Raw genomic sequence first — 72,089 nt, forward strand, 5'->3', positions numbered from 1 at the left:
CAAGACAAGACATCACAAGAGACGACATCGAGAGACAAGACATCGCAAGACATGAGAAGACCTCACAAGACAAGACATCGTAAGACATGACATCGAGAGACAAGACATCGCAAGACATGAGAAGACATCACAAGACAAGACGTTACAAGAAAAGATATCGAGAGACAAAACATTGCAAGGCATGAGAAGACATCGTAAGACAAGACATCGTAAGACATGGCATCGAGAGAAAAGACATCGCAAGACAAGACGTTGCAAGACATGAGAAGACATAATATCGTAGGACAAGACATCGAGAGACAAGACATCGAGAGACAAGACATCGCAAGATATGAGAAGACATCTCAAGACAAGACATCGCAAGACATGAGAAGACATTGCAAGACATAACATCGCAAGAGAAGACATTAAGAGACAAGACATCGAAAGACATGAGAAGACATCGCATTGCAAGAAAACACATCGTTAGGCAAGACATCACAAGAGAAGACTTCGCAAGACATCGCAAGACAAAATATCGCAAGACAAGACATCGAAAGACTAGACAAGAGAAGACATTGCAAGACAAGACATCGCAAGACAAGACATCGCAAGAAGACATCGCAAGACATCGAGAGACAAGACATCGCAAGACAAGACATCAAGAGACAAGACATCGCAAGAAAAGACGTTGCAAGGCATACGAAGATATCGCAAGACAAGACATCGAGAGACAAGACATCGCAAGAAAAAAGACATCGGAAGACGAGACATTGAGAGACAAGATATCACAAGACATCGCAAGGCAAGACTTCGCAAGACATCACAAGAGCAGACATGACAAGACATCTAGAGACTACACATTAAGAGACAAGACATCGTAAGAAAAGGCATCGCAAGACATACAAAGACATCGGGAGACAAGACATCGGAAGACAAGACATCACAAGAGAAGATATTGCAAGACAAAATATCGCAAGACAAGACATCGCAAGAAAAGACGTCGCAAGACATGCGAAGACCTCGCAAGACATCGAGAGACAAGACATCGGAAGACAAGACATTGAGAGACTAGACACCGAGAGACAAGACATTGCAAGACAAGACATCGCAAGAAGACAAGAGAAGACATCGCAAGACAAAATATCGCAAGACAAAACATCGAGAGACCAGACATCGCAAGAAAAGATGTCGCAAGACATACGAAGACATCGCAAGAAAAGACATCGCAAGAAAAGACGTCGCAAGACATGCGAAGACATCGCAAGACAAGACATCGAGAGACAAGACATCGGAAGACTAGACATTGAGAGACAATACATCGAGAGACAAGACATTGCAAGACAAGACATCGCAAGACAAAATATCGCAAGACAAGACATCGAGAGACCAGACATCGCAAGAAAAGATGTCGAAAGACATACGAAGACATCGCAAGACAATACATCGTAAGACAAGACATCGAGAGTAAAGACATCGCGAGACAAGACATCGCAAGGCATGAGAAGACATTGCAAGACAAGACATCGTAAGACGACATTACAAGAGAAGATATAGAGAGACAAAACATCGCAAGACATGAGAAGACATCATAAGACATGACATCAAGAGACAAGACCTCATAAGACAAGACCTCCATAGGACAAGACGTCGAGAGACAAGACATCGAGAGACAAGACATCACAAGACAAGACATTGTAAGACAAGACATCGAGAGTCAAGACAACGAGAGACAAGACATCACAAGAGAAGATATCGAGAGACAAAACATCGCAAGACATGAGAAGACATCGTAAGACAAGACATCGTAAGACAAGACATCGCAAGACAAGAGAAGACATTGCGAGACATAACATCGCAAGAGAAGACGTCGCAAGACAAGACATCACAAGAGACGACATCGAGAGACAAGACATCGCAAGACATGAGAAGACCTCGTAAGACAAGACATCGAGAGTCAAGACATCGTAAGACATGACATCGAGAGACAAGACATCGCAAGACATGAGAAGACATCACAAGACAAGACGTTACAAGAAAAGATATCGAGAGACAAAACGTTGCAAGGCATGAGAAGACATCGTAAGACAAGACATCGTAAGACATGACATTGAGAGAAAAGACATCGCAAGACAAGACGTCGCAAGACATGAGAAGACATACTATCGTAGGACAAGATATCGAGAGACAAGACATCGCAAGACATGAGAAGACATCGCAAGACAAGACATCGAGAGACAAGACATTGCAAGACAAGACATTGCAAGACCTGAGAAGACATTGCAAGACATATCATCGCAAGAGAAGACATCGCAAGAGAAGACATCGAGAGACAAGACATCGAGAGACAAAACATCACAAGACATAAGAAGACATCACAAGACAAGACATCGAGAGTCAAGACATCGAGAGACAAGACATCGCTAGACAATAAATGTGAGATGGAAGAAAAAGTAGGTATGACCCGACTATGCACAAATCACAGAATAATTTCATCAAAAAATACTTTACTAATCATAGAAAATGTATATACTAAAACACACAGTTAAAAATGTGCCCGCCCCGCACCCCCAAAGGAACCCACCCACACAGCCCAACTCCCGCAGACCCTACAATATCCCCACCGATGAATCAGGAGCACCAATACACCAATAAGGATATGAATGGTTGGAATGCATGCATCGATAAAGCCACAGAGACCACTAATCCCTCCACATGAATGAGATCTAAGCGCTTAAATCATAAAGTCTCCAAACAGCTGTATAATGTATATCAAATGACCAGGAACAGAGCATCCATCTCAGTACAATTGATCCATATTGCCAACAGGTCAGTATGAAAGCACATTAGCCATGTAGGATAGGATTAAGATGCAGCCCAGCACATTGTAACAGAGTTAGTAAGCAGGCATTCAATTGCAAATCGGTATAACTCCAGCTTTTATGGAAATAGGCGCCTTGCTTCACTGTAAAGAGGCAGTGGAAAACAGCAGCCACATAGAGCAAGTTCAGAAGCAAGCAGTTCAAATGCAAGCAATTAGCACAAGCACAGTTCCATTGTGTGTGGAATCAAACAGTTCCTTGTCCATAAGGAGAGATCAGCAATAACCAAATGGCAGGCAAGTTGATACCTCAAGGTAAGCTTACGTGTTTCCAAGTGCAATCCGGACAGAGCAGCAGCTGAATGCTTGTGGCGTCCTGGCTAGAGCGCTGGTATGCCTGTGTATCGCTGGAGACCATGTAGGGCAAGGCTGGGTCCTTGTGCAAGAGGGTGATGGAGGCCGAGACGCAGCACATGCGTCCTCGACCGGTTTCGCCGGACTTCCGGCTTCCACTGGAGGTATGCGTCACATCCAAAGTCCTCCGTGTGGGGATCTTAAGCTTCCGCCAGCCCGACGTCACAGATGGGCCGGCCCCGCCCACCACCACCAGCGGCCAATGCCGAGTGGGCGGGCAGACGCGACGGCCGGCCGCCATAGCAACCAGCCGGCGCGTCCCCCACAGCCCCGCCCACCCGCCCGAACGCCGCACATGGGGCGGGCAGGGCGGGTGGACACAGCAGCGGGGAGCGGCCGGGACCCAACAGCACCGGGCCACCCTCCGCCACAGCGTCCACCAAGCCCCAGCCACACCAGGCGGCACCACCAGAGGGGACGGGCGAGGCCGGACCAGGAGGCACGCCAGACCAGAGGAGAAAGGACCACCACCACACGGGTACCAACCCCAAAATTACTACAGTAATCTATTGTCTACTGCCCAAAACGGGTCAGCAAGTTATATAGATACAACAATCCCAACAACATTAGTATTTCAGATGGTTGATGGTAAGTAAAATATATAGCCTAAATTTATAACATACAAGGGAAATCCAGCGGAGATCCCTGCAAAATGCAAATGCTAAACGTATCCTCAATAAAAGTGCTTACTGCTATGCGATCTTAATGTCTGGCAATAGCTGCGATAAGTGACATCCCACCCCAAAACAAAGGCAGAACGGGAGCCCCACAGGGAAGATATTAATAAGGCAAAAAGGATGTAATGCCATATTAAACTGGCAAAAAGGAGGCATAGCTGGTATTTTCATTCAAGCCAGGAGGTGAAGTTGCCCCAAGGTCGAAAATCCATCTAGACTCACGTTGGAGCAACAGTCTATCCATGTCTCCACCTCGCTCAGATGCATGAATGCGATCCAAGCCAATGAATCTCATCTTGGCAGGATTACCTGCATGCATGGTCTTGAAATGCCTGGCCACCGGGGTGAGACCGGACGTATTCTTGCTCCTTATACTAGTTACATGATCCGAGATCCTAGCTCGTAGCTCACGTTTGGTTTTACCTATGTAGAATGCACCACACGGACATATCAACAGGTAAACAACCAATATAGTGTTGCAATTTACAAAATGAGCCAGCGTCCAGTTCCTACCATCCGGTAGCCTAACTTCTCGACCAACATGTATATACCTACACATGGTACAACCGCCACATGTGTATGTGCCTAAAACCTTACAATGCCTAGAGTTCGTTAGAGGATTTTTGAAGTGACTACTGACCAGACTATCTCGAAGAGATGGTGATCGTCGGTACGAAAAAAGGGGATTTTCCGGAACATATCTGCAGAGTTTGGCATCATTGGTGAGAATGTGCCAATGCTTCTTAATTATGTGGCTGATTTGTTGATGTTGAGCTGAGTATCTCGTACAGAAGCGCACAGCATCTCTCCCATCCCGTGCTCCCCGGTATCTGTTCGAAAGAAGGGACGCATGGCTACTTGCGTCCGCCCTCTTAAATGCCCTCCTCAAAGTCCCCTCAGGGTAACCCCTTTCTCTAAATTTACCCTTCAATTTATTGGCTTCTATCCTAAAAGTCGCATCATCTGAGCAGTTGCGCCTCACCCGAAGGTACTGCCCCACCGGTATGCCTCTCACAGTATGGGAGGGGTGAAAGCTATCTGCTCTCAAAAGAGAGTTAGTGGCTGTCTCCTTTCTGTATAGGCTTGTTGATATAGCATCTCCCTCCCCTAGTGATATCCAAATATCAAGAAAGGGAATTGCATGGGGACTACTCTGCATAGTGAACTTCAAATTCCTTGAGTTTACATTCAAGATGTCAGCAAACTGATTTAAAAGATCTTGACCTCCTGTCCAAAAGATGATGATGTCATCGATGTACCTGTGCCACACCAAAATGTGGCACAGGTACATCGAGAGGCCATCACTAGAAAATAATTCACGCTCCCACTCCCCCAGGTACAGGTTTGCATACGACGGGGCACAGGTGGTCCCCATCGCCGCTCCCTGCACCTGGAGGTAATGGGACCCCTCAAAAACAAAAATATTGTGAGTGAGTAGAAACTCAAGCAGGGACGGGAGAAAACCACTGTGCGCCGTGTACTGTATCCCCAGCTCACTGAGAAAGGTTCCTACAGCCTTAAGGCCTGCATCATGAGGGATGCTAGAATAGAGAGCCTCCACGTCCATGGCCACCAGAAGTGTATCAGGGGACAATTGTAGCCCCTCCAAGATCTGCAAAAGGTGCGATGTATCACGGATATAAGACGGAAGTGCCTGCACATGTGATTGGAGATACCGATCCAGATAGATGCTGGCTTTTTCGGTCAGGGAACCACAACCTGACACGATCGGACGACCGGGAGGTTTATCCAGTTTTTTATGAACCTTGGGCAAGGCATAAAAAGTCGGTATGATGGGTTTAACCGCTTTTAAAAACTTCACCGTATTCTCATCAATTACCGATCTCGCCGCGGCATCATCAATTATTGAAAACAATTTCTGTTGGCACATGGCGGCCATGGAGGCAGGGACCCTCCTATAACAATCACGTCTACTTAGAATATCAAGGCACATGTTTCTGTACAATTCGACCGACATGACAACCACGTTGCCCCCCTTATCTGAGGGTTTAATAACCCACCTACTGTTATTCTTAGTTATTTCCTGTAAGGTCTCACGTTCTTGGATGCTTAAATTATCTGTAGTCACTTTTTGATTTTTTAAGGTCATTAGTTCTTTTTCAACCACATTAATAAAGGTTCTAAGATTTGGACTTAGTGTAAAGGGAGGAAATTTTTTGGACTTATTATGCAGGCCTATATCATCCAGTTGAGGCAAAAAATAGCAAGGGCCCGAACCAAAGGCAGCAAGCCCGGTATCACCCCCCTCCATAGATGAGGTTTCTGATGCTAATTCCTGTAATGATTGGAGGGCCAGCAAGTCCTCGTCAGACCACGGTCCGTCATCAAGGGTCGGTATAAATCGTTTGGGTGTATCCCCAAACATTGACTGTAGTAGGAGTCTGCGCCCAAATAGGTGCAGATCTACCACAGTCTCAAAAATGTCAGCATTATAAGTGGGACAAAATCCGAACCCCTTCGACAGCAGATCCAGGTATGATCGAGGAATAGTTTCCCCCGATAGATTAATAATTTGTAAGCTATCTAGGTCCGGGTATTGCTCCATTGGTGGGGTGCCATCAATTACCTCCCTGGATGAGCATTGGCTAAAAAAACCGAAGTAGAAGATATAGCCGATGTAGATCCTGATCCAGCGGCCAAAGCCTGGACCTGATCTGATGAACCTTCTGTTGTTCCGACTGTCGCCATTTTTTCCAAAATTTCCTGACATGATGGCTCGTTTTTCTTTGCTTTTTTATCCTTTTCCTTTTCTTTTTGTTTCACTGATTTATGGGGGTCACGCCCTGATCTTGTGTCGTGTCTGCGTGAACCCTCACCGGCTGATATGGAGCTGTCTGATACTGTACTGACAGGTTCGACAGAGGAATCCGATTCCTCTGTCGCCGATGGTCGTGGTTGGGGTTTGACACCCACTGGACCACGAGGTTTCGGACCCTCCCTTGGGAATTTCTTAGGGGGGCCGTTCCAAAGATATGCAGTGCCCACTTTATAGGCTGTCCTATCCCTCAATACTTTCTGATCTCTCTGTATGACAAGTTTTTTATTGAATTGGGTAATGTGTTTCTCCAATTCCTCACTTCTCGTTTTGTAGAGTGGATCACTCTTAAATGGCGACAGGGAATCGGATAATTTGTTTATCTCTATTTCTATCCCAGTTAGGTCCTTAGAATCTAGCTCGTTCATAAGGGTCAAACAAATCTTTGCGCAGCATTCAAAATTTTTCTCCCATCTCCTTTTAAAGTCCTCACTTAGATTACGTCGGTGTGGGAACACCTGAAATCGCAACCAAAGGGGGGCAAACTGGTCGCTAAGATAGGTCTTATTGTACTTCAGATTCCACCACAATCTAGATTTCCTCTCATATAGCCTGGTCAGTTTTCTAAATCCTCCATTAATGAGTTGCTGCGCATCCCTACTGCCCTGTGTCTGTGAGCATTCACGTTCCACCTCTGCGAGGAGGGTGTCCCACCGCAGCATCGCCAGACACCAACCATCAACAAAACAAACACATATATATAGACCCCCTGACTCTAAGAGTCAATATTAGCCCACGTAAGTTGGGTATTAATCTCCCGGGGGATATGAGTTGTTAAATTAATTTGTAGACACTCGGGCCATCCCACTAATATATTATGTCAAAAAATGTGAGATGGAAGAAAAAGTAGGTATGACCCGACTATGCACAAATCACAGAATAATTTCATCAAAAGATACTTTATTAATCATAGAAAATGTATATACTAAAACACACAGTTAAAAATGTGCCCGCCCCGCACCCCCAAAGGAACCCACCCACACAGCCCAACTCCCGCAGACCCTACAATATCCCCACCGATGAATCAGGAGCACCAATACACCAATAAGGATATGAATGGTTGGAATGCATGCATCGATAAAGCCACAGAGACCACTAATCCCTCCACATGAATGAGATCTAAGCGCTTAAATCATAAAGTCTCCAAACAGCTGTATAATGTATATCAAATGACCAGGAACAGAGCATCCATCTCAGTACAATTGATCCATATTGCCAACAGGTCAGTATGAAAGCACATTAGCCATGTAGGATAGGATTAAGATGCAGCCCAGCACATTGTAACAGAGTTAGTAAGCAGGCATTCAATTGCAAATCGGTATAACTCCAGCTTTTATGGAAATAGGCGCCTTGCTTCACTGTAAAGAGGCAGTGGAAAACAGCAGCCACATAGAGCAAGTTCAGAAGCAAGCAGTTCAAATGCAAGCAATTAGCACAAGCACAGTTCCATTGTGTGTGGAATCAAACAGTTCCTTGTCCATAAGGAGAGATCAGCAATAACCAAATGGCAGGCAAGTTGATACCTCAAGGTAAGCTTACGTGTTTCCAAGTGCAATCCGGACAGAGCAGCAGCTGAATGCTTGTGGCGTCCTGGCTAGAGCGCTGGTATGCCTGTGTATCGCTGGAGACCATGTAGGGCAAGGCTGGGTCCTTGTGCAAGAGGGTGATGGAGGCCGAGACGCAGCACATGCGTCCTCGACCGGTTGCGCCGGACTTTCGGCTTCCACTGGAGGTATGCGTCACATCCAAAGTCCTCCGTGTGGGGATCTTAAGCTTCCGACGTCACAGATGGGCCGGCCCCGCCCACCCCCACCAGCGGCCAATGCCGGGCGGGCAGACGCGACGGCCGGCCGCCATAGCAACCAGCCGGCGCGTCCCCCACAGCCCCGCCCACCCGCCCGAACGCCGCACACGGGGCGGGCAGGGCGGGTGGACACAGCAGCGGGGAGCGGCCGGGACCCAACAGCACCGGGCCACCCTCCACCACAGCGTCCACCAAGCCCCAGCCACACCAGGCGGCACCACCAGAGGGGACGGGCGAGGCCAGACCAGGAGGCACGCCAGACCAGAGGAGAAAGGACCACCACCACACGGGTACCAACCCCAAAATTACTACAGTAATCTATTGTCTACTGCCCAAAACGGGTCAGCAAGTTATATAGATACAACAATCCCAACAACATTAGTATTTCAGATGGTTGATGGTAAGTAAAATATATAGCCTACATTTATAACATACAAGGGAAATCCATCGGAGATCCCTGCAAAATGCAAATGCTAAACGTATCCTCAATATAGGTGCTTACTGCTATGCGATCTTGATGTCTGGCAATAGCTGCGATAAGGGACATCCCACCCCAAAACAAAGGCAGAATGGGTGCCCCACAGGGAAGATATTAATAAGGCAAAAAGGATGTAATGCCATATTAAACTGGCAAAAAGGAGGCATAGCTGGTATTTTCATTCAAGCCAGGAGGTGAAGTTGCCCCAAGGTCGAAAATCCATCTAGACTCACGTTGGAGCAACAGTCTATCCATGTCTCCACCTCGCTCAGATGCATGAATGCGATCCAAGCCAATGAATCTCATCTTGGCAGGATTACCTGCATGCATGGTCTTGAAATGCCTGGCCACCGGGGTGAGACCGGACGTATTCTTGCTCCTTATACTAGTTACATGATCCGAGATCCTAGCTCGTAGCTCACGTTTGGTTTTACCTATGTAGAATGCACCACACGGGCATATCAACAGGTAAACAACCAATATAGTGTTGCAATTTACAAAATGAGCCAGCGTCCAGTTCCTACCATCCGGTAGACAATACTTCGCAAGACATCACAAGACAAGACATCGCAAGACAAGACATCGAGAGACAAGACATCGGAAGACAAGAGATCACAAAAAAAGACATCGCAAGGCAAGATATCACAAGAGAAGACATCGCAAGACAAAATATTGCAAGACATCGAGAGACAAGACAACGCAAGAAAAGACGTCGCAAGACATACAAAGACATCGAGAGACAAGACATCGGGAAACAATACAATACAATACAATACAATAACATTTCTATAGCGCTTTTCTCCCATAGGACTCAAAGCGCTTAGGCTCTCTCAGATTCAGTAATTAGTAGGATGAAGTATTCACACAACAAAAGTTATATTTCTGCAAATGCCAAACTGAACAGGTGGGTTTTCAGTCTGGATTTAAACACGTCCAGGGATGGAGCTGTCCTGATCTGTTGAGGTAAGGAGTTCCAAAACGTAGGGGCAGCATGACAGAAGGCTCTGGGACCAAAAGTTTCCAAGTGGACTCTGGGTATGACTAGATTATTAGAACCTGTTGATCTGAGAATGCGGGGATTGCTACGCAGCTGCAACATATCTTTCATGTATCCAGGGCCTAAATTATTCAGGGATTTAAATGTCAGTAGGCCGATCTTGAATAGGACCCTCCATTCTATAGGTAGCCAGTGAAGGGAGTGCAGGACTGGCGTTATGTGGCAGTGACGGGGTTTGTTGGTTAGCAGTCTGGCAGCAGTATTCTGTATCAGCTGTAGTCGGTACAAGACCTTTTTTGGAAGGCCAGTGTAGAAAGCATTGCAGTAGTCCAGTCGGGATGTGATGAAGGCGTGGACTAAGGTTGGCAGATCTTCTGGGGGTATGAGGTGCTTGATTTTTGCAATGTTCTTCAGGTGAAAATAGGATGATTTCACCACAGCAGAGATTTGAGTTCTGAACTTTAAATCCCAATCAATTAGAACTCCCAGGCTACGCACATGATCAGAGCTGCGCAAATCCGTGCCTCCTATTCCCGGTGGTGAAGACTGCAAGTTAAGTTGTTTTGTTATCATGCTCTGCCCTCCTATCAGAAGGACTTCAGTTTTGTCTGCATTTAGTTTCAGCCAGTTGTCATTCATCCATTGCTGTAGTTCACGTAAGCAGGCGTTTATAGTTAGAGTTGGGTCTGTCACACCAGGCTTGAAGGAAAGATATAGTTGAGTGTCGTCTGCATAGCAGTGGTATGTCAGGCCATGTTTTTGGATTAGTTTTCCCAGCGGTAACATGTAAATCGTGAAAAGCAGGGGAGAGAGGATTGAGCCCTGGGGCACCCCATACCTAAGTGATACAGGGGTGGACAGGAAGGGCTCCATAGACACTTTGTGGGTTCTGCCACTCAAGAAGGATTGGAACCACTGAAGAACTATGCCATCAATGCCGCAGTATTCCTGTAGCCTGTTTATCAAGATGTCATGGTCAACTGTATCAAAGGCTGCAGAAAGGTCTAGCAGTATGAGGATGGAGCACTCTCCTCTGTCTCTTGCCATGAGCAGGTGGTTGCATATTTGGATGAGGGCCGTTTCAGTGCTGTGGTGTTTCCTGAAGCCAGACTGGAATGGGTCATAACTGTTGTTTTGTAGGATTTTGGCTTCTAGCTGGAGGTAAACAGCTTTTTCAATTAGCTTGCCCAGAAAGGGAAGGTTAGAGACAGGACATCGACAACAACAACAACAAGACATCGAGAGACAAGGCATCACAAGATGACATCGCAAGAAAAGACATCGCAAGGCAAGACTTCGCAAGACATCACAAGAGTAGACATCGCAAGACAAGACATCGCAAGACAAGACCTCGAGAGACAAGACATAGCAAGAAAAGATATCGCAAGACATACGAAGACATCGCAAGACAAGACATCGAGAGACAAGACATCGGAATACAAGACATCGAGAGACAAGACATCACAAGACATGAGAAGACATCGCAAGAAAAGACATCGAGAGACAAGACATCCCAAGACATAACATCGCAAGACAAGACATTGAGAGACAAGACTTCGAGAGACAAGACATCGAGAGACAAAACATCGCAAGACATGAGAAGACATCGTAAGACAAGACATCGTAAGACAAGCCATCGAGAGACAAGACATCGTAAGGGAAGACATCGCAAGACAAGACATCGCAAGACAAGACATCGCAAAACAAGACATCGCAAGACCTCACAAGAGAAGACATTGCAAGAAAAGACATCGCAAGAGAAGACATCGCAAGAATAGACATCGAGAGACAAGACATTGCAAGAAAAGAAATCGAGAGACAAGACATCGCAAAGCAAGACATCACAAGAGAAGGCCTCACAAGACATCGCAAGACAAGACATCGCAAGACATGAGAAGACATCGCAAGACATAACATCGCAATTCAAGACATCGAGAGACAAGACATCAGAAGTCAAGACATCGAGAGACAAGACATCGCAAGAAAAGAGATTGAGAGACAAGACATCGCAAAGCAAGACATCACAAGAGAAGACCTCACAAGACATCGCAAGACAAGACATCGCAAGACAAGACATCGAGAGACAAAATATCGCAAGACATGAGAAAACATCACAAGACAAGACATCGTAAGACAAGACATTGAGAGACAAGACATTGAGAGACAAGACTTTGCAAGAAAAGACATCGTAAGGCAAGACCTCACAAGAGAATACATCGCAAGACCTCACAAGCGAAGACATCTCAAGACAAAATATCGCAAGACAAGACATCGAGAGACAAGACATCGCAATAAAAGACATCTCAAGACATAAGAAGATATCACAAGGCAAGACATCACAAGAGAAGAGATTGCAAAACAAAATATCGCAAGACAAGACATCGAGAGACAAGACATCGCAAGAAAAGATGTCGCAAGACATACAAAGACATCGGAAGACAAGACATCGAGAGACAAGACATGACAAGACATGGTAAGACAAGACATTGAGAGACAAGACATCACAAGAATAGACATCGCAAGACATGAGAAGACATCGCAAGACATAACATCACAAGACAAGACCTCACAATACATGAGAAGACATCACAAGACAAGACATCGAGAGACAAGTCTTCGCAATAAAAGACGTCTCAAGACATAAGAAGATATCACAAGGCAAGACATCACAAGAGAATACTTTGCAAGACATCACAAGAGAAGTCATTGCAAGACAAGAGATCCCGACACAAGACATTGTCAGACAAGACATCGAGAGACAAGACATTGCAAGAAAAGACATCGCAAGGCAAGACTTCGCTAGACATCACAAGAGAAGACATCGCAAGACAAAAAAATCACAAGACAAGACATCGAGAGACAAGACATCTCAAGAAAAGGCATCGCAAGACATACAAAGACTTTGCAAGACAAGACATCGAGAGACAAGACATCGGGAGACAAGACATCGAGAGACAAGACATCACAAGACAAGACATCGAGAGATAAGACATCGCAAGAAAAGACATCGCAAGGCAAGACTTCACAAGACATCACAAGAGAAGGCATCGCAAGACAAAATATCACAAGACAAGACATCGAGAGACAAGACATCGCTAGAAAATACGTCGCAAGACATGCGAAGACATCGCAAGACAAGACATCACAAGACATCGAGAGACAAGACATCGAGAGACAAGACATCAAGAGACAAGACATCGCAAGAAGACGAGAAGACATCGCAAGACAAGACATCGCAAGAAGACGAGAAGACATCGCAAGACAAAATATCGCAAGACAAGACATCGAGAGACCAGACATCGCAAGAAAAGATGTCGCAAGACATACGAAGACATCGCAAGACAAGACATCGGAAGACAAGACATTGAGAGACAAGATATCACAAGACAAGACATCACAAGGCAAGACTTCGCAAGACATCACAAGAGCAGACATCGCAAGACAAGACATCTAGAGACTACACATCAAGAGACAAGACATCGCAAGGAAAGACATTGCAAGACCTACGAAGACATCGCAAGACAAGACATCGAGAGACAAGTCATCGAGAGAAAAGACATCGCAAGACATGAGAAGACATCTCAAGACAATACATCGTAAGACATAACATCGCAATACAAGACATCAAGAGACAAGACAAGACTTCGAGAGACAAGACATCGAGAGACAAGACATCGCAAGACATGAGAAGACATCGCATCGCAAGAAAAGACATCATAAGGCAAGACATCACAAGAGAAGACTTCGCAAGACATCACAAGAGAAGACATCGCAAGACAAAGTATCGCAAGACAAGACATCGAAAGACAAGACATCGTTAGACATGAGAAGACATGACAAGACATCGCAAGACAAGACATCGCAAAAAAAGACATCGCAAGACATAAGAAGACATCGCAAGGCAAGACATCACAAGGCAAGACATCACAAGAGAAGACATCGCAAGACATCACAAGAGAAGACATTGCAAGACAAGACATCGCGACACAAGACATCGTCAGACAAGACATCGAGAGACAAGACATCGCAAGAAAAGACATCGCAAGGCAAGACTTCGCAAGACATCACAAGAGAAGACATCGCAAGACAAAATATCGCAAGATAAGACATCGCAAGAAAAGACATCGCAAGACATGCAAAGACATCGCAAGACAAGACATCACAAGATATCGAGAGACAAGACATCGAAAGACAAGACATTGAGAGACTAGACATTGAGAGACTAGACATTGAGAGACATTGAGAGACTAGACATTGAGAGACTAGACATTGAGAGACAAGACATTGCAAGACAAGACATCGCAAGAAGACAAGAGAAGACATCGCAAGACATCGAGAGACAAGACATCGCAAGACAAGACATCGAGAGACAAGACCTCGCATGAAAAGACGTCGCAAGACATACGAAGATATCGCAAGACAAGACATCGAGAGACAAGACATCGCAAGAAAAAAGACATCTGAAGACAAGACATTGAGAGACAAGATATCACAAGACACCGCAAGGCAAGACTTCGCAAGAAATCACAAGAGCAGACATCGCAAGACAAGACATCGCAAGACAAGAAATCTAGAGACTACACATTAAGAGACAAGACATCGTAAGAAAAGGCATCGCAAGACATACAAAGACATCGGGAGACAAGACATCGGAAGACAAGACATCACAAGAGAAGATATCGCAAGACAAAATATCGCAAGAAAAGACGTCGCAAGACATGCGAAGACATCGCAAGACATCGAGAGACAAGACATCGGAAGACAAGACATTGAGAGACTAGACGCCGAGAGACAAGACATCGAGAGACAAGACATTGCAAGACAAGACATCGCAAGAAGACAAGAGAAGACATCGCAAAACAAAATATCGCAAGACAAGACATCGAGAGACCAGACATCGCAAGAAAAGATGTCGCAAGACATACGAAGACATCGCAAGACAAGACATCGCAAGAAAAGACGTCGCAAGACATGCAAAGACATCGCAAGACAAGACATAACAAGACATCGGAAGACTAGACATTGAGAGACAAGACATCCCAAGACAAGACATCGAGAGACAAGTCATCGAGAGAAAAGACAGAGAGACAAGACATCGCAAGACATGAGAAGACATCGCAAGACAATACATCGTAAGACATAACATCGCAAGACATCAAGAGACAAGACTTCGAGAGACAAGACATCGCAAGACATGAGAAGACATTGCATCGCAAGAAAAGACATCGTAAGGCAAGACATCACAAGAGAAGACTTCGCAAGACATCACAAGAGAAGACATCGCAAGACAAAATATCGCAAGACAAGACATCGCAAGACATGAGAAGACATTGCATCGCAAGAAAAGACATCGTAAGGCAAGACATCACAAGAGAAGACTTCGCAAGACATCACAAGAGAAGACATCGCAAGACAAAATATCGCAAGACAAGACATCGAAAGACAAGACATCGCTAGACATGAGAAGACATCACAAGACAAGACATCGAGAGACAAGACATCGCAAGGCAAGACATGGCAAGACATAAGAAGACATCGCAAGGCAAGACATCGCAAGGCAAGACATCGCAAGGCAAGACATCACAAGAGAAGACATTGCAAGACAAGACATCACGACACAAGACATAGTCAGACATGACATCGAGAGACAAGACATCGCAAGAAAAGACATCGCAAGGCAAGACTTCGCAAGACATCACAAGAGAAGACATCGCAAGACAAAATATCGCAAGACAAGACATCGCAAGAAAAGACGTCGCAAGACAAGACATCACAAGACATCGAGAGACGACATCGAAAGACAAGACATTGAGAGACTAGACATCGCAAGAAGACAAGAGAAGACATCGCAAGACAAAATATCGAGGGACAAGACATCGCAAGAAAAGACGTCGCAAGACATACGAAGATATCGCAAGACAAGACATCGAGAGACAAGACATCGCAAGAAAAAAGACATCGGAAGACAAGACATTGAGAGACAAGATATCACAAGACAAGACATCGCAAGGCAAGACTTCGCAAGACATCACAAGAGCAGACATCGCAAGACAAGACATCTAGAGACTACACATTAAGAGACAAGACATCGCAAGGAAAGACATTGCAAGACATACGAAGACATCACAAGACAAGACATCGAGAGACAAGTCATCGAGAGAAAAGACATCGAGAGACAAGACATCGCAAGACATGAGAAGACATCGCGAGACAAGACATCGCGAGACAAGACATCGCAAGACAAGACATCGCAAGACAAAACATCGCAAGACTAGACATCGAGAGACAAGACATCGAGAGACAAGACATCGCAAGACATGAGAAGACATCGCATCACAAAAAAAGACATTGTAAGGCAAGACATCACAAGAGAAGACATCGCAAGACAAAATATCGCAAGACAAGACATCAAGAGACAAGACATCGCTAGACATGAGAAGACATCACAAGACAAGACATCGCAAGACATAAGAAGAGATCGCAAGACAAGACATCGCAAGGCAAGACATTGCAAGGCAAGACATTACAAGAAAAGACATCGCAAGACATCACAACAGAAGACATCGCAAGAAAAGACATCGCAACACAAGACATCGCAAGAATAGACATCGTGAGACATTGCAAGACAAGATATCACAAGAGACGACTTCGCAAGACAAAATATTGAGAGACAAGACATCGCAAGAAAAGACATCGCAGTCATGAGAAGACATCGCAAGAAAAGACATTGCAAGACATGAGAAGACATCGCAAGACATAATATCGCAAGACAAGACATCGAGAGACAAGACATCACAAGACATGAGAAACCTCACAAGACAAGACATCGAGAGACAAGACATCGGAAGACAAGACATCGGAAGACAAGACATCGAGAGACAAGACATCACAAGACAAGACATCGAGAGACAAGACATCACAAGACAAGACATCGAGAGACTAGACATCACAAGAAAAGACATCGCAAGACCTGAGAAGTGAGAAGACATCGCAAGACAAGAAATCGCAAGACAAGACATCGCGAGAGAAGACATCGAGAGACAAGACATCTCAAGAAGACATCGCAGGGCAAGACATCACAAGAGAAGGCTTCACAAGACATCACAAGAGAAGACTTCAATCAAAAATATCGCAAGACAAGATATCGAGAGACAAGACATCTCAAGAAGACATCGCAGGGCAAGACATCACAAGAGAAGACTTCACAAGACATCACAAGAGAAGACTTCAATCAAAAATATCGCAAGACAAGATATCGAGAGACAAGACATCGCAAGAAAAGACGTTGCAAGACATAAGAAGACATCGCAAGATAATGCAAGAAAAGACATCGCAAGAGAAGACATTGCAAAATAGCGCAAGACAAGACACCACAAAATAAGACACCGAGAGACAGGACATCGAGAGACAAGAAATGACAAGACATCGCTAGACAAGACATCGCAAGACAAGACCTCACAAGACAAAACATAGATTTATTTATTTATTTATTGTTTTTATAAAGCGCCAACATATTACGCAGCGCTGATAGACAAGAAATCGCAAGAAAAGACGTTGCAAGACATAAGAAGACATTGAAAGACAAGATATTGCAAGAAAAGACATCGCAAGACAAATCATCACAAGACAAGACAGAGAGACAAGACATCACAAGACAAGACATCGAGAGACAAGACATCGTAAGACATGAGAAGACATAACAAGACAAAACATCGAGAGACAAGACCTCGCAAGAAAAGACATCGCAAGACATGAGAAGACATAGAGGGACAAGACATCGAGAGACAAGTCATCGCAAGAAAAGATGTCGCAGGGAAAGACATCACAATTGAAGACCTTGCAAGACATCACAAGAGAAGAGATCGCAAGACAAAATATCGCAAGACAAGACATCGCGAGACAAGACATCGAGAGACAAGACATCGCAAGAAAAGACATCGCAAGGCAAGACATCACAAGACATCACAAGAGAAGACATCGCAAGAAAAGACGTCGCAAGACATAAGACATCGCAAGACAAGACATCGCAAGACAAGAGATCACAAGAGAAGACATTGCAAGACATCACAAGAGAAGACTTCGCAAGACATCGCAAGACATCAAGAAACAAGACATCGAGAGACAAAACATTGCAAAAAAAGACGTCGCAAGACATAAGAAGAAATCGCAAGACAAGACATAGCAAGAAAAGACATCGCAAGACAAGACATCGCAAGACAAGACATCAAGAGACAAAACATCAAGAGACATGACATCGCAAGAAAAGACATCGCAAGACATGAGAAGACATCGCAAGATATTTCATCACAAGACATCGAGAGACAAAACATCGCAAGACATGAGAAGACATCACAAAACAAGACTTTGCGAGACAAGACATTGCAAGGCAAGAAATCACAAGAGAAGACCTCGCAAGAAAAGACATCGCAAGAAAAGACATCGCGAGACAAGACACCGAGAGACAAGACACCAAGAGATAAGACATCGAGTGACAAGACATCGCAAGACATATGAAGACAAAACATCGCAAGTCGACATCACAAGACAAGTCATTGAAAGACAAGACATCTAGAGACTACACATTAAGAGACAAGTCATCACAAGAAAAGACATCACAAGACATGAGAAGACATCGCAAGACAAGACATCACAAGAAAAGACATATATAAAAAAGAAAAGATCATCTGCATGAGGAATAAGTAAATATCCACAATGCCAAATATTACTTCAAAATATTATCTTTATTCAAACACAAAGACCAAACAATGACAATAAAAACACTTAAAATATGGGTCATAGACCCTGGAGAATCAGTAGCAATATACAAATCAAGATGTACTATAGTTGCTGCAATAAAAGGCAGCTAACACAATCATAAGGCAGCAATACAAATACATCTAATCATAAATGTCCATAACACTGTAACTGAATCTGTACACATCAAAAAAGACTCAACAGCATAAATGGCTGTACAGCTCCCTGATCAGTGAAAATATAATGAATAGCACAATGAAACAGTACTCTGACCTCTCGTACAGCATGGATAATATTGGTGCTCCATATAAGTAACACTGGCCAGTCAGCGCTCCCAGAGAGACAGTGACTAAGAATAAAAAGATCTAGGTATTACCTGCCCGTAAGTGTGATGATGCACGCGGTCCCCAGGGCCCCCTCCACGCGTATCGCTGCTCCTGCCGCTTTTTCAAGAGGTGCTTGTATGGTGCAAAGTGCGCGTCTAAATAGTACCCCGTACGTAACAATCCGTAATTGCCTCCTATCCCTCATGCATGGCCACGCATGTACGCAATGACGCCGCTCATCTCACTCGGAGCGAGCGGCGCGCCTGCGCATAACTATCCAAATAAGAAAGGGCGGAAGTAAACATACGCGTTAAAAAACATATGCAAATATACAATTGCGTAAAGTTAATAAATACAAAACCACTATCCGCAATCAAGGGAAAATATCTGAGAACCTTAATAAAAATACTTCAAATTCCAGAATGTAAAGATTACATACATAAATGCATAAGGACATAAAAACTCCATCTAGTGGTCAGAACAAAAAATGCAATACCAATACATTGTATACAATACAAATCGTGTGAATAGATACAGTGCATACAATACAATTTACACATCATGAATACTAAAAAAATAATACAAAAAATTATAGCTCACATCATATTAACAAGACAAAGAATAACATACCGTTTGGTCAATTCATCAGACTCAAACAAAATTGCTCTACAGAAAGCGAGTTTGAACTTGAGGCTGCACTACTTACAGGCAGACTAAAAAGCAGGGGTTATCCGAGAAAAATTATAGAAAAAGCAGTGAGAAAGGCACAAGCCATCCCAAGGGCTCAACTTCTGAATTCAAAGAAAAAACAAAGACAGGATATTATTCGTCTGATTACACCTTTTAACAATAACTGGCAAGAACTGTACAACATTGTACAGAAGCATTGGGATATATTAAAGAGTGACCGTGATCTCTGTCCCTATTTAACAGATAAAACGAGTAGTACTGCCAAGAGGGTACCTACATTGAGAACAATACTTTCGAAGAGCCATTTTCGGAGACCGGAGCGACCAGTGAACGTCAAAGGCAGTTTCCCATGTGGGAGTTGCTCAATTTGTTGGTTTATGGTTCCAGCAAAAGAAGTGGTAAGCACTGCGAATCAAAGAGAATATGTGATTTATGATTTCATCAATTGTAAAATGGCAGCAGTCATCTATATGTTACAGTGTCCTTGCCAAAGGCAGTACATTGGCCAGACCAAAAATCCTTTAAAAATTAGGTTGCAGAAACATATCTCCACGATTAAACTTGAAAAGAGAGACTTTGAGGATGGTACGCGGTTGACACCAGTGGCAGCACATGCCCTACACAGCCACAATGCCTCCCTAAGAGGCTGGAAATTTATGGGCCTCCAACAGGTCAAATTAGGTATAAGAGGAGGAGATTTGGTCACGAGATTGTTGAAATGTGAGTTAAGATGGATACATAACATGGGGACTTTGAGTCCCCATGGATTAAATGAGGAATGAGCAATAGATGAGGAGAGGTAGATTTAGATTTCGATCATACTGCATGCGGGCTTTGTTGTTATTCATTTTTTTGAATAGTCCCATAAACTGTTTTGATTTTTACATTGGCTTCTCCTTTTCGACTTGTCTTTTGTATCTGCAAGTGTGATTGGATTGATCACCATCTGGGCATATAGAGTTCTATTTGTGTGTTATTTATCAAGATAACATATTTTATACCTATATTTCCTGTCTAGATTGCCAAGACGTGTATAGGGTCAGAATTACTTCATGCATACACTATTAACACATGGTGAGTATTTTATATATTTGTGTGTTTTTTCTAATTTTTATGATCTTGATTTTATAGCACTAATCATTTTTTGCCGCACTTTGCACTTTAGATGTCTATAGGAGTGTGAGGAGTCCATGGTAAGTGGACTCACACATCCTGTACAGATGTGTATTTGCACATTCTCTTATTCATTATTTTGCACTTTGCACTTTTGTGTCGTCACTTTGGTCTGATTAGTCTCAGGTGAGGAGACCAGCTTGTAGAGGTTCTTGAAGAAAGGAGAGAAGCGGGCACTGCTGCATAAAATCCCTTTATTGTGGCTGGGTTACAGAGTGGTCAGCAGTGGGGGGAGAGGGTTGCCTGACAGCTGTTTCGCGGGTATACAACCTGCTTCTTCAGAGGCTAAAATACAACTGCAAGACATTTCATATTTATAACATACGCCATCACACTCACCATTCAGTTCTTTTTATTTTTCAGTTCTTGCGCGCCTGGCTGTCATTAAGGGAGCAGGGCCCACAATTTCTGCTATTTCTGGTGATACCAACGAGGAGGGTTCACGTGACTTGTATTTACGACTAAGAGAACGTGGGTATTCACATAGAACACTTAGAAAATGTCTAAGGAGGGTAAGGAATCGTGATCGTGAAACCCTCCTCGTACTGGGAAAAAGGGATGGACCAAGTGCCCCAAATGGGGAAAGAATAATAACTCAATATGGCTCACATTGGGACTCTTTGAGAGCCTTACTTACAAAAGCCTGGCCCATCCTGTTGGCATCACCAGAAATAGCAGAAATTGTGGGCCCTGCTCCCTTAATGACAGCCAGACGCACAAGAAATCTAAAGGATCAGCTTGTGGCTTCAGAATGTGTAAATAGAGAACAAATCGAAGAAAGAAAAACTTGGTTAGGCTCTGTCCCTCCTCCGAAAGGCATGCACAGGTGCGGGCGATGTAAGGTCTGTCCCTTTGTGCATAAGACAAACATCTTCTGGGACGCTAAATGTGAGAAGGAATTTAGGATTATGTCCTTCGTGAACTGTGAGACCACGGGGGTGGTGTATATGGTGACCTGCCCCTGTGGCCTACACTATGTTGGGATGACGACCAGAATGTTTAAAGTCAGAATATTGGAACATATATCGAATGTGAAAAATAAGAACGACGAAAACAATGGGCCCTTAAGAGAGCACTATCAACAACATCATGGGGGAAGTTTTAAAGGCAGCTTGGTTAAAATTCTGACATCTATAACCAAAGGGGTGAGGGAAGTAAGTGTGTAAAGAGAACTCCTCCGCAGAGAAACTATGTGGATATATAAATTAGGCACACTGTCCCCCAATGGTCTTAATTCAGAAATACATTTTTCAGTATATTTAGATCCTTATTAGTCTGACTTATTGCACGGCATCGCAAGGTTTACGCCACTTCCTATAAGGCATCGCGATGTTTGTGTCGCCTCCTGCAAGATATCACACTGTTTGCTGTCTGTTGCACTTCGCCCTGTTTCTGGACAATATGTGACACTGTATGTGCCATGCAGGGTGTGGGACATTTGGTGTTTATGCCCCACGTGTTGTATTGCCAATCGGAGGTGAGGAGGGAAGATAGCAATATATGTGAAGAATAAATTGAGGGAGATGTAATAACTTTGATGCTGTTTGGGAGATGGTGTGGATGAGGTGCTGTGCATGAGTAGTGAGCTGGATGTGGTTCTTATTTACTGCACCGTTTTTTGCTTCCTCCCACAGTGCAATAAGTGGCTTCAAACATATCTAGTGATATGAAGAGAGACTCTTGCTTTATTTCCCCTATACATCTATAAAGTTTTAATAACGTTTTAAAAATCTTCAAAAGATATATAAAAGCATCTTTCAAGATATGGGCAGTTTTGCCATTAACTAAGATGGCGCCTGTAAACGTGTCTGGTGACTGCTGCCTAGATATAAAGAGGACTGACCACCTTCTTCCTGCATAAGCCACACCCTGATGAAGCCCATTGGGCGAAACATGTAGGTGGGAGGAGCTACGGGAGGCCGGCCTCGCCCACTGCCATGAGCCCACGCTGCTCTGAGAAGCGTCCTCCGCCGCCATCAGCGCTGCTGCTGCGTGGATGCGCTGATCCAGCATGTCATCCCCAGCATTGATGAGATGATCAAGCGCACATGCATGTGACCTGGATATCCATCACAGACCTACTGGGACACGTAAGAAATAGGGGGTTTTTTCCCCCTCGGACAGCATAGAGTGCTTTATGCTTTTGCTTAAACCGGCTGGTGGAACTAACACTACTGCTTTAACAGCCTGCTAACCCGCTTTTCATAACTTGCACTGGTGAGAGATGTCAGCTGTACATTAGACTGCTGCTGTGTTGCACATAACTGGATACTGCTGCTGTTCAAGTGGTGGGACTGTGGAACTTGTGAACCCACATATGCAATGGATGGTTCTTCTTGCTTTATGAAGCCTTCACGGAAATAAGCTCTAAAGCTGGCCAGCTATTCATCTGCTTTGTGTCTGAACAGATTGGGTTTAGCCTTGGACTGTTTTCTCTGATTAGGTTTTTTCCCAGAGCTCTGTGGTTACTGACATATGCATGCAACTGCTTTTTCATCGGATGATTGTCATGGACGAATGGATGTGATGTGATGTGTGCGTGGGGTGCAGGGGCAGCCAGGTCAATCCATAAGTTCTGAGTGTTTTTAATATTTTATTAGAAGTCTTTTGATTCAGTCTGTGTTTGCTGTGAATTTTTTCTACAATAAAGTAAAAACTTTTATGTGACTAAGCGAGGCCTCGTTCAACTTTGTGAGGTGGAGAATTTTGCAGATCTAGTAATCTGAGTTTAAAGGCCCGCAAACATCTGACGCACCTTTACATGTATTATGGCTTATGCATGCTATAGGAAGATAGTCAGATGAAATGTCACTTGAAGACCTTTGTTAAAATATAAGTACCAGATCACTGCCTTGTCTGGGTCCATACAGGTCCTTCAGACGGCTGTGAATTCAGTGCGATCCCCTCCAGTTACAGACTTACGTATGTCTGTACCCGAAAGGTTTTCTGGTCATAGATCTGACTTTCAGAATTTTAAAAATCGAGTAATGTCGTATTTTGAGTTGAGACTCAACTTGTCAGGAACTGAGGCACAGAGAATTACATTTATTAAGACCCTGCTGTCAGGGGATTCTCAAACATGGGCATATAGCGTTCAGGCAGGGCATGAGGCTTTGACATCAGTCGAGGAATTTTTTAAGGCCATGGCCATAATTTATGATGATCCGGACATTGCCTCCACTGCTGAGCGGAAGCTCAAAACTTTGCGTCAAGGCAAGGATCCGGTAGAAGTCTACGCAGCTGAGTTCAGGAAGTGGTCTGTGTCAGCTAGGTGGGGGACATTTGCATTATTAGACTGTTTTTTTATCAGGGTTGTCAGACACCGTCTCAGATTTGATGTTGGGACACCCTGAACCTAAGTCTATCGATGAGGCAATCGCCTTAGCAGTACGGGTTGACAGTAATGCTCATCTGAGCTAGGATATCCGAGTTACTCGGATATCCTAGCTCTTTTTTCACTATTCGAGCTCGAATACCGAGCTCGAATAGTATTAGCTATCCGGGCTATCCTAGCTATCCGAGCTCGGATAGCGTCACGAGCTCGGATAGCGTCACGACAGACGTCACCTCGAGTCCTCACAAGCGAATCAGAGGGCTCCCAGCCCTCTGACTGCAGCCACTCACAGAGGGGGAGCCTGGCCAAGCCCCCCTCTATAAATAGCGGACGCCATCTTGCCTCACTCGTTCTGCTTGCGACTTACTGACTGATAGTACTGAGAGACTGCTCCAGTGCTTTTTGTCTGTGTGCAAGTGCATTGCTATTGTTCTAAACCTAGCGTTTTTACACTCCAACACTTGATATTCAACTGTATTGCTTTGTATTGTAGATAGATTGTATTTTAGGCAGTTTAGTTTGTGTGATTACTAGGGGGACTAGGGAGGGAGCGAGACTGTCACTGGTGCTGCTGCAGGCCTGCAGCCAGCAGCTAGGCCCTGTGCCTAGGCAAGGCAGCCTGCCCTGCTCTGTGCTCTAGTCTCTAGTTACCTTACCTGTGCTCTCACCTGTCCTACTCTACTCCTGTACAACTGCTACTACTTCTGTGTTAGATAGATTTGTACTATTTTGTAGTTAGCAAGGCCCAGCTTTACTGCTATACCTGTCCTGCTGTATCTGCTCTCTGTAATCTAGTCACACCTGTTCTATTATTTAGCTAGATTCTTCTATTGTTTAGTTAGTAGTACTGTAGTGTACTGTACTCTAGTCTGTGTATAGGTACCGTCCGTCACCGCGTTACCTAGGGTCTTTGTGAGCGCAGTGCACGTCTGCGCTGTCCGCACCCTCTCGTTAGTGCTACACCCGTCCTATTGTTTATATATTACTTCTATTGTGTATTCGCTGACTTGTACTGTAGTCTGTGTATAGGAAACAGTCCACATGGATTACAATGGGGCTTTAAATGAACAAACAGTCTTTTATTCTTCAGTGTTCAAAGTTCATATTTCTTCAAGATTGCGGACAAGTAAGCACAAGACCCAAATACAGGACTCCACATCAAAACAAAGGACTGCCTGACACGTGTTTCACGGTCAAAGACCGCTTCCTCAGAGGCATACAGTACATACACATATCTGTTAAAAAATACACATAAAAAATAAATTGTACAGTCGATTACATACCAATCATGGTCATGTGTGTGGATCAGGATACGGGCACACAAATCATAATTGTATCTTATCCAATGTTGAATCAAGGGAAATGTCGCCTAGCAATCTGTGGAAATCACACATATATGCATATATGTCAAATGTAAAGCTGATCAGTACTCACTGAAAATATGCAACACCCAATCACCATTATGTGCCAATATACAGACAGCCTAAATTGCAAAGTGTCACATAGCAACAGATGTGTCAGAATGATACAAAATCAAAGTTACAAAAACCAGTACACATGCAGACCAGAGCAGTGTCTCAAAATCCTACGTGATATATATATATAAAAGTGCCTAGAAAAAAGATACCAACTGGACAGGTGTATATCAGTCCAATATGGACCTGTATCTCACTGGAATACTAGTGAGAGCAGTCCAGATAACATCATTTGATATACGCTGTGCCCGCTAATAGAATGAATAGTAGCCAGACATCCCCATAACCCAAGTGCATATACCCACATGCAGCTCAATATTGTATGCATATAAAGGAAGAACCCGCACATCCCCATACATGGGCACCATAGTGAATGATAAGTACAGTGTCATACCTGTAAGATCAAAAAGAGAGCGCTCCTGGAGTCTGTGTATAGGGACACCGTCAGTCAGCGTCAGCTAGGGTCTTTGTGTGCACAGTGCACATCTGCGCTGTCCGCACCCGCTCGTTAGTGCTACACCCGTCCTATTTTTTTCTATTACTTCTATTGTGTATTTGCTGACTTGTACTGTAGTCTGTGTATAGGGACACCGTCAGTTAGCGTCAGCTAGGGTCTTTGTGTGCGCAGTGCGCACTCTCTCGTTAGCGATACCCCGATCTCTGCTGTAGAGTACACCTGTCTGTCACCTCACACACCCACCACCACCAGTCCCACCCCATTAAAGTACCCCACTTGTCCCACCCACCTTTACATACATACGTATTTTTTTCATTTGTATAATATTAAAAATATACAATGTCTGGCACTGGCAGCCGCGGTTTGGGCAGGGGCAGCAAGGGCAGCGCCAAGAGAGGAGGTTGTGGGCGTGGCAGCCGCGCCACCACCACCATGCGCAGTTCTGCGTCTGCACCAGTGGCTATTCCGCCATTAGCCACTGGCCGTGGACGCCTTGGCCGCCCAACAGCTGGGAGTCACGCTGCAGAGACGCAGCAGCAGCAGCGTGTGGCCCAGATGTTCCTCCCACCGCCAGGTCGTAGCCGTCCTATTGAGGAGAAGGACGCAGACGCTGTGGTGGAACTGATGGCGGATGAGCAGGCCACGATTAGCTCTGGAATCTGAGCCCTCCACCCCCGCCACCACTCCTGTTCGCAAGAGCAGCAGCAGCCGACCAGCACTGCCTGGGGAGCAGGAGGAGGAGTGCAGTTCTCCAGCCCCAGCGGGCCACATCAGCACCCTGTCACTCAGCACCTTGTTATCCCCAAGCGCAGTGGGGTTATGGAATGCTGTTGCGGCATATTTGGCGGAGGAAGGAATGCTCATGGGCACTTTGGGGGATGATGTTTTGGACAGTCAGACAGTGGTGACTGTCCATCCGCCCATGCATGCAGAAGGGGAGTTTGGGGGATCCCAGCAGGACATGTTTGCGGAGGGGGAGGATGATGATGACAGGGTGAAGGACAAAGACTGGGTACCAGGTCCTGGGAGTGGGGATGTCATCAGCTCTGAGGAGGAGGAGGAGGATGCGTCTGCAGGCCTTGCTAGAAGGATCAACATTGCAGGCATGGGCAGGATCACAAGTGGGCGTGGTATGCAGGCCACACTGCGTGCTGATCAGGAGACGAGTTCTGCTAGTACCACCACCAGCCGCACCAACCCCCCCCCCCCCCCCCCCCCCACAACCACCACAGGGAGACCAGCGGCAGCAGCACCTTCCAGCCGAAGGGGCAACTTCACCTCCCCAATATGGAATTTTTTCACCCTTCCATATTTGGAGTGCAAGTATGCCACCTGCAACCAGTGCCGCAAGCAGCTCAGCAGAGGGAAGGAGCCCACTGCGTTTGGCACCACCTCTCTGGTCAACCACCTTGCAGGGAAACACTTTCACGAGCATGAGGGAGTTCGTGAAGTTGAAGAAAGGTGGCAGTGGCAGACCCGCCACCACTACGAAGCAGTCGGCAGCAGCCACCCGCCCTCCTCCATCTCCTCCAGCAGCACCAGCAGGAGTGCGTCAGCAACGCACTGCTCCTCCTCCCTCTGCAACTCCTGCCGCCGCCCACTGAGGCCTGTTCTGGCAGCCAGTCCTCAGTCGCCTCCTCTGCTCCCTCCACTGCTTCCCGTGCCAGCAAAAGGCCTCGCCAGACCCTGCTCAGCGACACCTTCCAGGGGGTGGTCAGGGTTCTGCCTCCCAGCAGCCGTCACGTGCGTCAGCTGAACGGTTTGCTGGCACGGGCCATGTGCTCCCAACTCCTGCCTTTTTCCCTTGTGCAGGAAGGGAGCGACATGCGTGCGCTCCTGATGTGTGCAGCCCCCGATTGGCCAATCCCCAGCCGACATTTTTTTGCATGCACGGCCATGCCTGCACTTCACCGCTCTGTGATGGCCAATGTCGGGAGAGGGCTGGAGCACGCGGTGGGTCAACGGGTCCACGTCACCATGGACTCGTGGAGCAGCCGGTTTGGGACAGGCCGCTATCTGTCCTTCACCGCGCATTGGGTCAGCTTGGTGGAAGGGGGTGAGGAGGGGGGAGCAGCATCGGGCACTGTCAGAGCAGCAGCACCAACAACGCAGTGGGTGGTGCCACCATGCAGGGTCAGCGGAACAGCAGCAGGTTCCTCTGATCCGCTTCCATCCTCCGGCACACCAGCCCAAACTTCCCGCCTCAGCAGCAGCGTGAAGCCCCGCCACTGCCAAGCGCTGGTGGAATTGGTCAGCCTGGGGAAGACCAAACTGACGGCGAACCACGTCCTGGCCAAACTCCGAGAGCAGGAGAGGAATTGGCTGACCCCCAGAGGCCTCAGAGTCGGAGAGGTGGTGTCTGACAATGGGGCAAACCTGGTTGCTGCCATCAGCAGGGGAGACCTGACCCACATCCCCTGCCTGGTGCACGTCCTGAACCTGGTAGTCCAAAAGTTCCTGCTGGCCTACCAGGGGATGGACCGACTCCTTGAGGCAGCAAGGAAGGTCGTGCGTCATTTCCAGCTCTCGCCTACAGCCGTAGTGAGCCTGGAAGAGGTGCAGAAGGAGCTGCACCTGCCACAGCACCGGCTCATGATCGATGTTCCAACTCGCTGGAACTCCACCCTGGCGATGTTGGAGCGTCTGGTTGAACAGAGGCAGGCTGTCAGCCAGTACCTTGCACGTGCAACAGTTGCCTCCATCACTGCAACTGGGAGTGCTGCCACCAACCTCCCGTCCATCATCTCCACAGAGAACTGGGGGCACATGCAGCAGGTGTTCTCAGTCCTGGCACCCTTCCTGCAGGCCACCAACATGGTCAGCAGGGACCATGCAATGGTTTGCGAGTGGGTCCCCTTGGTGTGTGTGCTGGACAGGGCCCTGTATGCACTGGTGGAAGAGGGAGCGGTAGCCTTGGACCAGCAGGAGCTGCAGGTAGCTTCACAGGCCACTTCTGAGGAGGAGGAGGGCTTGGAGTTGGTGGAGGTCCCTGACCTTGCTGCTGATGAGGGGGAGCAGCAGAGTGCAGCTGGACTGGTGCGGGGGTGGAGAGAGGATGAGGTGGAGGAGGCAGAGGAGGACAGCAATGTCGGCTCTGGGGCTGCCGATGATGTGCCAACAGACATGGCCAGACTCTTCCCAATGGCAGCGCACATGCTGAGGTGCCTGCGCAAGGACCCAAGGGTGATCCAGATGAAGCAGAGGGAGGACATCTGGATCTGCATGATGCTGGACCCACGTCTGAAGGGGAAGCTCAGCCAGTTCCTGCCTGCAGGAGGAGACCGTGCGCAACAAATGAGGGATTTGCAGCTGTCCCTTGTTGAGCGCTTGGAGGAAGCCTTCCCTCAGACATCCACCCCCACTGTCCAGCCAGCACAGAGGCAGCAGCAGGTGCCTGCATCCACCAGCAGCAAGCGCACGCGCACCACAGACCTGCTGTCTCTGACCCAAGAGCTCTACATGAGTGTAGAGCTGCCAAGGACTAGAGAGGAGGTGCCTGCAGCAACTTCCTTCTCCAGTCACAGGCAGCGCTTGACCCGCATGGTGGCTGACTACATGGGGTCCTTCAGCGGGCTTGACAGCGTGGCCCCTGTTGATCCCAAGGAGTATTGGGTCAAGCACCTGCCGATCTGGAGCGAGCTTGCGCAGTATGCCCTGGAAGTGCGCTCCTGCCCCCCTTCCAGCGTACTGTCAGAGCGTTGCTTCAGTGCAGCCGGTGGAGTCGTCACTGAGAAGCTATCGCGTCTGTCTCACAAGTCTGTGGACAGACTGACGTTTCTCAAACTGAACCAGGCTTGAGTGGAAGGCGAATTCCTGGCCCCTGTTGTCAGCGAGAGGGGGACATGAAGTGGCGCACACACACATTACACCTGCTGCTGCTGTATTTCTTCCTGCTGTCTGTGTGTCTCCACTGCCAGGGAACACATTACAAGGTGCTGCTGCCCATGCGCCACCAGCTATTACGCTCAACAATAGCTGCATTAATTAGGGGAAAAAAAATTTGTAATTATTTTAGAGGTGTCTGGGTTGAAAACTGTGCTGTCCCAATTGTGTATTGGACACAATGGCCTCGATTCATAAAAGTGCTGTCGGTAAGGTAAAGTCGAGCGGGGAAACACCGCTGTCGGTATTTCCGCCTTCAGGGTGGTAATTCATAAAAATGTTGCTAGTTGTGACAGGCGTGCGGAGATATTCCGCTGTAGGCAGGCGTAAGGCTGTCGGGAGACATGCGGAAACAGGAGAAGCAGGCGGAGTCCCTCCGTGCGGTGTTCTCTCTGCAGCTGCTTGGGAGGTCTGTCCCATTCACTGCACTGTATTCCGCACGCTTCTCGCCACATCAGAGGTAGCGGTAATACCCGTCCGCATACCGCTACCTCTAATCTTTATGAATTGACTACTTGTTACTTTTGCTATGATAATCACCGCGCAAGGCGGTGATTTATCACTCTGCTCGCGAATGTCGGCTTTTCATGCGGAAAAAACCTTTATGAATACAGATTTTGCTGTGTGGTCGGTAAAGTGAGCCGTTTTCAGCATTTCCGAATGCGGGAATGCTTTATGAATCGAGGCCAATGTGGGCTTCACGACCGCTGTCTGGAACCTCATGCTGTGTATTTACGGCCCTGGAACCACCGCTAGGAACCAGGGCCTACTATGTCTCGCTGCCTGCCCTCCTGCCTGCTGCCAGTCTGCCACACACTTATCCTCCTCACGCTGCCTGCTGTTATATTTCCTCCTGCTGTCTGTGTGTTTCCACTGCCAGGGAACACATTACAAGGTGCTGCTGCCCATGCGCCACCAGCTATTACGCTCAAAAATAGCTGCATCCATTTGAAAAAAAAAATTGTAATTAATTTAGAGGTGTCCGGGTTGAAAACTGTGCTGTCCCAATTGTGTATTGGACACAATGTGGGCTTCACGAACGCTGTCTGGAACCTCATGCTGTGTATTTACAGCCCTGGTACCACCGCTAGGAACCAGGGCCTATTATGTCAGTCGCATCACACTGCCTGACACACACTACTCCTCCTCCTGTAGCTGCATTGAGCTTCTGCTGTCTGTGTGCTGCTACCACTGCCAGGGAGAACAGAAGAAGAACTATTTTCTGCTGCCACCTGCCCACCCACTCTCCTACCGAGTACCGACCGACTATTACCACACACTACAAATAGCTGCAAGCCTGCAACTACTTCCTCCTCCTGCTGATGTCTGTGTTTTACCACCGCTAGGGTACACAGAAAAAGGCGCTGTGGCTTGCAATGTGCCACTACCTACCTATTATGCCATCAACACAAATATAACTATGGTGTTATTAAAATTAAAATTAAAATATTTCCACAAATGAAGTAAAAAAAAAATATTACAAAAGAAAGGAAAACCAAGACAAAGAAGGAGAAGGAGAAGAAGAAGAAGGTTACAACAACCATTTTGGACACACCTTCTCATACAAACACTTTTCATGAAGTTAATTTACTATTTTTGATACCTTTTTTATAACTACTACATCACCACATAATCACTTGATGTTTTTCTTCATAAAAAAGGTGGTTTCATGCATCATTGACCTCCAATACAAGTTTTACAAGCTATTTAAGGCCAGCTCGAATATTTTACTCGAATACAGACTCGGATAGTGACGTCGGATATCCGAGGTCGAATCGGATATTCGATTAAATCGGATATTGAACTTCGAGTGAATTCGGATAGTTTACTATCCGAATTCGACCAAACTCGAATAGGATAATGAGGTATCCGAGCAACACTGCGGGTTGATCGGCGTTTACGCTATCAGAAACAGACCCGGGGTAAGAACACTGAGATATGTCTCCTACGCCTCTCCTCCACCCGTGTCACCTTCGCCAGAGCCAATGCAAATTGGGCAGTCAAAATTGACACGGGTGGAAAAGAATCGCAGGGAAACAGAACAGCTCTTTTTATACTGTGCAGAGGAGGGTCATAAGGTGCAGAATTGTCCCAAGAAGTCGGGAAACGCTGCCGCCTAGGTGAAGTCAGAGGTAATACCCTAGGCGCGCAGTCTTTACCTCTAAACGATAATCGCTTGCTCCTTCCCTGTTCTGTCACATGGGAAGGTCAGACTGTTTCCACTGAAGCTTTCTTAGACTCTGGCTCAGCGGCCAACTTTATGGATTACGAGTTTGCAAAAAAGTTGGGGATTCCCATACTTCCATTGGACTAGCAGGTTTTGGTCACTGCAGTAGATGACTCTCATCTGCAAAGTAGACATCCCCTGTCTCGGACCCCGGAGTTGGGTTTCAGCGTTGGGGTACTACATAAAGAGAGTCTACAGTTTCTGGTCTTGCGTATGGCTACCTCCACCGTTATTCTTGGAATGCCATGGTTACAGCTTCACTCACCTCAGATAAACTGGGTTTCAGGTCAGCTGACGAGATGGTCTACCCATTGTTATCATCACTGTTTAGCGAAAGTAACCGTGGGTAACACCAAGATTCAGGTTAAAGGTGTGCCAAGCCAATACGCAGAATTTGCAGACGTGTTTTGTCCCAAATCAGCTGATAAACTTCCCCCCCACCGTACCTTCGACTGTCCCATCGATTTAAGATCTGGTTGTATGCCTCCCAGAGGTCACCTCTATAATCTATCTGGGCCTGAGAAACTGGCAATGCAGGAGTATATCAAAGAAAATTTGGCTAAAGGGTTCATCCGCCCCTCTCGTTCACCAGCAGGGGCAGGATCTTTTTTGTAAAGAAAAAAGATGGAGGCCTTCGTCCTTGCATTGATTACCGAGGTTTAAACAAGATTACAGTGAAAAATCGTTATCCTCTGCCCTTGATTGACGATTTGTTCACTCAGGTTACTAACGCCAAGATTTTCTCAAAATTAGATTTAAGAGGCACATACAACCTAGTTCGTATCAGGGATGGTGACGAATGGAAGACGGCCTTCAACACACCCAACGGGCACTACGAGTACCTGGTGATGCCATTCGGGTTGTGTAACACCCCGGCCGTCTTCCAGAGGTTGATTAATGAGGTGTACGGGGAGGTGTTGGGGAAGTTTGTCCTAGTATATCTGGACGATATTCTGATCTTTTCGTCTAATCTCTCGGAACACCGAAAGCATGTCAAGTTTGTCCTAGGGAAGTTAAGACAGAATCTGCTTTACGCTAAACTTGAGAATTTTCTTTTCGAAGTGACCTCTGTTGCCTTCCTGGAGTACATTATCTCTACGTCTGGCCTCTCTATGGATCCTGGTCAGGTCTCTGCTGTCTTGGAGTGGCCTCAGCCTGTGGGACTGAAGGCGCTCCAAAGGTTTTTGGGCTTTGCCAACTACTACAGGAGGTTTATAAAGGGGTACTCTACAGTGGTCTCGCCCCTCACCAGTCTCACCAAAAAGGGGGCTCATACTTACCACTGGTCAGCAGAGGCACATACTGCTTTTTCCACACTGAAAAAAACTGTTCTGTTCTTGTGAGAAAATGCGGAAAAGCCACCACCAATACTCAAGGTGAGGCGGCTGACTCCGCGTTCAACATGGCAGCTGGCGCATAGTCGGAGCGTGGAGAAACCGCCGCATGCTCAAACAGGGCGGCAGATTCCGCGTCCAATGCGGCAAGTTGCTCACATAGGCCTGTTCCTCTCAATAAGGCGGAATGCGGAGTAAACGCCGCACGCTCAGACAGCGGTGCGGCGGATTCCGCATCTAACACAGCAGAAACATTACAACACATGACTGGTGTGGCTGGGACTAATAGTCCACACTGGTTTAGGAGGACGCGCGCGCGGGCAGAGAGGCAGGGCCTTTATGGCAGTCAGAAGAAGCCGGTCAGCTGACATTTTGCTGCAACTTTCATTGGTCCAGCACTTAGGGGTGGCACTGGAGAGCGCCAGTGTATATATACTGGGTGCTGGTCATTCATCTTGTGTCTGGCGTTGCGATCACTACGTGGTAGCACTCAGACCTTGTCAGTATCTGTGTTTATTAGACAGTTTCGTAGGTGTTGATGATCACGGAGCTCACACCTTAGCCTAGGAATTCTGTTATTATCTGTATTGTTATCTAGACCCGTTTCCAAGGTGTTGACGGCCAAGGAACTCACACCTTTGTCTAGGAATTCTGTACCATCTGTATTATTTGTATTATCCAGTCTAGTTCCTGGAGTGTGAGAATCTTGGAGCTCACACTCAAGTCAAGGCATTGTTGATTATCTGTTATGACCTTATGCCTTCCTGACCATTCTCCTGATCTCTGATTCTATACCTTTGTCTTTCTGAAACCTTGTTGCCAAACTCTGCTAGTCCTAGGATTCTGCATCCTGTCTCTGTACTATATCTGTCCGTGTGTTTACGACCTGGCCTGTCCGACCTCGAGAACTATCTCTCCTGTTAGGAGATAGTTCGCAGTTCTGTTAGTGACACTGTTCATTGGTGTCACTCACGTTCTGTCCTTCCCACGGTCTTAGCCTGGCTCCGTCCCTTGGGGAGCATCAGACCTGTGGAAGGAATCTGATCCATAGCAGTAGCTTTTACTGTCTAGCACTCTTCCTACGGGTGCTTTCCTCTAAGTATTACTGTTGCACCAAACACTCTCATCTCTCAGGTGTCCAGAGGTTAGTAGATATATCTGATTATCGGTGATACTGCAGATCATCAATAATCTGGTATATTCTGCATTCTCGGTGATGCTGCAGATCACCGGTAATCAGACCCTCTTTGTGTTACACCGATCGTTACAGTTCTGCACCCATATTGAGACATGTGGATGTCACCTTCCCCTTCATCGTGGGGGTGGATGCTTCAGAGGTGGAGGTGGGGGCTGTATTGTCTCAGCGTTTGGGTTTACAGGGTAAACTCCACCCATGCATCTACTTCTCTCGTAGATTTTCACCCGCAGAGAAAAACTACGATATAGGCAACCGGGAGCTTTTAGCCATCAAGTTAGCCTTTGAGGAATGGCGACATTGGCTAGAAGGTGCAGAACACACTATTACAGTTTATACAGATCATAAAAATTTGGAGTACATAGAGGGTGCCAAGAGACTTAGCCCCCGTCAGGCCCGATGGTCTTTGTTCTTCTCGAGATTCAGATTTGTAATTACGTATACCCCTGGTAGTAAAAACGTCAAGGCCGACGCCTTGTCCATGTGTTTCGAGTCCGAGACGGAACAGCCCCTGAGACCATTCTACCTCAGAAGGTGGTTTTGGCAGCCACTGAGACCTGGAAAGATTGGACAGTCACTCTGAGCCCTTACCAACAGGATGTTCCAGAGGGGAAGCCTGACGGGGTTATGTTTGTGCCACTACCTTTCCGTCTACAACTGTTACAGCTGTTCCATTCTCACAAAAATGCTGGTCACCCTGGGGCCACCAGAACTCAGAATTTGCTGGCCAGATGTGCTTGGTGGCCTACATTAGCAACAGACTGTAAGGAGTTTGTAAGAGAGTGTGCAGTGTGTGCTAGGGGTAAACCTTCTCGTCAGGCTCCTGTTGGTACTTTACAACCTTTACCAGTGCCGAGTGAACCTTGGACTCACTTGTCCATGGATTTTGTGGGAGAACTCCCCAGGTCTGAGGGCAAGATGGTCATTTGGGTAGTAGTAGACAGATTCAGTAAGATCGCTCACTTTGTCCCCTTGAAAGGACTCCCCTCGGCCCAGGAATTGGCCGATCTCTTCATCCAGCACATTTTCACAGGCTGCATGGCATTCCGGAAAATGTAGTGTCAGATCGGGAGTCCAATTTGTATCTAAGTTTTGGAGAGCTTTTTGCCATCAGCTGGACATGGATCTTGCATTCTCATCAGGCTACCACCCACAGACCAGTGGCCAGACCGAGAGAGTTAACCAGTCCCTGGAACAATTTCTTAGATGTTATGTTGCAGATGCGCAATCCGATTGGGTAACATTTTTGCCGTTTGCAGAATTTGCGCACAACAACCTGAAAAGTTCCTCTTCAGGGTTTTCCCCATTTCAGATATTGTAGGGAAGATCACCCAAGTTTGCCCCATTGCCAGTGGCATCTACACCATTCCCGGCCCTGGAGGACTGGCATAGGGCTTTGAAGGAGATTTGGGGAATGGTTAAGAGAAACTTGGGGAAAGCCTTCCAGACCCAGAAAAAGCAGGCAGACAAAAGGCGGTCCGTAGAGTGGAAATTCTCTCCAGGGGACTTGGTGTGGGTGTCTACTCGGCATTTGGCCTTGAAGCAACTGTCACCCAAACTGGGTCCTAGATTCATAGGACCTTTACCAGTGACCAGAAAAATTAATAACGTCACTTATGCTATTGATCTCCCAGCCAGCATGCGAGGCGTGAGATCATTCCATGTGTCTCTGTTAAAGCCGGCAGTGCATGTGGATTCCTCTCCCTGTAAAGGATTGCGGAGATGCTGCCGCGCGGTCTGGCGGCGGGGCGGCTGTTTTCTCGTTCAGAACGGCGGTTTCTGCACAGCAGCATGCGTCTGGTTTGTCTGAGCCTTCTAATGCACACAGATGGAGAGCTACACGCGCGTGCGCTGGGAGGCAGGACCTTTATGCCAGGAGGAGAGGGATCAGCTGATCAGGTTGGTCAGCTGATCCCAGCGCAGACTGTCATTGGCTGGGTGGCGCTGAGGAGCGCTGCACTATATATAGATTTCGCTGGTCAGTCTCAGGTTGTCTGCTGCTGCGAATACATACGTGTGAGCACTCAGACCATAGTCAGATCCCACAGTGTGTTAGAACCAGGTGGACCTGGGAATTCACACTTAGCCAGATTATGCTTGTGTCATTACTGTGTTATACTTTAGACCAGTTCCAGGGTGTTGTGACCAAGGACCTCACACCCAAGCTTAGGAATAATGTGTCATTGCTGTGTTATACTTTAGACCAGTTCCAGGGTGTTGTGACCAAGGACCTCACACCCAAGCTTAGGAATACTGTGTCAGAGCTGTGTTATACTTTAGACCAGTTCCTGGGTGTTGAGACCACGGACCTCACACTCTAGACTAGGCCTCTGCTTTATCTATTATGACCAATTGCTCTCTAGACCTCTCTCCTGCTTTCTGATTCGGTACCTTTGCATATCTGCCTACCTGTTGCCAAACCCTGCCTGTACCTGGTTACCGAATCAGCCTTCTGTCTCTGTACCTTTTCTGCTCGTGTGTTGCCGACCTGGACTGGCCGACCCTTCTGGCTGTCACTCATACCTTGAGTGTTCAGTCTGTTTGTACAACCTGTGACACTACCCCGCCAAGTGTCAGGTAGCTGCCAGTCAGGGGCTCTATACCTTAGGAGTCCTGTGGCTGCAGTATAGTCTGATTCCCAGCATTGCAGGGAATCACTGGCTCGCAGGTTATCTCTATCCCGTTTCCTAGGAGATAGTTCACACACAGCCAAGGGCCACCTGCTCCTCAGGTGGTCCATGCTCATTGTTATCTGCGTCTCCCGCCCCACGGGAGACAGCCTACAGTTGCACCAAAACACGTACACTTTATCAGGTGTCCAAAGGTAAGTCATACTTGTATTATTGGTGATTCTGCAGATCATCAATAATCGGGTATATATCTGTATTGTTGGTGATACTGCAGATCACCAATAATCAGATTCTCTCTGTGTGCTGACACCAATCGTTACACAACTACTGCACTGCACAAAGTTGGCCTTTATGGAAGAGTGGCAAGAAGAAAGCCATTGTTAACAGAAAAGCATAAGAAGTCCCGTTTGCAGTTGCCACAAGCCATGTGGGGGACACAGCAAACATGTGGAAGAAGGTGCTCTGGTCAGATGAGACCAAAATGGAACTTTTTGGCCAAAATGCAAAACACTATGTGTGGCGGAAAACTAACACTGCACATCACTCTGAACACACCATCCCCACTGTCGAATATGGTGGTGGCAGCATCATGCTCTGGGGGTGCATCTCTTCAGCAGGGACAGGGAAGCTGGTCAGAGTTGATGGGAAGATGGATGGAGCCAAATACAGGGCAATTTTGGAAGAAAACCTCTTGGAGCCTGCAAAAGACTTGAGACTGGGGCGGAGGTTCACCTTCCAGCAGGACAACAACCTTAAACATAAACCCAGGGCAACAATGGAATGGATTAAAACAAAACATATTCATGTGTTAGAATGACCCAGTCAAAGCCCAGATCTAAATCCAATCAAGAATCTGTGGCAAGATCTGAAAACTGCTGTTCACAAACGCTGTCCATCTAATCTGACTGAGCTGGAGCTGTTTTGCAAAGAAGAATAGGCAAGGATTTCAGTCTCTAGATGTGCAAAGCTGGTAGAGACATACCCTAAAAGACTGGCAGCTGTAATTGCAGCAAAAGCTGGTTCTACAAAGTAGTGACTAAGGGGGCTGAATAATTACGCACACCCCACTTTGCAGTTATTTATGTGTAAAAAATGTTTGGAATCATGTATAATTTTCGTTCCAATTCTCATGTGTACACCACTTTGTATTGGTCTTTCACGTGGAATTCCAATAAAATTGATTCATGTTTGTAGCAGTAATGTGACAAAATGTGGAAAACTTCAAGGGGGCTGAATACTTTTGCAAGCCACTGTATAAATGCTTGTGTTTGTTACCCCTCAGACCTCCTTTAAGCATTGGGCCCTGGGGCATAACTATAGGGAAGCAGCCTCTGCAATTGCAGCGGGGCCCTTCCTGACTATCCCTCAGATCAGGTGGTTTTGTGGCTACACTTGTTATGGGTGTGAAGATCACGATGGCCACACTTGTTTTATGACCCTTGTAAGATGGGCTCACAGACCATAAATAGCACCAAGGGGAGGCAAGGGAAGTGAACATTGCGGGGGGCATGAATTGTAGTTATGCCACTGATTGGGCCTTGTTGGTTTACCTTATTAATAGCAGTTAAAGCGGATCCGAGATGAAAACTATAACAAGTAATTTGTCTATATATCTTATCTAAAGTTTAGATTACACAGCAAATCTAACTGCAAACAGCTGCAACAGTATATGATTATTTCTTCCTGTGATACAATGAGAGCGGCCATGTTCTGTTTGTCATCATTACACAGGTAATCTGCAACTGTATATCCACCCCTCAGCCTGTGAAAAAATCACTCCCCCCTCCCCTCTGCCTCTGAAATCTCTGGCTAGTAACCTCCTCCTCCTCCTGCCCACACTGAACTCCCATAAGCCCTTGCTACATGGGTCTAAGTGCCTTGGCGTTTTGGAAAAAACTCTGGGCGAGGCTTGTTTAGTTTATAGGGAATTAGAGTATTAATAAAATAAAGTATTTGGCTTGAGGAATGCCCTATAAACTATATGTAAGGAACACAATAATACAATGAGTAAAAGTTAATCTCGGATCCACTTTAAAGGTGTCTGTCGGCTCCAGGGTCCCCATTTAATCATTCAAGATGCCTTTAAATTTTCAACTCATAGGTAGTCAACTGGAAGCGCCCTGAGGTCCTTTGCAGCCTTGCAGGCTATGCCAACACACCTCATTCAGCACGTTCCTACAGCAACAGTATTGCGCATGTATGAAGTCAATGTATCAGAAAGGCGGCAGTATCATGATGGCCCAAGTGTACAGCGTGGTAGCTGTGCCCGATTCTGTGCAAAAGACACTTTAGAATTTTAGATACTACTGCCTTTCAGTTAGGCCCCTGTCACACTGGAGAGCATTTGGGGATAGTATTTGTAAAAAAAAAAAAAACGCATCCATTGACTTGCATTAAAATCATGGCAAAAGTGCTGCGATGGCGATTTTTCTAAAAATCATGATTGTGGTTATTTTACCACGATTTTACTGCAAGTCAATAAAAGTGTTTGATTCTTTTAAATGAAAACAACCTGCAAAACACTCTTTGGTGTGACAGGACCAGGCCCTCAGGCCCCCCATCCAGCCTAGGCCGTGAAGCTGGGGCGTGAAGAAGCCACACCACCTTGGCCCCACAGTCACATTTGCTTCTGCTGCTGGAGACTCCAGTGCTGCCCAGGTGAGCTTTTTTTCCACTGCTGTGTCCCAAGGAGAGCCAGGTTTTTTTGCAGGCCATTGCCACTACATTGCGGCCGTTTGGGGAAGCGAAAGAAGGCACCTCTTATGTGACTCTAGGGGGGTGTTCTGGGAGGGAGGCCATGTGCAATCTGTGTGTATGAGAGAGATCTGTGTCTGTGTGTGCTCTGAGCGCGCATGTGTGAGATCTGGGCGTATGTATGCCTGTGATCTGCATCTGAGTGATCTTCGTGCACATTATGTGTGTGTGTATATGTGTGTGATGTGCGTGCATGCGTGTGAGAGATCTGCGTGTGTGTTTGGGGGTGTGGCTTGTGCTGAGAGGCAGGGCTTAAGGTGCCAGAACTTCTGTGCCTATAGGCTCCTCAGCTCTAAATCCAGCCCTGGACAGGACCCATACACAGACTTCATGCATGCGCTATACTGGTGCAGGAGGTGCCAGCTGTGCAGGTGCTCGGAGAGGTACCCCCATGTGTGGTTGGGGGGGGGAGGATAACAGCCAGATCTGCAGCTGCTCTCTCCCACAGATGAATGAGCTGCTCTGCAACTCCATCAGTAAGTTGAATTCCTACATCATGCCCACAGCTCTGTTAGTGATGTGAATCTGAAGCAAAAATAAACTTATGAGATAAGATAATGAATAGTATATGTAGCACGGATAATAAATAGAACATTAGTAGCAAAGAAAAGAGTCTCATATTGTTCCCCTGTACAGGAAAGGTGCATACACACCTTCGATGGATGTCACCCTTTGGGGATCGGGTCCTCTTGGGCATTGCGGGGTGCACAGCTGCCAGTCAGCGGTTTAGTTGATGACATGTACTGTTGCAAACATTGGTCCACATGACAGCACAGGGGCCCCAGGTCTCTCTCACTCACTGGGGCCCCTAAACCACCATGCGACACCTAGAGGGAAGTGTGGGCAAGCCCTGGACCTCTCACCTCCAGGGAACTCACCCCACCACCTCTAAACTGAATGCCAACTGCAACAAACACAATTGCTAACTTCCAGCTAGAGCAATATCCTGCCTCTAAATGGCCAGCAGACGCCAGTCAGCCAATCAGGTGTACTGTCATACACCCTTTGCCTGCTGTACCAAATCTAGCAGGAATTACATAAATTAGCATTCAGGTGGGAGGCTTTGGTTGGACACAATCGTGAATTGCATCGTTTACAGGGACGCCCCGTGTAGGCAAATCTCCCACACGGTCCCCTTCCTAACCACTCACCTATCAACCGCATCCTAGAAGCTGCAAAAAATAAATTTGAAATCACAAGCACTGGTCCACATGACAGCCCAGGGGCCCTAGGTCTCTCTCACTCGCTAGGGCCCCCATGCGACACCTAGAGGGAAGTGTGGGCAAGCCCTGGACCTCTCACCTCTAATGTGTGATGTCACGTCACACATGCGCCAACCTGTCATCCCTTTTACCCTCTGCATAGCAACAGTACATGTCATCAACTAAACCGCTGACTAGCAGCTGTGCACCCCGCGATGCCCAAGGGGACCCGATCCCCAAAGGGCGACATCCATCAAAGGTGTGCATGCACCTTTCCTGTACAGGGGAACAATATGAGACTCTGGCAGGCAGGGGAGTGCCGTGCACAATAGGATCGGCCGCCACTGGGGGCAAGTTGCTCTGCTAGGAAGATGCCATGAAGGTTGGGGGTCGCGAACCTCTGTACACAGGCCTGATTATCATCTGAGGCGGATGTTATCAGCCACCTCAGCAAACTTCAGTGTGTGAGGCTGAAGAGTTTAAAAAAATCTGGAGTTGCTACCTGTGGAAAAGACCTTCTCTGAGCTAGTAGACCAACTGGTCTTTTCTGAAGGACAACTGAAGTGAAAGTGATATGGAGGCTGCCATATTTATTTCCTTTTAAACAATACCAGTTGCCTGGCGGCCATGCTGGTCTATTTGGCTGCAGTAATGTCAATCGCACCAGAAACAAGCATGCAGCTAATCTTGTCAGATATTACAATATTTTCAGAAACATCTGATCTGCATATGCTTGTCCAGGGGCTATGGCTAAAAGAATTAGAGGCAGAGGATCAGCTGGATAGCCTGGCAACTTGTATTGCTTCAAAGGAAATAAATATGGCAGCCTCCATATCCCTCTCTCTTCAGTTGTCCTTTAAACAGCCAACAGACAGTGAGAGACAGCTTTAGATAAGGTTTTACTGCAGAAAAGATTAAAGGATCATTACTTCTGCTTTGTTTTACATCTTAAAGATAACCTGAACTGAAAATAAAAAGTCAAAATAACCATAAACAGGTCATACTTACCTCCTGTGTAGTCTACTCCTCAATCTCTTTCTTCTCTCCTGTGTCCCATTTGTCCACTGTGATCAATGGAATTCTCTGGCCTCCACTTTAAAAATGGCCATTACCCCATAACAGCTTCCTGGTCAGCACACTGTTAGACTGTAATATCACCCACTTGAGCCATAGGGAACCATGGACATTACCTTGCACATTCAGTTGTAACTGACAGCTGCTGATATCTAACTGACAGCAAATGGTATATTTCAGTTCTGACAAAATATTGTCAGAACTGAAATGGATCACTGTAAGAAGAAAATGGTGAGCTTCTGACAGGAATTGACAGTGAGGTAAGTATGTAATATACATTTGCAGCTGTGTCATGTGTTTATTTTAATTAATTTTACTCACTTCAGGTTCCCTTTAAACATCTGGAAATATGCCTGAGAAGGGGACTAGATCCCAGAAAGCTTGCATGATTTAACTTTTATCAGTTAGCCATTAAAAGGTATTACTTTTACAAAACTTTATTTTCTACCTACATACTTTTTTTTCTGTGATGCCAAAAGTGCATCACTTCTGACCTTTTTTTTCTTTTTTTTTCCCAACTCAGCTCAGTGTCCATTTTCCCTTCCACAACAAATATCACCTACTGTAGATAACAGGCTTACACCACTGTGAAAACTCTTCAAAGGGGGGATTCAATTACTTTCCTCTGGTCATAGTGTCCTTATCTTATCCATAGGAGGCTTTCTGTTATTAGTATGCTTAGATACGCTTGATACTGTAGCTAAGAGGAAAAATATGTCACAATCCCACTGGCACTGCACAGTTCCTGCAGTTAGGCAAAGTCACTCAGACCAGAAAAAAATAAAAATAAATTGGGGAACATATAGGGGCCTATTTTAGGGGAAAAAATGGTGTCTCTATATATATTTAGAGTATTCGGGGGGATGTTACATCCACCCTTTAAAGGAAACATCAGGGAATCCAAAACATAAAACAAATTTTTATCCAGGTCGGCAACCCCTGCGCATGCGCAGCTGCACCGCTCGCACACCTGTTGCCCGAAGCATTCTGTGCAGTTGTAGTACTTCTGCGCCTGCGCAGAACACTCCCGGCGGCAAGAGTGTGAGCACAAGCAGCGCAGCCGTGCACTTTCACATGCATAGGGGCTACTGACCTGGTCTGTTCAGCTATGGAGGGGACTACGGAAGACCCGTTGAGACCGGAGCTGCAGCAAGGGACGCATAGGCTTCCAGGGGCTGGAGGAAGCCCCGGGTGAGTACATTTTTGGTTTTCCTTATGCTTCCTTTAACCTCCTTGCCGGTCTAAAAAATCCAGCAAGGAGGCAGCGCCGCACTTTTTTTTTATTTTATTTTTTTAAATCATGTAGCGAGCCCAGGACTCGCTACATGATAGCCGCTGAGTGGCGGCATCCCCCCACCCACTCCGATCGCCTTCGGCGATCAGAGTATGCAGGAAATCCCGTTGAGAACGGGATTTCCTGCAGGGCTTCCCCGGTCGCCATGGCGACGGGGCGGGATGACGTCATGGACGTCGGGACATCACAGGGAATCCCGAACCGCCGCTCAGCGCTGTCTGGCACTGATTGGCCAGGCTGCGCAGGGGTCTGGGGGGGGGGCGGCTCGGCGCGGCGAATCGGCGGCGATCGCGTACTACACGCAGCTAGCAAAGTGCTAGCTGCGTGTAGGAAAAAAAAATCGGCCCAGCGGGGCCTGAGAAATCCTCCTGCGCAGGTTACCCCGAGCTGAGCTCGGGTAACCGGCAAGAAGGTTAAGCAGATGTCTGTGCCTGTTTTGTAAATAATGCACATTTTACATACTGCATTAAACTATGTAGGGACAGTCAAAAATGATACCTATTCAGATATTGTCACAACAATATTGACACCACTTTTGTGATCAAAACCTTTTCGGCCTTTTAAAGCAAGTTGAAGGTGCTGTTTGTGAGTCAGTTTACGGTGTAAAAATGCAGATTAAAGTAATGAGATTGAAGGTATTCCAATCCACGCACAGAAGGCATGACAGATAAAGCAGACTTTACAGGGTGTTCAGGCTGTGATAGCCTCTTTGCTGGACAGCTTAATGCTGAATTGGGTTATCAAGATATCAGATACTCCTGCTGCCAATATAAATCACCACTGACATTTGTTATGGAAAGTGTCCAGATCAGCAGATCTCAGTGAACAACTTTGAGCAAATATAGTAGTTTGAGTCTGTGCCAGGCATCATGGAGGCTGCTGAACATGTACCCTGTGATTGCTGCACAGAAGCAGCTACCAGTGTTGCCAACCTTACACGTTATTTTTTACTGACAAATACCTAAAAATTTACTGACAAAAGATTTTTTTTTACTGACAAAATCCCCTGCGCGGCGCGCCGAAAATGGGCGTGGTCACGCAACCGAATGTGGGCGTGGTCATGGGTGGGGCCAAATATACATCATTTTAGTATTGCTGTAAAAGGTCTGCCAGGGAAGTTTGAGCTCTGCCATAGTGTGTCCCTTCCCCCAAAATACATGTAATCTTACAGCATTTCACCAAAAATCCATGTAATCTGGCAGAGGTTCTTCCAAAATACAGATAATATGGCAGTGGTTCCCAAAAAATAGATGTAATCTGGCAGCAGCGATTCCCCCAACATACACATAATCTGGCAGCAGTTCCCCAAAATACATTTAATCTGACAGCAGTGGTTCCCCAAAAACAGGTAGCCCCAGGTCTATAGGTGTCCCCAGAATAGGTGGCCAGGGGGAGAGATGTCCCCAGAACAGGTAGCCAGGGGGAGAGATGTCCCCAGAACAGGTAGCCAGGGGTATATGTAGGCAGGGGTACAGGGCCGGTTCTAGACTGGCACATATGAGGGGGCAGTCAAATGGGTAGAGGGGGCAACATGCTCGAGGAAACTTTGCACGCCGCAGTGACAAAAGTGGGCATGGCAAGTAAATACACATGAGAGATAGCGTTTCCCCACTAAATGCACATAAGAGACAGCGTTTCACCAGTAAATGCACATAAGAGACAGCCTTTCACCAGTAAATGCACATAAGAAACAGCCTTTCACCAGTAAATGCACATAAGAGACAGCCTTTCACCAGTAAATGCACATAAGAGACAGCCTTTCACCAGTAAATGCACGTAATGAGAGACAGTTTTTCACCAGTAAATGCATGTAATAAGAGACAGCTTTTCACCAGTAAATGCACATAATAAGAGACAGCTTTTCACCAGTAAATTCACATAATAAGAGACAGCTTTTAACCAGTAAATGCACATAATGGCAAACAGCCAGTGTCCTCAGTATATGTAGCCAGCAGATATATGTGCCCAGTATATGTAGCCAGAGGTATATGTCCCCAGTATATGTAGGCAGGGGTATATGTGCCCAGTATATGTAGCCAGAGGTATATGTCCCCAGCATATGTAGCCAGGGGTATATGTGCCCAGTATATGTAGCCAGAGGTATATGTCCCCAGCATATGTAGCCAGGGGTATATGTGCCCAGTATATGTAGCCAGAGGTATATGTGCCCAGTATATGTAGCCAGGGGTATATGTGCCCAGTATATGTAGGCAGGTGTATATGTCCCTAGTATATGTAGTCGGGTATATGTCCCCAGTATATGTAGGCAGGGGTATATGTCCCCAGTATATGTAGCCAGGGGTATATGTCCCTAGTATATGTAGTCGATGATACGAGGTCGACTGGCACACCATGTCAATTCTCCAAGCAAATTTATTGTTTGCACAGCATGACAATTGTTTCGGGGCCACGGAGGGTCCCCTTCATCAGATAAAGTGCAGACATACAATCAGTGCAGAGTTCAAACAGCTATATATATCAACTAAGAACCATCCCCAGGCATCCAACAAAGACTTCCCCCTTAATTAGCATACTAATTCCACTCAATGCAATAACATTCCATAATGGTCACAATGGGATAATCACCCATTGTTACATACCTGATCTCCATAAGTGGTCCTAACTGATGTCCCTGTGCCTGCCCATCGATGCATCCCACGAGTTCAGCAGCCGCCTGCGCGATTGCAAACTGCCTAGCCGCGGTCTGCGGCTCGGAACTCGCGCCATCCGCCGCCTGTATGAATATTCAGCCGTTAGGCTGATCGTGCGGTGTCCCGGGCCGTTGTCATGGCAACCTGACAAGCAGGCCGCCATGACCAATCAGAAGCGTGAATGGGCGTGTCCTGTGACGCCGTCACCTTCCCCGATCGGCCAGAGCTCCCTCAATGATGCGGACTCCGAGCGGGGGGGGCGTGTCATCAATGATGACAACGCCCACTGGCTAAAACTAGCTCTCCCATTGGCAGGGGGCACGACTAAGCGCGCTCACACTCCGCCTACCCGACTCGGTGCAAGGTAACCTTGGTTACCAGTACGCATAGACGGCTATGCCTAATCCGTGGATGCATCTATGTGCATGCACACAATATGAAAATCAAAGAGTTCACTAGAGCACATTATGCTGTAAAGAAAGGGAAGATAAAAAGGAGTGAAAACGAAGGTTATAGAAAGAGGGGGAAAGGGGGAGAGATGAAAAAGAGGGAAACATTCAGATATAGAGATGCCTATCACCCATATGAATAAAACCACAGTGCAGCATATGACATTACAGTTACAGTACTCAGCTAAGGAACATTATATGTTATACCCCCACATGCTCCTGTTTTCCACATATAACAATGCTCCAAAACAGACATAGAAAGAAGTCCCTGATAAGAGCCACTTAAAACAAGCGAACAATATAATCTAGACAAGTCATCTTTCATCAAGAAAACATGAAAGCGGATTCATTTGATTCAAACCTTTCGGTTGCAATGTTCCTAGTGTGTAGATCCAGTATGCCTCTCTCTGTAGAAGCAGTTTGTCTCTATCCCCACCTCTCCTTGGCTTTTTCACCTGGTCAATCACCAGACCCCTCAGTTCACTGACACGGTGACCTTTCTCAACAAAATGTATGGCGACAGGTTTTGTAACGTCCAATATTTTGCCCTTCAATTTTGCTTCTATTGCTATTTTAATGTCACTTCTATGATGCTGAAATCTGACCTTGAAGCTCCCTGTTGTCTTGCCAACATATCCCATTCCGCATGGGCACTTAAGCAAGTATGTACAGTACTCAGTATTGCAATTATAATAATCGTGTATGAAATACTTTCTCCCACTACTAGGATGCACAAAATATTCGCCAGTAATCAAAGAGTTGCACACATTACAATTATGGCATCGATAACATCCTCTCTTGTCTGAAAATTTAAAGGGTGACCCACAATATTTATCATAGGGGTCTGCTTGCACAAGCATGTCCTTCAGACTTCTATTTGATCTATAGGAGAATAAAGGTTTCTCTTTCAATAGCGGGTTCAAGTTCACGTCAGCCTGTAATATGGACAAATTCTTTGCAACACAGCTCTTGATACGCCCAGACATGGGGTTGTAATCCTGTACAAAGGGGATACCATTCTTGCTCACCCGTGCTGTACCCCCTGAGTGAATCTCTTTTGCCTTCACAATGGCACTGGTAAGCACTGTTTCTGGGTATCCTCTCTCCATAAATCTCATTTTCATACTGCCAAGTTCAAGTTCAGCATCTTTCCCAAAAGTGCAGATTCTTAGGACCCTTAAAAATTGTGAGACAGGTAAGCCCTTCATAAGGTGGGTTGGGTGTGCACTATTGTACTGGAGTAATGTGTTACGATCTGTTGGCTTTCTATACAGGGTAGTCATAAGACCACCCTCCGTTTTCCTCACCATAACATCCAGAAATGGGACCTCCTGATTAGATATCTCTGGATTAAACACGATGCCTTCCATCAAGGTGTTCAAGTATGCGATAAACTGCCCCAATGATTCCTGTCTGCCATTCCATATCATGAACACGTCGTCTATGAATCTAGTCCAAAAGACGACGTGCTCACGATACAGTGGCGAGGTGTACACCCTATTTTCCTCCAGGTACCCCACGAACAAATTAGCATAGGCCGGAGCTGCCGAGCTGCCCATGGCAGTACCCCGGCACTGTCTATACCATGTCTTTTCAAATCTGAAACAATTTGTGGTTAGTATCAATTCCAAGCCTGCCAAAATGAATTCTGTGGGCAACAAAGCATCATCCAATTCCAACAAAAAATGTCTTACCGCTCCCAGTCCAGCTGTGTTCGGAATTGAGGTATAAAGAGACCCGATGTCCATTGTACACAAGATCATGTCTCGGGTATCCACTGAGATCTGCTCCAGCTTGCTCAAGAAGTGATTGGTATCCTTTAAATATGCAGGCAAAGACTGTACAACAGGTTGCAGCTGAAAATCAATAAACTGTGCAATAGGTTGAGTAACTGAATCTGTACCTGAAATGATTGGACGAAACTTCAAGGGCGCCAATCCCTTATGAATTTTAGGTAATCCATATATAACCGGTCGTTGTGGAAACTCTGGTGATAAAAACTTACTTTCACTTTCTGTAATCCAGTTGTTATTGATGCCAAGTGCGAGAAGTTCATCTAATTGTTTTAGAATCTTCAAAGTTGGATCATGCGGAATCTCTTGATAACTAGTATTATCCGCCAGCATTTCTTTAATGCCCGTGCTGTATTGTTTGTAATCCATAACAACAATGGCTCCCCCTTTATCAGCAGGTTTAATTATTATGTCTCTGTTGTTTTTTAACGATTTGATGGCTTGTCTTTCGTTCCATGTTAGGTTAGATTTGTTCACTTTTCCTTTATTGTTGTGTTGTAGGACATCATGTCTTATTGTATTAGTGAACGTTTCAATACTAGAGAAGGATCCCGGTGGTATGAATGAACTTTTTAGTTTAAATTTAGAAGATTGCGTTGCCATAGTAGTGTTCGGTTTTTCATAAAAGAATTGTTTAAGTTTCAGCATACGTTCATATTTAAACAGATCCACCTCAAATTCCGAGCCGCAGACCGCGGCTAGGCAGTTTGCAATCGCGCAGGCGGCTGCTGAACTCGTGGGATGCATCGATGGGCAGGCACAGGGACATCAGTTAGGACCACTTATGGAGATCAGGTATGTAACAATGGGTGATTATCCCATTGTGACCATTATGGAATGTTATTGCATTGAGTGGAATTAGTATGCTAATTAAGGGGGAAGTCTTTGTTGGATGCCTGGGGATGGTTCTTAGTTGATATATATAGCTGTTTGAACTCTGCACTGATTGTATGTCTGCACTTTATCTGATGAAGGGGACCCTCCGTGGCCCCGAAACAATTGTCATGCTGTGCAAACAATAAATTTGCTTGGAGAATTGACATGGTGTGCCAGTCGACCTCGTATCATTGACATTGGATTGATGTTGCCTTCACATCGAGACTGAGCACCCAGACTACACACGGTAAGGTGTGCCAATCTTAAACCTGCAATCACATTAGTATATGTAGTCGGGTATATGTCCCCAGTATATTTAGGCAGGGTATATGTGCCCAGTATATGTAGCCACAGGTATATGTCCCAGTATATGTAGTCAGGGAAGGTTATATGTGCCCAGTATATGTAGCCAGATGTATATGTGCCCAGTATATGTAGCCAGAGGTATATGTGCCCAGTATATGTAGTCAGGGGGTATATGTGCCCAGTATATGTAGCCAGGGGTATATGTGCCCAGTATATGTAGTCAGGGGTATATGTGCCCAGTATATGTAGTCAGGGGTATATGTGCCCAGTATATGTAGTCAGGGGTATATGTGCCCAGTATTTGTAGGCAGGTGTATATGTCCCTAGTATATGTAGTCGGGTATATGTCCCCAGTATATGTAGGCAGGGTATATGTGCCCAGTATATGTAGTCAGGGGTATATGTGCCCAGTATATGTAGTCAGGGGTATATGTGCCCAGTATATGTAGGCAGGTGTATATGTCCCTAGTATATGTAGTCGGGTATATGTCCCCAGTATATGTAGGCAGGGTATATGTGCCCAGTATATGTAGTCAGGGGTATATGTGCCTAGTATATGTAGTCAGGGGTATATGTGCCCAGTATATGTAGCCAGGGGTATATGTGCCCAGTATATGTAGCCAGGGGGTATATGTGCCCAGTATATGTAGTCAGGGGGTATATGTGCCCAGTATATGTAGCCAGGGGTAATGTGCCCAGTATATGTAGTCGGGTATATGTCCCCAGTATATGTAGTCAGGGTTATATGTGCCCAGTATATGTAGCCAGGTGACACCCCCCCCCCCCCCAGCAGGAGGACAGCAGCGCAGTGAAGGGAGAGCTGTGGCATCAGCGATGAAGAAGGGGGGCACTATCCCCCCCCCTTCTCTCACCTTAGTGCTCTCCCTCCCTCGCTGCCCCCTCCTGAACTAGTGGCTGGCTGGCAGGCGGCAGCGCAGCGGGCGAGACTTACCTTCTTTCTTGTCGCCGGCGTGGGATGATTTGCCGCTACTACTCTGGTCTGGTTCAGACCAGAGCAGCAGAACTTCCGGCGCTTGGAGCGAGACGGAAGGTAAGTCCCGCCCGCTGCCAAACGCCACCACTCAGTCAGCACTTAGATCAGGAGGGGACAGTCAGCGAGGGAGGGAGAGCACTAAGGTGAGAAAAGGGGGGGGGGGATATTGCCCCCCTTCTCCACCGCTGCCCACAGCTCTCCCTTCACTGCGCTGCTGTCCTCCTGCAACAAAGCAGGCGGCCGAGTGGCCGCCCTTTTAAAGACGCTGCTGAATTCCTTACGGAATTCACGGGCAGCTTATTTAGTATCAATATTTACGGGCTGCCCGTAAATTTACGGGCGGTTGGCAACACTGGCAGCTACTCTTTGAAGTAAACTGGTAGTGTTTGTTAACACCTTTATTCTCATCTACCTGCCTATCATGCTATTAATTAGGGCATCAGTTTTTGATCCATTCCATTAGCTCACGGTCAATGTGATGCGTCTGTCGCTCCGGAATTATCGCAGCCTCCCCAAACTAGTGGTCCATTCGCCACAAGTTAGCTCCGTTAAACAGGCCGTTTTTTATGCGAATGTGAACCAGCCCTTTGCACACCTGGAATCAGTATAGAGCTAGGGGATCATAAACACCTGATTTTCCTACCAGTTCATAGTCACTCACTTAACCACTTCTCAAATTTCCGACACTATATCTACACCCTGCGGGAGGATTGTTCCCATTCCAAGGATGTAAATATACATCAACTGCCACGATCACCACTGTGAGTGCTGCCACACATGCTCGCGTGCGCGTTCTCCTCACCACCCATTAGTTCAACACAGTTCCCATTCACCGATCTAAGTGCCTGTGATCAATGATCACTGGCATCATTGAGATGCTGGGGGTCATTGTTGACTAAAGTGAAAGTACCCACGTGACTTCCTGTAACGCATGTATGCAGTACACAACACACATGTGGAATAAAGTGGGGGAACATCTAGTGGCCAAATAGTAAAATTACACGCTACTACATCCCATAAAAAAATACATAAAATATCCCTTTAAATAACCTCTTACCTCCCCTCCTATAGTTACCAAAATAAAATATTTTTATTAGAAAAACATTGAAAAATATTTACCTTAAGGACTCAACTTTTTTTAATATGTATATCATGAGGGTATATTACTTATATTTTTTGCAAATAAGGGCTTGTAATTAGTAACAGACGTAAAACTGAAAAAATATACCTCTATTTCAAAAGAAATTATTATCGCCATACATTGTGTTAGGGACATAATTTAAATGGTGTGATAACTTCAGCCAGTTGCCAGCTACTGTGCATGTGCGGCCCTGGCTGCACGTCTTGTTGATCGCACTCCCTTGGCTAGAAGCATTTGGCTCAAGCTCAGTTGAAATTTTTACAAACTGCACAAGCGCAGAACACACCCGTCCATTGAGCAGCCAGGGGCGAGCATGCAGCTTTTAGAGGAACGCAGCTGCTGCAGGGATCGGAGTGAAATGACGGAGAGGGATCAGAACAACTGTAGCCTGTAGTTGTTCTGGTCTCTCCATCATTTTGCTCGATAGTCTACAAGGGGCTAGACGAATCCCTAGATAAGTTACACATTTTATTTTAAAGAGGAACTGTAAGGAGAACATTCTCCTTACAGCTAGAGGTTTGTTTGTTTTTTCCCTTAGATAAAGACACACCCCTTTTTTCCTTATATAGATACAAAGTGTATCCAGATTGCTTAAGGCCTGTTTCACACTGAAAATCGCTGCAGAATCCCTGCTATTTTCCGTAACTCTCTTTGCAATTCTCATTCAGGCAGCGATGCTCATTCCTTGAACAAGAATTGCAAATGCAAATGCAATTGCAGCAAAATTTTGCCACAATTTTCAGTATGAAACAGAATGCTTTTCACAGTGTTATTTTCTGCTATTTCTGTGATTGCTATTCTCTCCACTAGGCTGCTATACCAATGCTGTGTTTGATCCTCCTACTGTACTGATGCATAAGAGATCAGCAGGACGTGAGGCAACTATTGTTTGAAAGGTAATAATAAAGGTTATTGTTTAAAAGGTAATAAATACGGCAGCCTCCATATTCCTCTCACTTAAGTTGTTCTTTAAATGGCATTTCTAGCTTTGCAAGGAGGGCACCAAAAATTGTAGCTGCACGTTTGCTTCTGACGAGAAAAAAAAATTATCCTAACATGCCAATTAGCCCTACCCAGGAGGCAGAAGTTGGGGTTAGCAAATTATAGATTCTAGTCGCTTATCCAGTTTACCAGCTGCTGTGTTTATTGTTCAGTTAGGTCTCTGTGGTGCTACTGCTGCTGCAGAGCCAATCCTGGAACACTACTCTGGACCCCTCCCTCCCATGTGATCACGTGTCTGACCACTGCAGGAGTTGGACGAAGTTACCTGAAAGCCAAACAGTTGCAGTGTGTGAAGAGGTCATTGCATGAGTACATATTTGTTTTTTTTGCTGAGACACAAAGGGGCATACAGAGGATCCCGGAGTGAGTAAACAGGAGGAGCAATAATAGACTGACGACTGCTAGGTATACACAATACAATTTTCTGACAGATTTACCATCAGATCAACTATTTCCAACAGGTCCGATCTGATTTCCGATGGATTTTCCATTCACTTCTATGGAAAATCGATCGGAAATCAGATCGGAAGGGTTGTAAATAGTCAATCTGACAGTAAATCTGTCAAAAAATTGTATGGTGTGTATCTAGCATAAAGGTGGCCATGCATCAATCATTTTAGACCTAGAGACAGATCTTTCTCTGATTGAATCTGATCAGAGAGAGCTCTGTTGGCCGCCATAAACCACAGGTCAATTCCCTATCGATTTAAACATGAATCGGCCTTGTGACACCACCTCGCCAGCTGTCCCCTTGATGTTTTATGTGCCCCCCCCCCCACCCCCTTTACCCATCTGCCATCCATGTGTGTCCTCATTGTACTTGGGTATTTGCGCCCCCAAGAGGTTGCCAGAATTATAGCATGTGGGGCGGATGCTGCATCACATACTCACCCAAAGTGCTATAACGCTGGCAACCACATGGGGGTGCAAATGCAAAAGTACAACGAGGATACGAATGGTGGACATGTAAAATATAGCTACACGGGCACCGGTGGGGACATAAAACATTAGGGGCGACAGCAGCCAGTGGTTTCTGTCACGTTCGTCATTCACGATTATCGCACGGCGTCACCATTGCGCACCCGATGGTGGCCCGAGATTTTCCAACATGTTTGATCTATACATGCGACCAATTTTGGTCAGAAATTGGTAAAATTGTTGATCGGGCATGCTCTTGGTGGCACCGATTTTCATAAGATATAATAGTAATCATTAAATCTGATAGTCGATTGGCCACCAAATCTACGAATGTATGGCCACTTTTACTGTCTGTTCACTTTTTAACAGCTTCTGGACCGATTTAGTTGGAATCTACGTCTTGCTGGTGGCCGAGCAACCCTGACAGGACGTGGAGTTCCGTCGCACTCGCAGCACTCGCTCGCTCTGCTTTCTCAGTGACAGCAGAGCTTACGCATCTCAATCAGGAGCCGACCCAATAATTACTGTGAGCCAAATCACAGTAATCACAGAACACAACAGGGAACGGATGGAACTGGTCAGGGGCGTAGCAATAGGGGGTGCAGAGTTTGCGACCGCATTGGGGCGCTTGGGCCAGAGGGGCCCCAAGGGGCCCTCCCTCAACTGGAGAATTAGCTTTCTATTGGTCCTGTGCTTATAATAATCACTTCTATAGATACTTTGAATAGTGGCAATTATTAACAAACTGCTACCCATTCCCTTCTTGCACCTCTGACACTAGCTGCCATTGGCAGGTTTTGGTGCGCCATATCAATTGTTATGTTTAGAGTGCTTGGGGGGCCTCAATGTAAAACTTACATCGGGGCCCACAGCTCCTTAGCTACACCACTGGCACTGGGCACCTTAAGGGCCAAAGCCATCCAGCCTCAAAAGGGTTAAAGTAGGGGCAAGACCTATACCAAGGAATTATATAATCTTCCACTGCTAACTTGGATCTCTAGTTGGCTGCACAGATACAGGTATAAAGAGGAAGGGACAACGAGAGCCCAATATAGTGTAGCATGTACTGGTATAGGTTGATAAATGTAGAGTAGAAAAGTAGTACTCACAAAGCAGGGTTACCTCCAAGGCAACCACTGTAAATGCAGGTGGGGAGATTAGACCTGTCCCCACTCATGATTAAGAAGTCTCTCTCTAGGGGCATGGCTTGCCGATGGCCGGGAGTGTGGCTTGCCGATACCTGGGGGTGTGGCTTGCCGATGGCCGAGTGAAGACACGTTTAACATGGGCTTCCGCTTAGCAGCTTCTCCAACCTTATCTAAAACAACCAACACTCATCCCAGACCCGCCACATGGGTGGCACCTGCAAGAAGAAGTACCAGGGGAAAAAAACGAAGTCAGGCTCATCCCAAATATAGAAGTTCCTGCGTCCGCTAAAGAGGAGACTCCAAAAGCAAGAAGAGGACAACATGGCCGACTCCCCGCGCCATAAGCAAGGTCACAGTTCCCCGCTGTCAAAAAAAGGTAACAGCTCTGGCTCCCCTCGGCCAACTACCTCAGGAGACTCCCCCAAACAACCTCAGAGCCCTCATGCTCATGACCCTCCATCCCCTACTACCTCTGATGGTGTGGAGTCATGTGTGGAAGTGGACTTACACGGCTATATCAGGTTTTTACCCACTAAACAAGACCTAGAGAACTGTGTTTCCAAGATTATGGACACTTACAAGAAAGAGATGGCTGAATTTCGCCAAGACTTTGGGCACATCGTTCAGAGAATAGAAGGGGTAGAAAAAAGACAAAATTACCTTGATAACTCTCTAGCAAAACAACAAAGATATATTACTTCTCATTCTGATCATATCTCCAAGATCTACATGAAAATTGATGATCTTGAAAACCGCCATAGAAGAAATAGCATTAGAGTCCGGGGAGTCCCTGAGGCGACACGTGCACCTGACATGGCAACGGTGGAGGCCATCTTCAACTGTTACTTAGAAACCCCATCTGATCACAGAATTGAGCTGGATCGAGCACACAGGACAGCCGGTCCTCCTAGCACAGATTCAACTAGACCGAGAGACATACACTCACCTAAAGGATTATTAGGAACACCATACTTATACGGTGTTTGATACCCTTTTGCCTTCAGAACTGCCTTAATTCCAAGTGGCATTGATTCAACAAGGTGCTGAATGCATTCTTTAGGAAATGTTGGCCCATATTGATAGGATAGCATCTTGCAGTTGATGGAGATTTGTGGGATGCATATCCAGGGCACAAAGCTCCCGTTCCATCACATCCCAAAGATGCTCTATTGGGTTGAGATCTGGTGACTGTGGGGGCCATTCTAGTACAGTGAACTCATTGTTATGTTCAATAAACCAATTTTAAATAATTCAAGCTTTGTGACATGGCTACTTCCAGCAGGATAATGCACCATCAGAGGATGGGTACATTGTGTTCATGAAGGGATGGACATGGTCAGAAACAATGCTCAGGTAGCCTGTGGCATTTAAACCATGCCCAATTGGCACTAAGGGGCAGGGGCCTAAAGTGTGCCACAAAAAAATCCCCCACACCACTACACTACCACCACCACCAGCCTGCACAGTGGTAACAAGGCATGATGTATCCATGTTCTCATCCTGTTTACGCCAAATTCTGACTCTATTAAGACTCATCAGACCAGGCAACCTTTTTCCAGTCTTCAACTGTTCAATTTTGGTGAGCTTGTGCAAATTGTAGCCTCTTTTTTGCCTATTTGTAGTGGAGATGAGTGGTACCCGGTGGGGTTTTCTGCTGTTATAGCCCATCCGCCTCAAGGTTGTGCGTGTTGTGGCTTCACAAATGCTTTGCTGCATACCTCGGTTGTAAAAAGTGGTTATTTCAGTTAACGTTGTTCTTCTATCAGCTTGAGTCAGCCTATTCTCCTCTGACCTCTAGCATCAACAAGGCATTTTTCGCTCCCCTCAGGACTGCCGCATACTGGATGTTTTTTCCCTTTTCACACCATTCTTTGTAAACCCTAGAAATGGTTGAGCTTGAAAATCCCAGTAACTGAGCAGATTGTGAAATACTTAGACCGGCCCATCTGGCACCAACAACCATGCCATGCTCAAAATTGCCTAAATCACCATTCTTTCCCATTCTGACGTTCAATTTGGAGTTCAGGAGATTTTCTTGACCAGGACCACACCCCTAAATGCATTGAAGCAACTGCCATGTGATTGGTTGATTAGATAAATGCATTAATGAGAAATTGAACAGTTTTTCCTAATAATCCTTTAGGTGAGTGTAGTCTGCAGGGTACACTTCTTTAACCTTCTGCCGACCGCGTCACACCAGTGGGCGTGGCCGCGGCGGCAGCCGCAGGACCGCATAACGCCGATTGGCGTAAAGTCCTGGGGCTCTGTTTTGCAGGAGATCGTGCGCAGGATGCGCGCGCATCTCCTGCTTGGGGGGCGGAGCTCCGCCCCGCCTTCAGTCTCCGAGAAGCTATTGCCGCTCGGGAGACTGTTAGACGGCGTGATCGCCGTCTATTTACATGGTGCAGTGCTGCGATCAGCAGCAGCGCTGCACATGGGACAGCCGTGTGACACGGCTGTCCCCCTGGGGAACAAGAGAGCGATCGGCTCTCATAGGCAAAAGCCTATGAAGAGTATTTAAAGAAACAGGTTTATTTGTTTTTAAACACCAAACACTAATATTTGTTATAAAAAAAATAAACATGGGGGAGCAATCAGACTACACCAACAGAGAACTCTGTTGGTGGGGAGAAAAGGGGGAGGGATCACTTGTTTGCTCTGTTGTGCGACCCTGCAGCTTAGCCTTAAAGCTGCAGTGGCCAATTTTACTAAAAATGGCCTAGTCACTAGGGGGGTTTAGCCCTGCAGTCCTCAAGTGGTTAAGGAAATGTAGCGCATCATGGGCACTGCGCACCAAAAAGGAGATCTAGATTTCGATGGTGCCAAGATCCGTCTTCTACCAGATGTCTCAGGCCTTACACTACAACTGAGAAAAGCAGTACGTCCCTTGCTCCTGGCTCTATGTGAGAAGGACATTCCTTATGCTTGGGGATACCCATTTGCGATATAAATAAAGATCGAGGGCAAATCGGCAGTATTTACTTCAGATCTACAAAAGGTGAGCGTGACGTTTGATCTTCCCGCCATCACCCTGGAGACATGGCCGACCCATACCACACCTTAAGCCCTACCACAAAGGGAGAGATGGCGGCAAGTGCAAAATCGCAACAGGAACCAAAGAAACGTGCCTCAGGCTACTGTTTAAATGAATTTTTAAAGGGATTCTTACGCTGCAGAGATTAGATTCTCGAGCCTTTCCCTTCTCCGCCTATCTCTTCGCTGCTCTACAGTAAGTACTGACCTCCCAAACTCTCCGTATCCCCCTACTTCAGATCCCTTAACTATAATCACCTTATCCGAGACTCATTATAATTGTTCCTCTTTATGTTCACAAGTCTCTGATCTTTTAAATAGATGGTGATGGTTTCCCCCTAAAAGACACTTTTACGGAAGCCCTTAGTGTTTCAATTGACTATATGGCTATATATGACATGACTATGTTCCTGGAGCTTATTTTCATCCCGCTACCCAGATCCCATCTCCATTTCACTGATCACAAGCCCATACATTTACATTAATCAACATACCTTTCCCTGGATTAATTTACAGCCCTCCCGTAACCTATGATCTCTTTCCTGGAGCACTTTGGAAGAAACAACATACCAAGGGCTGTCACAGACACTATGTCCTCGACCATCTATGATTCTCTCTATTTGCACGAGATCAATGAAAAAAGATAACAACGACCTATATATTGTGTTATTCCACTTATCTATGCTAAAGCTATATAAGCAGGTTTAGATATAGTTAAATACGCCATAATTGCCTATGTGCATACTTCTTAGCGACTAACTGAGTCATTTATGTCTCGCCAGTCTTATCTTTCATAGATGATTTTAAGCGGTATATGCGCTCCTCTTTTCTCAACAACAATCCAACCAATTCAATAATTAACACACTATACAAATGGTTCGCCACACTATGGGTTGGTATCACCACCCTACAGAATATATTTGTCAAACAGTAGTGTCGCGCTCAACATTCAACAGTGTTTCATGTTTATAAAGTTTAAAGTTCATCAGTCTTTTTTCATCCACTTATCCAAAAAACTGTTCTTCCTTACATAAAAGCAATCAATTGCGCTCACCAGATCTTGTAGCTGATTGATTATAGTCAGCAATAATCGCATGTACTATTCCTATTCCTCCTGGTCTTCCAGTCTCCAATGGTTCAAATACTCGGAAGTAAACAGAGAGAGGCAAACATAGCGTAATCTTGTTATACTTAGATCACCGTGGTTCCACTCCCCACTATGCCAAATACACCTAAAACACACCGTGCTGTGACCTCTCCCGTGTATGATAAAAGCTATGTTATCTGCTCACCAGAAGCTTTGGCTGATCACAAGGAACCAGCAATCACGTTTTGTACAACCGTTCATAGGCACATCCAGCTCCTTGTCCCTTCAAAAACTCAGAGCAAACATTGCCATAGCGTAATAACGTTTAATCAGTTAAAAGTAGAAATACAAAGTGCACTCACATTCCATAAGATAAAATTGCGCATTTAGTGAATCCTCGGACGTCCTGATAGCCGCTGCAGGTACTTTCCGCGTCTCTCGCACCACGACCGAGGCCCAGCTTCTGGTGAGTCTTATCTTTCAGTTGTAGTTTTTATTACGAAGTTCTTTAACCTATTGGAGTAATCCTGAATATGGAGGAAGTTTTCCCAGATTGTGCGGGGGTTCCCATGGGTTCCCGGTCTCTGCCCAAAACTTTCATCCTCTGCCCTCCTTCAGTCATCCGAATAGAGCTCAGTAAACCAACATAACTTTTTCGCGTGGCCGGTGGACCCTGGGATAGCTCCCTATACGGTGGGAAATACTTTTGGGAGAGGGGGGAATGGAAACTTTTCATGTCAAGTTTGTTTTAGTTATTTTAGCAATGCAGATTTTGACGGGGGTGGGGAAGGGGGAGATCCGCGAGAAGTAGGCTCGTACTGTATAGGCTCATTGATTCGTACCCCATTAAACCGACCCTTATTTTATCATTTGCTATATCATCCACGTAATCGGGTGACATTAATGCTTATTCGTACTGTTTTTGATTCCTCGACGCAGTCGATCGATTCCATACTATTAATAAACTGACTCACTTCCTTGCCCTAATACTGTATGCGGAGGGGAGGGCTTCTCGCTGACATATTAGGTTCATCTAGACAAGAAGGTTATTCTTTGCTCGAGTTGATATATATATCAACTCAGGTAAATCAGGCAGTTATAGAGTTCCGCTGTCTGATTTCTTTTCGTTATGATATGTTTACCATAGTTTATTTCAATTGTATTAGACACTAGCTGATGACCCGACGTTGCCCGGGTATATATTTGGCTGGTGTCAGCTCCGCTCACTTTTTCTAACCCTAACACACAAACACTCAGTGACCAAGTTTTTGAGCTTTGGCGTCAATAATTTGGATATGCTCAGAAATTAAATAAATCAGATTGACGGTTTGTGACTCCACCCCTCTCCAGCATTTGAACCCCAGCCACCCAATGACCCTGGCCTGCTGAATTTTTCCTGCAGCCACAATGCAAAACAATGTTCACAAATCGTTAAAAAAATAGAAGTATTACTACTCCAACATAGGGTATTGATCAAACAGTTATTTCATACAACAAAACTATTATTTATTGTATTTATAAAATTATGACAGACAACAAGGAACAAAGTACAAGATACAAAATCAAGCAGAGAGGCTAAAGTGTTAAAGACCAGGCAATTTAGGTCTAAGTCAGTCCGTGGGACGGGTGCCGCTGATGGTGGTGCATGATCAAGGTGGTGCATGATCAAGTTGGATACACTAGGAGGGGAGGGCTCTGCCAGAAGCTTATAATGTAAAGGGAGGAGGTGGGGACAAAATGGGTAGGGGCTGTAGAGTCAATGCTCAGCAGAGCACCATAGGGCAGTGGTGAGTTAGGCAATCTTGAAGAGGTGTTGTCACAGTCACTGACCTCGGTCTGGCAGCAGGTACTCACGGGGTCCAGCGTGTGTGTGCATCGGGAATGTTCCTCTTCCGAAGGGCGTGTTGGTGTGCGTGCGCAGGGCGCATGCGTATGAAAATCTGCGTCAGGATGCGGATTCTTTGTGCGCATGCGCTGGCGTAACGCATAAGCACGTACAAGCATGCGTACACCAATTTGGCTCCTAAAGGCCTATTTAAGCCGAGAGTTAGCATTGCTGTATTATTGCAGCTAGTGTTCCTCCGTGACCTGGTTAATACCTGCCCTGATTCCTGTATCCTGTTGCTGATCCTGACTACCTGATTTGTTGACGACCTCTGCTTTGTCTGACTTCCCGCTCTGGTACCGACTTTGGCTTGTCTGAGGAGCCGATCTGATCCGATTCCTGCTTTGTCCGAGTTCCTGATCTGTTGTTGACCACTGCTAAGTTAATCGACTGAGAGTTGATCGGGTGGCCTCCTGCCCTGACGTTAAGACCTCCTGATCCTGGTTCAGTCAGCCTGCTGTGCCTCCATCAGGAATATACTTCACTAGCTACTGAAGTACATGACTTGCCACCTGCACCTCCAGCTCTCCTGCCATTCGCTGCCCTGCACCTCCTGTCCCAACTTCAGGAGAAATCGGCAGTGATCTACAAGGGAAGCTGCCCTCCACGTCTCGGTATTCGAAGATTCAGGTATGTGAGTGTAACCTGCCTGACAGGTGTATTTTGAGGGCCGGTTTGAAGGTGTTGTAAGACCTCCTCATTAGAGGAGGAAGGGAGTTCGAGTCAGTGTGCCATCTTAGTATTTATCAAGGAGGTATGTGCATATCTAATGATTGATCCTTTCTGAACTGGATCCAGCTTTATCTCTAGTTTCTTTTCCCAGGAGCGTAATTAAGCAAGGAGTCACTGTGCTCACAACTCAACAGAGCATCTGGTATAAGACAGAAATCACATGAGCTATCTTAGATTTTTTGAGAAACAGCGCCACCCATCCTGAAACATCTATTCTATATTCTAACTCAAGTTGACTCGACCTTACCTATGAGTTATTAACCCCTTCCACCCCCTCCCCTATATTTACCAAAATAAAACACTTCCCCCCCCCCCAAAAAAGTGACAGTATTCTAAAAAAAAATACATAGTTACCTTAGGGACATTTTTTTTTGAATATGCATGTCACGAGTGTATATTACTGTTATATTTACAAATAAGGGCCTGGTATTATTGATATAGTACAAAGAAACACAAAACTGAAAAATATCTTTATTTCAAAATATTTTTTTTCACCATACATTATAATAGGGACATCATTTAAATGTTGTAACAAGCGTGACGAATGGGCAAATAAAGTGTGTAGGTTTTATCTACCTTAGCACTTTTATTTTTATATTAAAATGTCCGAGGGCTACTTTTTTTTCTTGAATTACTTTTTTTATTATTATCTTTAAAATGCACAATAAATAACATTATATAGAAGCGTTATATGTGAAAATTGCTGTGGTTTTGAAGGAGAATTAAAGGGAAGGTTCAAGCAAAATAAAAAAATGAGTTTCACTTACCTGGGGCTTCTACCAGACCCATGCAGCCATCCTGTGCCCTCGTTTACACTCACTGCTGCTCCAGTCTCTCGCTGGCAGCTTGCCGACCTTGAAGGTCGGCGGGCCGCATTGCGTACATTTTTACGCATTCCCGCTTGTGCAGGAACATTAACACATACGTTTTATGCATTACTGGTTCAATGCATAAACATTTACGCATTGAACCAGTAATGCGTAAAAATGTATGTGTTAATGTTCCTGCACCAGCGGAATGTATAAAAATGTACGCAATGCGGCCCCGGAGGTCGGCAAGCTGCCAGCGGGGGACCGGAGCAGCAGTGAGTGACTACGAGGGCACAGGATGGCTGCATGGGGCTGGTAGAAGCCCCAGGTAAGTGAAACTCATTTTTTTTATTTTGCTTGAACCTTCCCTTTAACCTGTGGTAGATTTTTTTTCTTCTCATTCTTATATCTTCTGATTTGCCATTATGATTAAGAATGAAATGCTAATTGCTTGGCTGTCATAGTTCAGAGAATATGAAAGGCATGGCAGAGGGAACTAGCATTTTTAGAAGGATGGCATCCTCCATAATATTTTGCTTATGGGTTTAACTTTCTTTAAAGAGGAGTTGTTAGGTATAGGGTCTCAGAGAAAAAAAACACATATATCAGTAGCTAAATATTGCCTGTACTTACATTACATATGCATTTCACTGTCCACGTTTGGATTTCACAGAATTTTTATATAGTATTTGCAGAGAATGATGCTCCTGACAGCTCATGGCAGGTTCCATGTTTGTCTGTCTTGTATGAAGCCAATTGTGATGTAATATCCTCCCTCACCTTGCTTCCTGATGATTCAACTCACAAAAAATGGTTCATGATCCGGAGAACATTACTGTGCAGTGAATATTAATTAGCTATGTAGCTAGGAACAATAGCAGACTCCTGCAGTATACTCTAATGGAACCTGCCCTGTGAAAAGCAAGTTGATTTTTCAGTGCTGGGAGCTTGGCTGCACAAGGTTAAAAGCTGCTGTAACATGAGCCTGTAACTTCTCACTGTAAGCAGCCTTAGGGCGGGATAGGTAAATGAAGGAGAGGGCCAAGGGAGTTCAGTGGGGAGAAGAAGGAGCTCCAGAATGCTTTGCAGTATCTGTTATGCGGCCTGTCGTTCTTCTTAGGGGCTTGTGAATATACAGCCTTGCTGTTCAGCAAATATCAAAGTAAGAGAGATTTTTAACTTCAGTATTGCCTTTTTGGCTTCCTTCTAAACTGTTTAACACAGGAGAATAGAGGTTTAAATTAGCTTTTGCAGCCTGACAGTTACTCTTTAAAGAGACTCTGAAGCGAGAATAAATCTCGCTTCAGAGCTCATAAATAGCAGGGGCACGTGTGCCCCTGCTAAAACGCCGCTATCCCGCGGCTAAACGGGGGTCCCTTCACCCCCAACCCACCCCCCGCAAAAGTGTGTCGTGAAAAAGTCGCTGGCTGTCTCTTCCTGGAGGCAGGGCTAACGGCTGCAGCCCTGCCTCCAGTCGTGTCTGTCAGCGGCGCATCGCCGCCTCTCCCCCGCCCCTCTCAGTGAAGGAAGACTGAGAGGGGCGGGGGAGAGGCGGAGATACGCGCTGACAGACGCGCGTGGTGCAGGGCTGCGGCGGTTAGCCCTGCCCCAACCAGGAAGCGCTCCCCCGGTGTATCGAGGGGGATTTGGGGGTGAAGGGACCCCCGTTAAGCCGCGCTATAGCGGCGTTTTAGCAGGGGCACACATGCCCCTGCTATTTATGAGGTCTGAAGCGAGATTTATTCTCGCTTCAGACTCTCTTTAAAACAGGCTTCTTTGCTCTATAGTGCAGTTAAAAAGTAAGCCACAAGAGGTCACTAAAGCTTTACATTTTATATTTCTGCAAGAGATTTGCCAGGCACATTTTTGCATTCTGAAAACAGAAGATATATTAAAGTACTCCTAAGCAAGAAGTAACACACAATGAATCACGTCAGGACAGTGAGTGAATATGCAAATCATTCCATTGTATCCCTCAAAAGCTAGGCTTGCATACAAAACTGTTCATTTATAGCACACTTCTAGTCTATAAAATGTATAAAGCTTCATAATCCAACTTGGATATAGCCATTTTAGACTGTTTTGGCCTTTAGCAGTGCAAGGTATGGATCAATATGGCTCTATAGGTATGACGTATGAGTGGTGTTGCATTGTACCCAGCAGTGGCATATTTACAGGGAGAAGCTGGGCCTCTTCCCAGGCCCGGATTTACCTCACAGGAGCCTATAGGCACAAATGTCTTAGCACCTTAGGCTTTGACCAGACGTCCCGGATTGCCCGGGACGTGTCCCGGATTCGGGGTCCGCTGTCCCAGGCTGACTGAGGTCCCGGGAAACGTCCCACTTTTAGCAGCGGGACGTCCCGGCCTCGGGACTCTGGCCACTCTCTCCTCATGAACTGGCAGCGGCGTCTATAGACGCCGTGCCAGTTCATTGCCCGCAGCCCCGCTCCAGCCTCCTCTTCCGGTGTCTGTTCCGACACCGGCAGGCGAGCAGGGCTACGGCAAGATGGCTGCCGAATCCCTGTACTGGAGACTATTTGTGTCTCCAGTACAGGGCTTCGGGCGCCATCTTGCCTTAGCCCTGTCAGCGCGGGAGACAAGAGCAGGCGGAATGTGGTCCCGGGAGCAGCGCGCCAGAGGCCGGAGACTTCTGCCAGGTGAGTAATGCTTTCTATTCCAGGTGAAATGTTTGCCCTCATTGCGTTTCTTGTCTGGTGAAATGTTTGCCCTCATTGCGTTTGTCTGGTGAATTGTTTGCCCGCATTACGTTTCTTTTCTGGTGAAATGTTTGCCCGCATTGCGTTTCTTGTCTGGTGAAATGTTTGCCCGGATTGCGTTTCTTGTCTGGTGAAATGTTTGCCCGCATTACATTTCTTTGCTGGTGAAATGTTTGCCCGCAGTGTGTTTCTTTTCTGGTGAAATGTTTGCCCGCATTACGTTTCTTTTCTGGTGAAATGTTTGCCCGCAGTGCGTTTCTTTTCTGGTGAAATGTTTGCCCGCAGTGCGTTTCTTTTCTGGTGAAATGTTTGCCCGCATTGCGTTTGTCTGGTGAAATGTTTGCCCACATTACGTTTCTTTTCTGGTGAAATGTTTGCCCGCAGTGCGTTTCTTTTCTGGTGAAATGTTTGCCCGCAGTGCGTTTCTTTTCTGGTGAAATGTTTGCCCGCAGTGCGTTTCTTTTCTGGTGAAATGTTTGCCCGCATTGCGTTTCTTGTCTGGTGAAATGTTTGCCCGCATTGCGTTTCTTTTCTGGTGAAATGTTTGCCCGCAGTGCGTTTCTTTTCTGGTGAAATGTTTGCCCGCAGTGCGTTTATTTTGTACTGACATGTTGCCAGCATTGCGTTTATTTTGTACTGACATGTTTGCCCGCATTGCGTTTATTGTCTGGTGAAATGTTTGCCCGCATTGCGTTTCTTTTCTGGTGAAATGTTTGCCCGCATTGCGTTTATTTTGTACTGACATGTTGCCCGCATTGCGTTTATTTTGTACTGACATGTTGCCCGCATTGCGTTTATTTTGTACTGACATGTTTGCCCGCATTGCGTTTATTTTGTACTGACATGTTGCCCGCATTGCATTATTTTGTACTGACATGTTTGCCCGCATTGCGTTTATTTTGTACTGACATGTTGCCCGCATTGCGTTTATTTTGTACTGACATGTTTGCCCGCATTGCATTTATTTTATACTGACATGTTTGCCCGCATTGCATTTATTTTATACTGACATGTTGCCTATTGCATTTATTTTCTGGTGTCCGGGGTAACTGTTACTGCATTTATTATTTAATGGTCATAGATGGCTATGTTTGCTGCTTTGTGGTTACGGTATACTATTAGCATCACACAGTTTCTGCACACCCATGATGCAAAGTCTCGTTTGTCCACATCATGGTGTAAACACTGATTTCTTATGCCTCGCTGTTACATCATTACGTTAGCTCCGCCCATACAATGTCATGGCCATGCCCAATTTTGCCGCGCAGCCCCCTCCCCCCAGTCTTCATCGCTGCGCACTCCCCAGTCCTCCCCACTTTTCGAAGTGCCGCGCCGCCCCCGCCCCCCTCCCCGTCCCAGGTTGGACCCACAAAAATCTGGTCACTCTACCTCCATGAACCTACAAACCCCCTCTGAACTACGCCACAAGTGTGCTGGCTGGCCCAGATGTCACTTCTTTACTTTCCTTGCCCATCATAGGTAGCTACAAGTGCCTCCTAGCATTAGGTAGCCAGAAGTACTCTCAATATTAAGTAAAGGTGCCCCCAAGTATTAGGTAGCCAGAGGAACCTCAGTATTAAGCAGCTAGAGGTGCCCTTGACTGAAGGGAGATCTCGTCAGTGGAATGCCGAGAGCTGGGTGTGTAACAGCTCATTTAAACTCTCATCCGGACTCTGCATAGGGAATGAAGGGAGGCACGCAGGGAAGGGAGTAAGCCGCCTTTTGATTATCAGTTGCCTAAAGGGACACGTCACAAACACTGGTCCGCACGACAGCCGGGGGCCCCAGGTCTCTACCCAAACCACCATGCGATACCTAGAGGAAAGTGTGGGCAAGCCCTGGAACACTCACCGCCTATAGGCACGTGCCTACAGTGCTTATGGTTAATCCAGCCCTGCCTCTTCCCATTTCCTGGGTCTCACATTTCTAGCCTCCACAGATCCTTGTCCAGATGCCAGTGCAGTGCTGATGTGATGTCATAGGAGCATCAGACTGGCATCTGGTCAAGGCTGTGTGAAGACAAGGAGAGGGAGGATTTGACCATTACATGCCATGAGAAGTAAATATAATACTGGTGCCAGCACTCTGCACTGGAAAGGAATGCCACTCCTGGGGCCAGATGATTTCACTTATAAAGCTGGGGAGGGTTGGGTGATGGCACTAGAGGGGCTATGGGCCATTGGCATAGTGATCTCCTTAGCAGCTGCTATGGGTCCTGTAGTCAAGGGGGCCCGGTTATCTTGGCCGGCGATAATGGGGTCCCCAGTGGACCCCCTGAATTGCAAGGTAGCGAGTGGAGCGCTGGATAGTAGTAACACCAACAAATGTACTTTCCTCCTAGCAATCTTGTATCTAAAACTACAACGCCCTCCCTTGTCATGTGGGTTAAGTGACGTGAGAGAGCACTGTAATCATAGAGACTCAGAAGTATGAAGAAGCTAGATTGTCGGTGGAGCCTGGAGAGGTATTTTGTTTCCCTTCAGCGCTATACTTGGTGGGTTCTAATATGACTACCTATATTAGGGGGACTACCTAAACTGGGCTCCTAATCTGGTTGCCTACACTTGGGGGGCTAATTTGGCTACCTATACTGGGGATCTAATTTGGCTATTTATGGTGGGGGTCTAATCTAGCTACCTATATGGGAGCTAACTATACTGGGGGGGCTAATCTTGCTGCCTATACTGGGTGCTATCTATACTAGGAGCTAATCTAGCTACCTATAGGGGGGCTACCTATACTGGGGGACTAATTTGGCTACCTACACTGGGTGCAATCTTTATGGGTGGGGGGCTAATCAGTTTACCTACAGTGGGGGGCTACTTCAGGCTAAGTACATTGAGGAAACATCTGGTTACCAATATCAATAATAGCAATCCAAATATTGCTATGATTTCTAAATTCACACCTGTCTATTTGCTATATTGGGGAGGGGGGTTGGAAATAGGAAACATCAAAGTTTTTTTCTGGGAATCCCCACAAATTGTAGTTATGCACCTAAAACTTGGTGAAGTTATGAAGAACCAGGACCAGTATAAATTTTGTAGGAGGCTTACTAGAGCCACTACTGAAAGTTTATTTTCAGCCTAAACTATTCTCTTTATTTATCATTATAAAAGTTTCTGCACCCCCTTTAATTCATGCATGATATGGCACTTTATCATCAATACTAATAAAATGTATGCTCCTTGGGTGTTTGGTGTTTTCCCATACCATTATAGTGTATTTGGAAAATGTTTGAAAATATATTGCTGGCTAAAAATTGAAGGGAAATAGTGTTATGACCACTTGAGCCCATGCTACAGTAGACTACCAAGGAATGCCTCATAGGGGAAGGGCCACTAGACTACCAGGGAGAGCTAGGGAGGGCACTATACTACCAGGAAGAGCTGTGGGAAAGACCGGTGCCACTAGACTACTGAGAAAATCCTTTAAGGAAAAAGGGGCTATCAGACCGGAGACTATATGTGAAAAGGGTGAACCCTATATGAATGGGTAAAGTGTTGTACCGTGTTAGCCATGAGTAAAAACAAGAAGTTTTGAATCAGGATGATACCATTTATTGCTATATGAATGGGAGGAGACTCTCTAGACCCCAGGGAAAGTTCCACTAGACCCCAGGAAATAATTTAAATAAGAGTGGGAACCACTAGCTCACCAAGACAAGCTAAAAAGAGAAAGGCTGTTACTATAAAAAAAAAATTTTTAGACAGATAGCCCCACACACTTTTGAAACCACACCCCCTTCATATAAAGAAACAAATTACACATTCTATAAATCTTTTATTACCCATGTTTACTTTTAGAGATTGCAGTTCTAGGAGAAGAAAACTATGTAATGCAGAAAAATATCCCTTTATTCCAAAATTGAATGCATCGCCATATATTGAAGAAGCAACTAAATATATGTTTTAGAATAAAGGGGATAAATATCCAAGTTTATTAAGTGTTCATTATCTACAATAGCACTTTTTAATTTTAAATTAATAAGAGGTGCAAACAGAGAAACTGCATTTTTTTTCCCTTTTTGAAAATGCATAAAATAATTCATGAGGGGAAAAAAGTACCCAAAGAAAGTCTAGTAGTTTGTCCGCAAAAAAACGATGTATATATCTCTAAGGTGTCCTAAGTAGTAATAAAGTTATTGCTGATTAAATAGCGTCATATCTAAAATGTCAAAACTGCTCTAGTCCATAAGGGGGACACAGTTTTAAGTATGCAGTGGTTAAAAAGAAAAATACAAAAAGACTTTTATACCATTGACATGTAAGTTTCGCTATTAGGTAAAACTAATAGCAGAATCTGATATGAGAGGAAACTTACTAGTTGCTACATGATAGGGCCCATTTCCACTAGCCAGATGCTTTCTGCATCCGGCTTTTCACATAGCAGACAGCTGTAGGTTGTCCTCCAGAAATCTGGATGTGGCTGTCACTGACTCAGTGCTGAGGGGAATCGGATGAGTGCTACAGAAATCTGAAGCATGCAATCCATATTTCACCCCACAGCGCATCGTATCGCTCCGCACTGGCTCACCTGCATTCAAGGTAAACTACTCCATTGATATGCATTGGATGGGGAGCCTTTGTGGAAAATCGCTAGAGGAATTTGAGCCTAGTGAAAACGGGACTTAAGGGGAGGCACAAGGCTGGTGGTGAGCCAGTGGCAACATTGACCAGCATTGCTCTGCCTTGTTTAACCACACGAGGGCGTAATCTTCTTTATTTCCAAATAGGGTCACATTTCATAGAGGAGGCATTGCTCACCCTTGTAACTTTTATTTGAAAAAATTATCTTCTATTTATCATTTAATTAGAATATAATAATAAATAGCATTTCAAAAAGAAAAAAAACACAACTTATGTGGCTAAATACAACAGCAGAAACCTATGTGAAGCAATAAAGGACCACTATCGTGAAAAAAGTAGACAGTTAAAATCTGACATGACAGACAGTTTTGGGCCAGTCCATCTTCTCATGGGGGATTCTCAGGGTTTTCTTTGTTTTCAACAGCATTTCCTGAACAGCAGTTGCAAAGTCTAACTGACAAAATAGTGTGCAAGTGAGTAGGGAGACTGTCTGGTATCTTACTATTTTGGCAGTTAAACTGCTGTTAAGGAAATGCTGTTGAAAACAAAGAAAACCCTGAGAATCCCCCATAAGGAGATGAACTGGCCCAAAGCCTGTCGGTTCAGTCAGATTTTAACTGCCTACTTTTTTTTTGCAATAGTGGCCCTTTAATGCTCCACATAGGTTTCTGCTAATGTATTTAGCCACATAAGTTGTGTTTTGTTGTTTTTGGAATGCTATTTATTATTATAACAATGTAGTGACGCTCCTCGCACAAGTGTTCCAGCAGCTTACCGCTCAGGCTCTGGCAGAAATAGCCAAGTCCACTAGTGCGCCTGCGCGAGGCAAGTCCCTACATTGTTATGGTTGTGGAGCCATATCTACACCTGCCAGTAGATTTTTCTTTACCCTACTTAAATCTATCAGACACTGAGGTTGTCCTTGAAAGGTTTTGGAGTTACTTATCAATTATTATCTAGCGGAAGACCCGGCGTTGCCAGGGTATGTATTTGGCTGTTGTTGGCTCTGCCCACTTTTTTCTAACCTTAACACACAGACAGTGAATGACTTGAGATGGCCCAAACCTCCGATTTTCGGTTCGCGAATCGCGAACGCGAACTTCCGCAAAAGTTTGCGAACATGCGAACTTCTGCGAACCGCAATAGACTTCAGTGGGGAGGTGAACTTTAAAAACTGAGTTTTTGCATGGCGGAGTGGGATACACACCAAAACTCCCTGGGAAAAATCAGTATTTGACGCACAGCAGCGTTTTAAGGGCAGAAATCACATTTTATTGCTAAATTGGAGGCCTTAAGTGCTTTAAAACATCTTGCATGTGTATACATCAATCAGGGAGTGTAATTAGTGTACTGCTTCACACTGACAGACCAAACTCACTGTGTAACGCACCGCAAACAGCTGTTTGTGTAGTGATGGCCATGCTGGACTGGTGCGCACCATGGCCAGAGTGCAGGCAATGGCGGTTTTCAAGCCCATATGGTCGGGCTTAGGTAGCTGAATGACAGAACAACAGTGACTGAGTGTCCAGCTGATCAAATTTGGTCTGTCCACAATGAAGCAACGACCTTATTATCTATCTTCTTGGGTCAGGTATTTTGCCCAACCCCGACACACTCGTATAGCCGGCAGTCATTGCTTCATAGTAATACGCAAGCTCCTTCACCGCGGCAAGGTAACGATCACGAAGGGGAATTGACACATGTACATGCCTTTTGTTTTGTTGTTGCAGCTGCACTGCAGCCTGAAAAATTAGGCAGGCATGTACACGCACCAGAAAAATTATTATAGCAGCCGCTGCTAGCAGCAGCCTTAAAAATTCAGGAATCCACCTACAGTCCTGGTGGACCCTGTTGGTGGTGGCAGTCAAGTGGCCTGCAGGCAGAGATGCTGTGTGGGGACCGACTTAGTCTTGGGGCAGCCAGTCGCACAGCGTGCAGGCAGAGATGCTGTGTGTGGGGACTGACTTAGTCTTCGAGCGGGCAGTAACCCCTAGGGATCCATGCCTCATTCATTTTGATAAAGGTGAGGTACTGAACACTTTTATGACCTAGGTGACTTCTCTTCTCAGTGACAATGCCTCCAGCTGCGCTTAAGGTCCTTTCTGACAGGACGCTTGCGGCAGGGCAAGACAGAAGTTGGATGGCAAATTG

This window comes from Hyperolius riggenbachi, chromosome 9 (assembly GCF_040937935.1).
Source record: "Hyperolius riggenbachi isolate aHypRig1 chromosome 9, aHypRig1.pri, whole genome shotgun sequence".
NCBI classification, from domain to species: domain Eukaryota; kingdom Metazoa; phylum Chordata; class Amphibia; order Anura; family Hyperoliidae; genus Hyperolius; species Hyperolius riggenbachi.